A 72,089-nucleotide genomic window follows, 5' to 3' on the forward strand; every position below is an offset into this window, starting at 1 on the left:
TGCGTTTATAATGAACGTGAGCACATGCATCGGACAGAGGTCCGGCGAAAAAATAGACAGCAAACAAAGGATATCCGTTTTCATCACACCCAGTATCTATGTGTCTATTATTGCCTATCCGAAATTGCTGGTTACAAACGAGTCACTGACAAAGAGATGGCGGAGTTCATGTTAAATTCATGAAATTTGCCGTCTGCAGGAGGTGAGTGCACCTCCATTGTTTTTTACAACGTTGTCTTATATTGTCTACCTTTTAGGGTCCTGTGTGAAATAAGATAAAACCCACAAGTCTGCTAAAGAAAACCAAATGTGATAGTAATTTATAAGAACATAATACTTAAATATTAATGATCGTAGGTCACACAGGATGCCCACTGCTGAACATGGCATCGAAATATAGCATAGGTAATTAGGTATAACAAGCATCTAACCTACATACCTACCTACAGAAAGGAAACCTAAGTACTAAAGCAGGCTATGTATTCCTTGGTGAATGCTCACCAGCTACCAAGTATTTCAAGTTAGTAAGGGTATTAGCACTAAAACCTCCCCTTTTTATATCAAACAATTTCTACTTTATTCTATTCCCTCGAGTGAATGGCACTAGTTCTTTCAACTTTTTGTATGGCACGTTGTTGTACACTGCTATTTGACTATGGTGTCTCCTTTGTACACCATTACTAAGAAATATTCTTATTCTAAGAGAAATCGTCATATTTCAAAGTTTTCAGATCAGAGCCATAGTCAGAGTCAATTAATTAATTGACCAAAATTTAATCCTGTCATTACTTATACTGCTACTTACTTATTTGACTTTCAGGTCGTTTTTGTACACCATTACTGAGAAATCTTCCTATTCTAAGAAGAATCGTCATATTTCAAAGATTTCAGATGAGAGCCAATGAATTAATTAACCAAAATTGAAACCTGTGATTATACATCGGTGGCGTAAACGAGCTAACGAGCCTTTAAACTTTAATATTAGAGTTCCGACTAAAAGTACTTTGAACAGGAAGGACTTGGTTTAGGCCTGTTACACACTTGCGACTTTCAAACTGATAGAGGGTAAATACTTACTACCAATCGAAATTGTTCTGAACAAATGAGCTTATCTACAACATTCATTTGTTTCTTCTACAAGACTATGAAATTTTTTGGGCTTACACTGTATAGGTTTGTTGCACGAGTCGGATAAACAGAATAATATACCTAGGTACATACTTACCTACGTGAAATATGAAATACGGCCGCTATGTTCTGCACCCCCTTTGTTACTCTTACCACTTCTTACACCTTATATACCCCTAACCACTTCTTACAAAGACAATAACGGATTTGTATTGTAAATATAGATACACTTACTTATACAGGGTGGAAACGATAAGTGATCTCACTCGATTATTTCTAAACTATATAAGATATGGCTAAAACTTGTGGATCAACTATGGTACTAAATGTATGCAAGCTGGAAACCTTTTTTATAGATCCAGTTTATTCTGTAAACCTAATTGATACTGTTTGATAGAGCTCGTGAAGCACTTTCATGATCAGTAAGTAAGTTTTTTGATATCTTGTATAGTTGAGAAATAATCGACTGAGATCACTTATCTTTTCCACGCAGTATTATAGCACCTACTTTTTGTCGAAAATTCTACCAGTTGCAAATAAGGTTTCACCCTTTGGCGAAATGTCAGAATTAATCTGAGTAAGGCGAGCCTGTGTGGGTGACATAATTAGTGCACCTGAAAATAATAATTATTTGCTCTTGCTTGATGAGATTTTTAGAAGAGTGGGAAGACATTTATTCAGTCAAATTAAAGAGCAGGAGACGGTTAATTATAGTACAATTTGGTCGTTTAACTTTTTCACTCTCATAAAAAGTAATTATTGAAAAAAACCTTTTATCTATTCTTATCACAGTGTAATAGAAACTCCAAAAACAAAAAAAGAATGCTGAACGAAATTAAAAAATTTGTAGACAGATCATCATCATCATTACCGCCACAAGACGCCACCGCTAAACATAGGCTTTCTTCAGTGACTTTCAGATTGGCTGATTGGAAACGGATTTCAATCAGCAGCCTTCCTGCAACTTCCTATGATAATACATGTTAGGGTCCTAACGAATATTAGTAAAAATGAAAATAGTGGACTGTATAAAATAGGTGCTGTAATTCTCGCCAGCCTAATTACAAGAAATTAATTATGAGAGTACGCGGTATTCGTGCGTCGACGGTGGTGTCCAAAGGCGAGTGTGTGACCCGAGCGCAGCCGATGATGACGCTGTCGGCCCGAGGTGACGTACTAGTCATTGTACGCCGCCCGCACGTCTCCTCCCGCGCGTTGTTGGGTTCCCAACTATACATGAATAAATAACATTATGTAGGTACTCACCAATCACCAACCTGTTTGACAGCTTCAAATTCTTTTGAACCATGTAAGGTAGTTACTACCAGGTAAAGGATGTAGCATACTTATCAACCCGGAAAGGGATCGTAGCCGTATCAACTCAAGGCGGTCAGTATTCTTTGTATGAAACTCTATACTGCAATGCAAAGCACACTTATCCACACCGTAATATAAACGTCTCGTCTCGCGATTGAAATCACGCGAAAGGCGATGACAGCTCGCAAAAGGCGATACGGTTTTGATCCCTTTCCGAGTTGATAAGTGTGCTATGACCTTAATACCCAACAAATTGTTTGCAATTTGATACAGCATGCTGCCTTTGATCCGCTTCGGCTTATAAACATCGGACCTCATTAAATATCGGCCATGCTCCTATATTTTGCAACATTCTCATTCAAACCACAATCGTTGTTTCACAGCATCCATTGATTGATGCACACAAAGCGGCGTGTGGACTTGCAGCTGTAAACCAGCAATGAACACTGAAAATTCTTTGATATCGTGCATCAAATATTCTAATCTAGGCAGGTAGTGGTGGTAATAAACGGTGGTTTTATGGGCTTATTGTAGGAACTTGGCCAAGTTAAACTAGATCTCAGAAATAGGGATAAATTGTTTTGCAAACTATCGTGTTTATGAGGAGATAATTTGTACGGGAATTCGTGGTAAATAGAAATTATTCTTGGACTGCAATTCCTTCGATCACCTTCATTAGTGACTCGTGTTGAAATTACAAAATTTCAATACCCATACTTGATCGGGGCGGCATTTCTTGTAAGCAAAGCAGTAATTATTACATATTTTTCTTTTCTGTTCCCCTAGGCACTGCCTGAATAGAAAAGAAAAATATGAATGTAATCAGAATGAAAATGTTGAGTAAAGTGAAATCTTGTTATTAGCAGTTCAAAGCTATGTAGTTTCTTGATTTAGATCTTAGTTGATAAAAATGAAGACCTTATTGTTTTGGCTGAAATCTCTATCTAGGACGATAAATGAAAATGAAAAAGTGCATCTTTTTATGCGTTTAATTGTTCACTTATACTTTTAAATTAAATTAACACGGATACAATAAAACAACAGCTCATTGACTAGAATAACAATTCGTATTTATCTGCTTAAACATTTATCATTCATTAACGACATTAAATATTTCATAAAACAAGTTTACTCTATTAACTGCTACTTTATATTTATTTCACTATCTTTATAACGATGCAAAATAATTTTAAATGTCACCATCCAATTTAAAATACACCATTTTATAAATAGCTACGAGTACAGTTTTATACAGACAAGAAATAATCAGAAAAATATCATATCGTTTGTGTATTTTGAACTAGGAAGCCATCTTGAAATCTAGCATTTGAAGAGATCCTTTTGTTTTTTTTACAAGCCCATTCATCCTTATTTTCGAATGGTATCCAAATAGCACCGCAATAGCTATTTACACAGAAGGATTTGTCACACTGAATGCGGTCTGCGGTCAGGTCAAATGAATGCAGCCCGCACCTGTCAGTTGTTCTTTGATCGTGCCCGCACTGTGAGATCACATCAACAAAATCTATGACAAAGTTGTTTAAACATGATCTGCGTTCTCTTTGACCTGACCGCAGACCGCAGAACGCATACAGTGTGGCAAATCCTAGTGTTGTTTTCTTCAAACTCTAAAGACTTCCGAAAGTTGGACGGCGGCGATGTCTAAAAGCGTTGCAATAAGTTATATTACTTTCCTAAAGTTTTGTATACAGGGCGTTGCAAATTGTGTGAGCATAAACATTTGTTTTGACGCCCTGTATTCTATTCTGTACAAAGAATATCCTGCAGACTAATGTGCAAATCCTGCGTTGAACACCTATTAGACTGACTTATTTATATTGCACATAATTTAAATAAACTATAATATGCTAAAACTTTCTTTGATTTTGTGACTATTGTTTAAGTAAAATAAATAAAGGTCAATAATCTCAACATACCTAAATACCTATGGAATATTTCAGAAGTTATCTTTACAGAAATACACTAACTAAAGTAATACTTCTTCAGTAGGTAAAGCTAACGATATGGAGGAACCCTGTAGGAGAAATTATTACGACTAAGAGGTACAGTAGTAAATAGAGTAGGAAACATTTTATATTTGGTCACGGCTTGGTCAGGAAGTTCGAGTAGACGGGTTGGTACAAAGCGACAAAAAATAATATTCTCTTAACACCGAGGCTGACTCGACTTCGAACCGCACACACACTTATTGTCTTTATGCACATCTATCAGCGAACTACACTAAAGATACCCGTTTTATAAAACTTCACTCTTGATCTGATGCTGCGGCCACGAGAGGAGGAGCGGTTCGTCGGGGTGGTCGAGGTGGACGTTCTCTGATAAAGCGGGGGAATACGTCAGCCCTCCGAGGAGAGCGCCACTGGAGCGCGAGTGCTGACGGCAGAGCGGCCGCCGAGTCGGTGACTCGCTTTCATCAGACATGGCCCTAGTGACCGTAATCCTAGGTGACTGTCGTCTTCGTCCCCTGACACCAGTTTCCTCAAGCCCCAGAGCCCTACCTAATACCACATGTGGTGGAGCGCGAATCAACGGTATAGCTGACGTCCGAGGCCTATGAGGTTCTTCTTCGTGGGAATCTTGCAGCATATTACACGACGCGGCTCTTTGCGCTGGCCGTTCTGATCCACGGGAGCCCATGGCTGCTGCGTCTGATAGTCTTCTTGTCGTTGGTGGACGAATGCAACCAGAGCCTGCCGATAGCGACGGCCGCCGAGAACCGCAAGCGCTCGGAGTTCGCGCCTGAATCTCCTGGGTGACCTCACTCTTAGTCATGCGTTTCCTCCGGTAGTTGCGAAGCGAATCTTTCAACGCACGACTTCGGATTCCATACAAAATACCGTTTACTGGCGGAGCAGCTGCTAGCAACGCCGCTGAGATGGCAGCTATTGGTTGCGGTGGGACGGCGATTGCGGGCCATATTAATACGCAGTAGTAAGGAAAGTACAGTATTGCCAGAGAGCCGAGGGGTTGGAGTACAGCGGACAGAGCGCGCCGTCTCGGTGGTGGGGGCGGAGAGAATGGGTTACGCTGATGTGTTACAGTCACTTGAGCTGATAGGGTAACCTCGTATATGGCAGCTGCGATCCGGTGTCGGTGGTATCGAGCGATGCGGAGGATTTTGAGGCTGCAGAGGAGAACGAGGGTGACGGGGAGGAGTAGAGTGAGTACTGCGTAGAGAAGACAGAACCCGAGGGCGGCCGGGCCGGCGCCGCAGTCTGGGGCGCAACTGCCGATGCCTACGCTGTAGGCCAGAGGTGGCTGTGCAGCGGCCAGGGGCGCGAGCAGCGCTGCTGTCGCCACCCAACCGCTCACCACACAGATCATCACCTATGGAGAAAGGCACAAAATATTAAAATATGATTTAGCTAGTACAATGCAGCCATTCAAGGAACTTCTTTGTTAGGCTTGGGCTGTATAAATTTTCTTCACAAAGTCCTAGAATTAGAGATGTAGTTTGGCACCGTTTTCATTATTTCGCTATGTTAATCAACAAGATCCTTTGTAGCTCACGACGCTATGTTTTCATTTGGAGCGTAAGTAAACACAAAGGCTAAATGCACTTCAAAAGCTCATCGCTTTCTTTTATTCGTTCCTCGCGAGATATTTGTTGTCGAACTTTTTAGAATCAAACTTCTTTCTAAGCAACAAAATTTGCCTTTAGTTCAGCATATACATGCATATTTCAAAAGTACTTAGGTGCTTTCTCGCACAATTGCTAAATTTTTAACATACCTATTTACTGTCATTTAAAATTGCTGGGCTCTGAACATAGTACCTACATAGTCGATAGCATGGTTCTTGGCTGCGTGGCAGTGGCGCAGCTGCAGTTGAGAGTAGATAAGTGAAGCGCGCCTTATACGCACAATAATCTTTCCAAGTACCGATGGCACTTGTAAAATAACGCTTCTTATAGACCCCACCTTCTTGGCTGAGACAATAGTAGCAAAATGAAGCGGTGATGCGATGGTAGCAGCCCGGTCGGCGTGCAGCCCACACCCAGTCCACTACAGCAGCGGGTGTAGCGCGTGCAATAGCGCGCCGCACGCGCACCCCTTCCAGGTGAACCAAAACAACTGATAGTACTAGTAGTGTTACTTTAAGAAACAATTTATCGACCCACCTTCTTGGCAGAGACAATAGCAGCATAATGCAGCGGCGCAGCGATGGCAGCGGCACGGTCAGCATGCAACCCGCATACGGTCCACAGCTGCAGCGGGTGTAGCGCGTGCAGTAGCGCGCCGCACGCGCACGCGCCGCTGCCGCCGCCGCAGAGGGCAGCACCGCTCGCGAGCGCGCCGACTGCGCCCAGGTGGACCAGGAGAACTGATGATGCTGACGCTGGCTGCAAGGAGAAGGAACATTTTGTTAATCATTGTTATCTTTTCAGGGGTTATCCCGTCTAATTTTGTAGGTTAGTTCAATGTAATTTCAATTTAAATGTTCTATTCAGGGACCAACATTAATAAAAAGAGTTTGGAGTTTGAAGAACTACTACGACTGTAGGAACTAGTACGATTGTAGGTACCTACTGCAGGGAATTAGAATGAAAAAACATTTGTGGATAGAGATTTATCTGGAGTAGGACTGCTGTCCAGAAATACCTACTGCATGAGTGCATTTTAGTTTGATTGTGCTTGTGTTGTGGAAACTAAGTTTTTATCTAATGCAAGGCAATCATGTCTTCAAATGAAGCTGTTCTGTTCTAAATCCCAAATTGAAAATATAACGGAGTTTAATCCAAACTACACGTTCCCGAAATTAAACGCTGGCAGTCTAATCATCAATCAATATCTAATTTCCCGACTAATGATAATCTATTGATGTCTGTGCAGATTACTGCAACTGACATCAATGCTGCATCCATCATCGTGAGTCATTGTATGGCGAGCCGCATACTGACGTGCGGACGTTTGGCTAACAAGCTGCTGCTCGGTAATGTATGGGCAGGCATTGAAGATGTTGATTATAATTATTCATTATCTAGGTATACAATCCCAGAAAGACAGCATATTTTACTAGTATACCATGTTAATGTAGCACAGATTCATGAGAAAGTAAACAATTTTCACGTGATAAGTTAAAACGTCGCTCATTGGTATTTAACTTAACTGAACGGGTTAACAGGAAAAAATATTAATAATTTTTGGTAGTTAGGTGCAACACTACATGTTTCACTACCTACAATAATCAATTCTGTTTGCGTTTGAAAATACTGCCGTAATGATTTTTTGTTGCCGATTTTCTTTTCAAGATAATTAGCCTTTTGATTCATTTCTGCTCACTATTTAATTACACTAATAGATAGAGTAGACTGACAGTAGATAAATAATTCATATCTTCAACAGACAAATTGGCATATTTTAACTAAGTTAAATTCCCGTCTTTGTGTTGTCGTGTAGTCATTTCATTAACTTCCGAAATTATGCAAAGAACGCGCCCTCGACGAACATTTTGAAGTGGAAATTCTGCGTCTGAAAATTAGAAATATTTTTAGCTTGGGCACCTCCTGCTCTGTGGACTCGCCGCAAATGTAAAGTGCATGCTTATTTTATTGTTTAAGTGTATAATCCGACAGTTTGCTCACTTTGAATAACTGAAAATACCTACTACTATTTACTAACATTGGGTGGGTTTTATTCGCTTGAACTTAATATCGACGATTTAAATACTCAAAGAAAGTTTAAGTACGTTTGTCTTTCTTTAAAAGTTTTTTCCTGAAACAAAAAAAATCGTACCTAAAGAACTCTAGGCGCCACTTAAATTATTGTAACGCCTTTGTAGCTCAGTAACACTCTCTGAATTAAAGTTTCAGTGCGACATGCGTGGTGTAAGATCATTACAAATACAGTTTGGCTTAAAAGCCTTGTTTTTCTTTTCCCTTTCTAACAAACCGACACCTTTAACACATTCAGCTGAACCATTTCATTAGCGAGCTAAGGTTACGCAAACAGAAATAGAAACCTTTGACTGCTGGTAAGGCCGGCGTATGAAATATGCAACGCTCTTGTACATTACTCAAATAGCCTAATGCCACGCCAGCCTATGTCGGGGTTAGAAAAGGCGTATGTATATTTAAGTAGGCTTAGTTAGGTGTACCTAAGAAGGCGCATTTGAAAAAAGACTCGTTCGTTTCAGCTAAATGACGTCCACGGCTGGACAAAGGCCTCCCCTGAGGATTTCCATAGCGATCGATCCTGCTCCGCCCGCAGTAAGGTGATTTCCGCGACCTACACCATATTATAGTCATAGATACCAGGCACTCACCAGAAAATAAAAACATAATAAGCGTTCTTAAAACATACAGGCTGTATTTGCGAAACCCACAGCGAAATCTCACTGAAAACTTTATTCAATCATAAGCATAATTTCACGTCTGGCAAGTTAGATTTACACCTGGCAAATTAATTGTACCGCATACGGTAAGTTCTTTGAAAAAATTGCGATAATAGACGTAAAATATGGCACGGTATTACCGTGGCTAAGGCATGACATGGCCTACTTAAGTACGAGAAACTACCTATCTTTGAAAACGGCACGAGGTATCGACAGCCTGTCAATTTGTATGGAAACGTATCGCCATGCATATGTCATCATATCAGGGAAAATCAAAAAAGCTTTTTCCTTCTTGCTTTTTGGATTACAAAATGTGTAATGTTTATCTAAAAATAATTTGAAAACATAAAAATGTCTTCGTGTCTGTGGTTTAAGATCTTTATTATTAATCTCACAAAAATAACATTCATTCACAAACTTGGTATTAATTAATATTTTAATTCACAAGAAAGCCACAAGAAGATGTTGTTTAATTACAAAACAACCGTGAGTAAAAATAAAACGGGTTTTATGAGCAAATGCGGTTTCGCTGCCAAAATTTTTTTTTTTTTTATTTATGAATTTTTATGACTGGACCGTTTTTAAAAATTCTTTCACCATTTGAAAGCTACATTATCCACGAGTAACATAGGCTAAATTTTATTTTGGAAAAAAATAGGGTTCCGTAAAATAGTCCACGCGCGCGAAGCCGCGGGCGGAAAGCTAGTTACCTATATACTGCAGAATAAATTCTCAAATCTTCTAAACTAGAAGTGAGTGATAAAACCAACCTGAATGAGTGTCAGCAGTTTGTATTCCTTATCACAGGCTACTACATTACTACTACATTCAAACCCATTATAATTCAATTAGACGTTAATAATTGTGCATACACGCAGGTATTCCGTTACAAAACACACAACCGCGGCCATTATGCAAATCGTGCCAAAAAAAAGTGTTACGAGCACTTTCCCGCTGAAGTATAAAATTGCGATAAAAGTTTATTTCAGCGTTGTAATGAAAAGCACACACGGAGGAAGTGACGTCGTGTTGTTTCCGCGATGGCGCGCCAGCGCCCTCTCACTTCCGGCTGCTATGTTGCAACAAGTGGAGATGGGGGATTTCCGGTAATAGGGTTGACAGACTCACATTTATAATGAATTTAATTTTATACGGAGACACGGTGTGGAATAATACGTTGTATGCGTGTTACGAGACTCAATTTTTTGTCTGAAAATGGCTTAGAATAAAACTGAAAGACCTTTGTTATCACTTTTACAAGATCTTAATAGTCTTATACAATTTTAATAAATATTATTTATACATCTAAAAGACTACTTGTGATTTGGATTTGCGATCGCTTCGGTTAGTCCCATGATTTACGTATAATTAAGTAAGGTGTACATTTACATAGTCTAGATATGTATTTGTTTTTTAGGGTTTAGTCGAACACTTTTTTCTTCTAATCAAGATTCATCTCCTCACAGCCCTGGATAGGTCCACGCGATTAACGTTACAGCGTGGTTTTCGATATGAACGAACACGAGTGTGGACTCAGCTTTACGGCAGGACTGCTGTAGCACGTGGTCAAACAGCCCTAATTATAGCTTTTTTTAAGCAAGATCTCACTTTGCGATAGTAGTTATTAAAGTTACTAGTTTATTGCAAGAAAACTAACTATGTATACTCGTAAGTACCTACTGTAACAAAACATGTAAAGGTCGCCTTACTAAAGATAGTGAAGTGTGCTTAGAGCAAAACTGTAGCATATACTGTAGGTAAGATCTCTCAAATAAATATTGGATCTATTTATCATCCCTCATTAGTTTATAGCTTCCGACTTACAAGTAGTTTCAGGCGTCCAGAACCTCCTGGCTTGGCGAAACTATTCCAATATTGTGATTATACGCATCATTGGGTATTTACCTTAACCACAGTGAAAGAGAACAGTAGTCTGGTCTGGGCGCCCGCAGTGAGTGTGCGAGCGCGACAGCAACATAATTACGCGCGAGCGATAAGGATGGGTAGCTTGGGGTTATTGGACAAAATTCTACGTGCTCGCAGACCGGGCTTAGTACTGGAGACTCAGTAGACGTATGTTACTTTATCCGTCTCGCTTACATAGTCCTGCTAGATTAGTTATGTAACAAGGTGAACCGTTTTACATAATCACTCCACAAAGTGCAGATGTATTACTTATTGTTCTGTTTACTATGTAGAACCTAAGTTATCTAAGTTGTCGAGTCTAGTTATTGATGTTATGTTTCACACTTAAGCTCAATATAACAGGAAATGAATGGTTCCGTATAAACCTTAGTATCTACCCATGTTCACACCCCAGTAAATGCTTCTTATTAAAGACGTTGTGCTCCTGTAGTGGAGACTATTGCCCGTTTTCACCATCAATACCAAATTTTTAAGTGCCCCTATGGTAACACATAACAATATTTTTGTGTTTTATAGGGGTCACTTAAATTAGGGATTGATGGTGAAAACGGGCATAAGTGCCTTATTACAAAAAAAATAAAAATAAACGTGCGATGAGCGCTGACCAGAACTAGTGATCAACGCGATTTTAACTTTTCGTAATAAGAAGGTAAATGACCTATGATGATGACGAAGATTTTTCCATATCTCTGTTCAGTACTAACTTCGATTTCCCAAAAAATCGTAAAATCTATAGTTAAGTTTTTCTATGACAGACTAAATTCCACGCGGGAGAAGCCGCGGGCGGAAAGCTAGTATGCAATATTTTACAACTGCACGATAAAGAGACTAACGAATAAAATGCATACTATCTCAGTCCAACTGGGACTCTCAAATTTTTGCTTTGTTCGCTATCGCTATAGTTTTATGTTCACATTCTGTTACAGCTTCAAACATGTTTTCAGAATAGCATTATTGAATGTTGGACAACATGGAATCTCCATTTAGGTGAAAATTTTGAGTAGGGTCTCGCTCGCTGAATGCTTATTCAATGATTTAACGGCCATTCTCAGATTAGCTAGTTTTTACGTGTCCGGGCTGTTAAATCCTGAAAAATGACAAATTAGAGACATGCAAGTATTTTTATATGTTACTTAACAACCTTATCCAGTTGTGCATAAAATCATAGGCCTCTATTTTAAGTATAACTGGCTAAATTAATTTCATGAACCTTTGTTCTATAATTACCGTGACGCGTCCGCACACCGACTTAATGATAAAAGTTGGCTGTAATTTTTATGTCGTATAGATTTGATTTACTCCATTCAACATTTTAAAGAGTTTATAAGATTGTCTTATGCTTGGCAAAATATCTATTCAATAGAACCATTCTGTAAATAATTATAATTAAAAAACCGCTTGTCCGAGCTAAAGTCCTAATTACCGTTACGTTTTCTGTTCGTGGTCATACTAGCCTAAGTAATAGTATTTGACACATCATTACCGCGCGCGGCGCTAGCCCTTAGTTAGTGCCTTGACCTGTTAGCATGTGGATGTCTATTGCGTTGGCGTAACCGTCGATGAATTGCGTTAGAGTATAATTACCATATCTTTGGTTTTCAATTTTTCTAATTACCATGTCCTTATTTTTAAACTAGATCTATAAAGGTAGATCCACGTTGTTAGTTTAAATAGAAACATTACTTTGGCCTCCGTACATTGTAGTAAAACAGTATTTGCATACCCTGCAGATTTTGGAAATTTTGAAGAAAATCTATCGTTTTATAATTTCCATGTACTAATTACCATGTATTTATAATCACCGTTGTATGAAATTATTACCTACAAATTGCACTCACGATTGAATAAGTATGATAATAAAATATGAAAAAATACCTAGACTTTCGCATGACATGTTTACGGACTTTTCTTCCAATCTGACATCAAAATTTTTAGTTACCTCGAAATAGATTCGATTTCATGACGAATGTTCAGCTTCAGTTGCTGCATGGTTGTTGGATTATAGAGTATATTTTAACTCTTAAGGTAACCCCACAAAAAGAAGTTAGCTGGAGTGAAATCGGGGCTTCCTGATGGCCAGGAGATGTCATCCCTGTGTGAAACATGTCTTGTACCAGATATTTATTTTTCTATCCATATTACCTTCGCCCTAAGAAAAAGAGATTGTCCAACAGTAACACTTACCTGGCGTGAACACATTAAAAACAAAAGGGAACAAATGAACAGACAATGGGCCTTTTCAAGGCGAGAGTGTATAGGCACTTTGTACCATCCTAGACTGCATCCTACCTGCCTTGTTATGCATGGAAAAAACTTCGTGATATGCAATGAATACTGGGCAGAAGAAGCTTGGAGAACAAACTATTTACAAATTCATCCTAAGAGCCATGTAAACATATGGCATCGACCCAGCCTCTCAAATGTAGAAATACTTTAACGTTTTCAAATTAAAGTATTAAAAATCTTGAGCTGTGCACCTTGGTTTACAAAGTCCACTGACGTGATACCAAACTTCAAAGAGGAAATCTATTTGCTGCATCCCTTCTAAATTCTGAGAACTCTACATTCAGGCTCAGGAGAAAGCGAATAGCATCAATCTGAAAACGTATTGTAAAAGAATCGAGGTAACAAATCATGGGATGTTCAGAGCTGGAACTGTCATTATTACAAATTCAATCCAATCTGATAAGGCTGATGGCTGATCGCAGATAGATTAAAAAAGGGAAAAAAACACTAATATCATTAATTAATTTTTCGATATATGCATATTAGGTTATCCGAAAAGACAAATTTGTGAGACTTGATCCATTATCTGTATCCATCGTTTGTACCACATTTAAAGCAAATAAAATAATGATGATTCAGATTCTGATTCAGCTAAATGCTCTCATTTGAAATGTGACACGTAGCCCCTTCTTGCTGAAACTAAGTGTTCCTGTTATAGCCTCTATTCTTGCAGTATACTGAAAATATCTTAATTCAATGAATAATAGAAATTAGTGTTTTTCTTTTAAAAAAAGGGTTTTAAGAGTACCTACAGCGTTTTTTATGACGCTATATATTTGTGTACAAATTTATCAATGCAAGATGTTGTTTTGTTTGTTATTTTACATATCTTTTCTAATTACCGTTAGATTAAGTATTAGCCTTATCTAATTACCGTGACCATAAAATTTTTGGACCTCATTTGCGCGAAAACCGCTTTGAATAATTTGACGCCTTTATGATTATTCAATTCGTACTTTTCAGGTGTTTTATATTTAAATGCGTTTAAGTCAATTATGCCAAATTTCAAAAATGATATGGTAATTAGGCTGAGAACGCCTAATCGTGAGAATGACCGTTAAGTAGGCATATTATTACGAGTAAGTTGGAGATTTCGTTTTATTTCTCGGAAATTTCATAGCTCCCTGAGGCCAGTTTCATGTACTTAAGTTAACGTCTGTCCTTATCGCTCTGGCCATCATGTTGCTGAGCGAGGGGGATGAATAAATCGGAGAATATGGAAACGCTTGCTGTAGCCCCGCTGAAATTGCGAAATGAATTATCTAGTGAACGATGGAAGGACCGTAGATTTAGCGCGAAAGATTCGCAATAGATGAAAACTTAACCACATTGGCATCTTGATGTGAATGAACACGTCGAGACTTCCTACGACCATGGACCTATAAAAAAAGGCGGACGGAACTCGCGCTACAACAAAACTGTGACGCAAAATTTTGACGTCTGTCTATTGTGTGAGTGAATTTAGGGATGCCATGTTAGCCAAAACATTTTACCCATTTATTTTAAGAAAAACATAGATCGGCAGATGTTACTTGGAAATGTAGACAGAATTTGAAAAGGATGAAAGGTGAATGCGTTGAGGCAGGCGCGAAATTTTCAATGTTCAAATTTTCTTACATTGTTTGCAAATCAGTGTCAGGGTATGAATGTTGATCAAAAATGATTCACGCAGTTACAAATTATTACGAATCTTGTGTACATTGTAATCATAATCTTATACATCATCAACATAATTATTATTATCTCTGATAGATTTTAACATACAACCTGACACTGACTTGCAATCAATGTAAGAAAATTTGAATTTCGCAGTTCCACATTTTTGGGAAGGATCAAATCTGCCTATATCCCATTAAAACACAATTATTATGATAAATTATTTTATTTCTATAGTATGCGTAATAAATAACTAAAAAGTCCTAAAATTATTATTAATTTCCCATATTTCGGGTAATTTTCCCACGTAAATAACTGAGAACACTGGTCTTTGACGTATTATTTTTTCGAGTGAATGACGTTTGATTTCAATTAATTTCAATATTTAAATGTCGGGAAATAAGTGATTGGATTATTATTTTACCTGTGAAATGTGATTCCTTAATTTTTGTTTGTTCGAACAGAACGGTTTTTACACAATTTCATCACACAAGACATGTCGTACTCGTGTTGTTTTTTCGCCGTCTAAATGTGTCAACTGTGTGAAGTTTGCACTCGAAGTGGTGTATCAGGGTGTGAATGTGTGCGTGCCGGCCTGTACGTACAGGCAAGCTGGTGTATCCTAATGTCACAGTATTTTGTTGATGAGAATCCGTCCGACTTTTTTTATAGGTCCATGCCTACGACCTAAATCCCGGACCGGGTGCTTACCGGTTTCCAAAATGTCATAAAACATTTCTCTATGCTCAATATCAAAGATAATAAAATATACCAGAAAGTTAAGGTCAATAGAAATTGTATCATCTACGATTTTCTCTTTGACGGCAGACGATGGTCACAGTGACAGAATGAAATTTGACGTTACATTGAAAACAATACTAAAATCGTCTAGCATGTGAATATTAACAGGAAACATAAAATCCCGGCAAAGAAAGGATAAAAATTTGCCGTAATGCATCTTAGGAGTATGATATCCACACCCAGGAAAGAATCGACATAATAACTCTGTCGATTCTTCATGAAACAAGGAAACTGTAAGTCCCAACTTTCTGTTGTAGTAAATGAACTTTTCGATTCCTTACTGTGCTAGAAACACATAATTTTATTGTTTTTATGGCGTCATCTTAAGATACGGATTCCTACTCACACGTGCGTGCAATCGTTTTGTTCTATAGTTAAGCTTATGTTTCAGTATAAATTCTTCGTTTTAATGGGATTCAATTAAATCCTTCAAAATGTGTTGCATCTTCACCTGTTGTGGTTGGATGATCGATCTTATCCAAAGGTAAGAAATCAAACTAAGTTATCTAGCACACTTATCAACCTGGAAAGGAACAACACCGTATCGCCTTCCGCCGCGAGGTGAGGCGTTTACGTTAAAGAGCGGATAAGTACGTGCCTTGGATTACGAAGCTTCATACAAAGAATATTAACCGCCTCGAGTTGATACGAGACTCCCGAGTTGATACGAGACTCCGGGTTGATATGTGTGCTTCGGACTTTAGTTTTTTTTTGTTTTTCATTGAAATAAATGGCAATTTTCGTTCAGATTATGGACCTTCACAATGTCGTGCTGTATAAGCTCGGCTGTGTGCTGCGCGCTGGTCACGGCTTCTATGTCCGGTATAGCCTTAGGCTACAACTACTCATTGGCTGAATACATCGACTTGAAAGGTACGTCTAGAATACAATGGCAGTAATAATATTTGGTTAAATGGGTAGATTTAGGGTAAGGTACGCTATTAAGGCAGGCCTTGGAAAATTACTAAGTAGATAATATAATAAAATTGTTTGCTGTAATTTGGTTACGAACATTTGTATAACGTGAATGATGCCTAAAAGACAATAAAATTACTTATTAAGTTTAATATAAATCAATATCGCGCTATATTTTTCTTAGAAATAAATAATACTATATTTTGCAGTATTTTCTGGAGAAACGAACGTTTAGACAAAATTGTCTAATAACGTGGATAATGTTCCCATTCCGCTAGTCACATTCATTTAGGTTCTTATCTTCAAAGGGCCACCCACACCCAACATTCTTAAACACCTATAAAATGTATGGATATTGATTTGTCGCGGCACACACAGCAACCGAAGGTGCGACTCTAAGCTATAGAGTTAAAAATAGTCCCTGAAGATTACGTCAATCCGTGATTACCTTCATAAGGCTTCATAACACGTTACTGTCTAGCTTAAATTATGTGGAAATCTTCGTAAGTGCAAAGGGACATTGGGGATAAGCAAAGGCACATTGGGGATAATATTCTCGATTCAGAGGACCTAGCTCAATACTTCTTTGGGATACAGAAATTAAAAATTATTTAAGTGTATTTGAGCCCAATTTGGTTAGGTTACATTGAAATTTTAGTAAATAAATAAAATAATATGAGTTCTTATTTTGGAGTGTGTGAGGCCGTAGCGTAGGTCCGTATAAGGCTATGACTACACGACAAAAGTGTTCGACTAATAAAAAATTTAATGCCTCCCTTTAATATTGATGTAATTTTCCAGAGACAAACGTGTCCGTGTACCTGAAGCGTGGTGTGTTCGACGACGAGATCGCCGACGACATGGACTGGCGACGCAGCGGGCAGCACATGCCTGTGCAAGGACATCTGAAGGAGAGCAATCGTATGTCTTCTGTCTTATAAACACAACAACATTTACACGTTTATACCTCTTTCCAAAAGCAAGAAAAGTAGAGCAACGGATTGGTACAATTTAATCATTGGAAGGCAAGCTATGCTCGTATACCTGACTGTCATTAAAATTGCATTTTAATAGGTACCTAATGCCTATTTCTTGTAAGAATAATGTAAAGTGAAAATAGCCAATTTGTTATGCTTTCATACTTTTTGTGACTCATCTTGTTCTTGTATTTGTATTTTGATGAATTTTGCTATTAGGTATCTGCTTCCTTTGAAGGAATTCATCTTTTCTTTCGAAAAAATTGCTTAGATTAATTATCTCTGAACAACATCATTATTCTCACTGTCAAGAATATTTTTTTCAGAATAGTTTACATGTTTCCAGTCTCTATAAACACCAAATAAGATATCGCTTGTAGTAATAGTAGCAGATCCCTACTTCAAATAAGGCCATACATTAATTTTTATTTCACTCGACCTCTACGTCAAAGTAGATTAAAAGATCATCCATCTTGGTTTAGTCGCGACCGGGGGGCCTGAGGGCCCCGAAGAAATGCCGCTACGTTCCGGTCGAAGACTGGACGATTCTCTCCTGATTTCTGATGACCAGCACAAGTTCGAAGGGTCCCTGATGAGGCTGACGGCCAAGCCTCCAGCTGCGAAGTACCCAATATCCAGTGCTTCCCCTGAACCGGTTACTTCTGATGCGCAGATGGCTGAGGTATTTTCATTTGAAGTCTAAAGTCGAGCTTTACACCTTTTGTTTTGTCACAGCTTAACCTTTTAGAGATTATATTTTATCACAGAGATTTAAATATCACTCTAGTGCAGAGAAATAAGACTCACCTGATTTTTTTTAACGAAGACTTACTTGAAGAACCTTTCATCTACTCGTAATAGATTATCTTGAGCTCAACGTGGTCTTTACGGGAAATTCAGTACCTAATTAAACTTGAGACCTTTTTTTCAGATATTGAGCAAATACCCCATGGGCTCACTCGAACAAATGAAAGCTTTACAAGCCCTTTTCAACATGAGGAGATCAGGATCAGGCATCCAGAGACATACTGTTTTGGTAATTCATAAATGTTTTCGTTACTATAAAAAAAATCAGGAATATTTTATAGGCTATCCAATTTAATCGGCAAACGCACACTCAATATCCAAACCATGTGTGTTTTTATTTATTACAGCCACCTACGCTGGCCAGTGAAGGTTACGAATTGGATGGCAGACGTGCAATGCCAGTCGTGCCTCAAAGTTCAATGCTTCCTATAGACAGATACCCTATTATCAACGAAGCGTACAAACATTTCAACCCCGCCCGATTCGCCGTGCCAGATGAGACGATACGGAATCCTTCCAACTGGTTTCTACCCAAAAATGAGATTCCTGATACATACAGAAGAACTATGGATCTATTAGACTACGAGTTAATGCCATCCTCCAAGATCACGAGGCCACAACCTTTTAGGATGTCCACAGAGATACAAAGGCCCACTAAACCAAAACCACCGGCACCCACTCGCACTCCTGTAAAACCACAGGATATTTTGGGTAATCAAGACATCGTTGTCCAAGAGTCTGCTCTTGACCAACTTAAAAATAAACTTCTGAGGGAGAGGATAGATGTACCTAGGTGAGTTTTAACTACTTTTAGGGCTGACTTTTCAATCGTCAGTCATCTTTTAACTAAAGAATAATCTTGTCATTTTGACATATTTCCCATACTAAAACTGGCAACATACATACAACGGTAACGGGTAACATGGAAAGCGTTGGGGGAGGCCTATGTTCAGCAGTGGACGTCCTATGGCTGAGATGATGATGATGAAAACTGTCAATGTGCCAAACTTATTCTTCAGTTAAAAGTTATCCGATGATTGAAAAATCAACCCGTAACAATCGTGGACAAAAATAAATTGAGGTATCTGTTTGATTTCTTGAAAAATAAGACCTTTGGGCAGGCCTCCCACTAGGTGGACCGACGATCTGGTGAAGGTCGCGGGAGGTGCCTGGATGCGAGCGGCGCAGGATCGGTCTTCGTGGAAATCCTTGGAGGAGGCCTTTGTCCAGCAGTGGACGTCTTTCGGCTGAAACGAATGAACGAACGAAGACCATTATTACAGCTACCTACATAAAACGTGTCAATTTTTAGCTTGATATAGTACTGTCGTCCGTACTTACTTATACATTGGTAGTTTAAAATTAAATTATTGTTTGTAGACTCAACCCAAACCAGCTTAAAGCGCCATCAAGTGACAGAGAACTAAAATCGGAGGATGATTACGAAGATGAAGCCAATAAAGGTCTACCAATACGAAAGAAAAGAAATAAAAGGAATATAAAAGAACATCACAAATTCCACATATCCAAAAGTAGCAAGAATTTAAGTGAAAATGAAGTAAACAGAACAACTGGAAGTATTCTTATTGCGAAACTTTTGCCAGATAACAGAAACTCTCTTGTAAAATCAACAATTGGTACCTAAATTTAATATTAAAAGTATTTTTCTGTATCAGCTTCAGCTTCTTTGAGAATGGTTTCAAGTATTGTATCCTTTCAATCAATGAAATTTTTCTTTGTGCTATTGTGTAAGTCCAATTTTGTTTGTCTAGTGTAAATATTGTTTTGTCATGACTGTGTTATTAAAAGGTTTCACACTCGTAAAGATTTTTATTTACCTATGTATAAATAGGTTTCAGCCAACGTTCATTTATTAGGTATTGATAAAAACTTCCAAACATACATGGACTTCCTCGACTCGGAGGCTCACATCCCAGGGGGCAACGTAATAATAAATCACATTGTGTTGTTTCAACTTACTTATACAATAGAACTAATGAAGTTACAATAAACTGTATCATCTAATTTATAGACTATTTTCTGATTATTTTCCAGTTCGCTACAAAATGGAAGCTGTGGGCATTGTCAGCTCAGCGCGATTGCTGTTTATTGCAAACAAAATAGATCAGCAACATCAATAGGCAATCAATAGTCACTCAATCCGAAGGTTCTGGGTTCAGTTTACAGAAAACATGTTTATTAAAATGCGGAAAGCGCGTGTAATGTAACAGATTCGAGCATTACACCAGTGAGGGAGGAAAACCGAATAGAATGTGGTGTAATGTAATGCTCAAGTCGAATCTATACATTACACGTGAATGCTTCCGGTGAGGGAGCACCTTTATTTGTTACACCGTCTACAAAATCTCAATTGTAGTCTGTTTTTAGTCTTTACATAGGTAAATAATAATTGTTATTTTTCACCAATACAATACATACAATATTTACAGTAATTACAGAATAAATGAGGTTGTTCAACAAAAAGATCTAATGAGCTTTTTGTATAGTTTACCATTAGGTAGAATAGTTATTTCTTGGAAGCGTCTACACTGTTTAGCAATATCATTTTAAGTCTGAAATGTTTAGACTCATCGTAGTCCTGATTAGCTTAGGCCCGATTTTAATTTGTATGAAAAATCGTCCGATACCAAATCGGTGTACCTAATGTGCGCACTTTCATTCATCTCCGTACTGATTAACAGCCCGATCCAACTATCGGCCAATAAAAGTCGGTGGTCTGTGCCTAGGCTTAATCGCCATCAGATTAAATGTGGGCAAGCTTTTATTATTGTGCTGGCTGTTCCGCCCAGGCCATGGCTTCGTCAGCTCAGCACGATTACCCGCGCTCGGATGACGTCGGCATTATGCATGTTGAGCGATGTTGGCACAGCCCGTGTTTGGATACTTGTTTGCAAATAAACAAGAGACTTCCCTACTCCTTGCATCTCACTATCATTGAGGGTCGATATTGCCTTGTCAATTAACATTCCTTTAGTGATTTTCACCATTTTTTCTTTCCGTTAAGCACATCTTAGGTTAGTGTCCAACAAGTGAACTTGATTTGAGTATCTGATTCGTCCTTTAAGATGTTTGCCCTCGATTTTCCCAGTAATTATGACTATACAATTTGAGCACAGTAAAGAAACCTTTCCAACTAGTTTTTTCAATACCTAATCAATTCACACAGTCCCTTAAATTCGGTATCAACAAAATTATTAGCCATTCCAATATTTAACATTAAAAACCTTAAATAACAGACATACAAATGATATTTTTATTGTATTGTACCTATCAAAGGTATAATAATTTCCAAGACCCCATTCCAGGATCCATTCCCCCTGTCCTCCTGAAGTCTGGGCATAGATCTCCGAGACAAATGTACGAACAAACTTCCCTCGAAGTCAGTACGCCGAGACATCAAACTTGGCCTCTAGATTAAACCAACTCATTGATGTTACTCGAATTTCCTAAGTTAGGTAGGTAGTTAACAGAACGGCAAATTGATGTTTAATTACTTTTAACAAGTTGGTGGCTTTTTTCATTCAGAAAGAAAGAACTGTTTTCGAAAAAAGCCTTTTAGCTGTATCGTCCTAATTATAATATTTGATTTCTGCCTAGAAATTGACAGCACTTCTTGTGTCAACTAGATTTTCGTGAAACGTTGTTGAGTACGCTCTCGACGCTTTCGTTTAATCTATACTAATCTATACTTCTATACTAATATTATAAATGAGAAAGTAACTCTGTCTGTCTGTCTCGCTTTCACGCTTAAACCACTGAACTGAACCGATTTTGATGAAATTTGGTATAGAGATAGTTTTGAGTCCAGAGAAAGGACATAGGATAGTTTTTATGCCGGTTTTTGAAACAGGGACACGCGCGATAAAGTTTTTCTGTGTCAGACAAAATTCCACGCGGGCGAAGCCGCGGGCGGAAAGCTAGTTACGAATAAATAAGATCAAAATAAGTTCATCCGTTTGCAAGCTACTCGTACGATGCTACCTACACAGGCAAACAAATAAACACTTCAAACTTTTAATATTCCACTCTGAGGGAAAACGGGGAAAAAACGATTCTTTATACTGTTTACCTACTCTTAATACCTCATAAACTCCGAACTCAATGTAATAAAATGTTTAAATGTTTCTCCGGAACATGTAAATACGATGTATTCCGATATTCCCACCTCTCGTATAACCAGGATTTATAGCCTGACCTCCAATAAAATTTAATCAGGGAAGAGGTACCTTGAAACTACTTTCACTAGGGACTTGCTAATTAAATTTATTAGTAGTAATTTCTTAAGATACTACAACGTTATTCAGAAACTGACTGGAAAAAAAGACTCGAATGCAGTCAAAAACATATAGCCTAGCCTAGGTAGCTTTTACTTAGGTACTTTTAAGTCGTAATCGTTTCGTTAGGCAAGTTTTTAGAGGAACAAACTCAATGTTCATCTAGAACTAGCTCAAATGACAAAATCTTGGAGAGATAACTACGTGAAGTTTCTTTCTAATACACAGTATGACACAGTTGGTTATTCGACTAATTTCAGGGTAGGCACCCCAAGCTAATTTACTCTTACTTTCTCACTAAATATGAAACCAAAACATCTATAGGTATTTCAGTGATTCTACGTGCACTGCAGCACTCTATATTTGAACTACTTGAACTCTACGAACTTAAAACAAAGTTGTAGCGCTATAATAATTCTCTTGAAGCGCAAATCCTGTGCTTAGATCAAACTCAACATATTAAGTGCAAGTATTACAGCTTAGCAAACGATTTTCTCACTTATCTCAGGAGCTCAGACACGAATTTCAAGTGAAGAGAGAATGTCAGCGTCAGCAGCAAGAAACAGCGATATCTTACAAGCGCTTAAAGTGTTTACCTTTAACGCTGTCTGTGCTTCATAATTTATTATTTTGAAAAAAAAAATGCTATAATAATAATTCATTATGCCCTTTGATAGTAGATATTAGAGGTCTTACACTTAATTCAGTCAGTGGCTAAATATGGGAGCGGCACGGGATGACGGGAGGGGTGATTTTGATATAAATGACGTGACAGAGCATACAAATCTTAAGTCTCGCTGACATTTGACGTAACAAAAGACACCCCCCCTCCCCACGTGCCGCTTCCATGCCTCAGGCACTGATTGAGTTATGTGCTAGACCTTATAATTAATGTCTCTATCATTCGATTTCGATTCGATCCTCAACATAGACTTAAGTACCTACCGCACCGAAATCTAAATACATTGTCTAGAGGCACTGGAATTTACATTACGTAAACCGTACTTAAATATATTTCAGAGACACAGAAAATATCTCAAAGAAATCAAAATCGGTACGCAACAACTGAGATGGGGCGCTATTAATAAATCCGCGTTTCAAGTTCCAAACGCGGGTATTATTCGAATAATTCATTTTGAACTCACATACCTACGGCTCTCTTTACGTAATAATTTTAAAGCGGGTGGAAATCTGTTGAACACCGACGCAATTTGCTTGTGATCTCTGGAATTAGGATGCGGGTACACCATAAATCGTGTTTTGTTTTTTGCTGACGTGGTTTTGATATATTTCTTTATACACGTCATAGGACAAAATGTGCGAGTAGAGTTACTCTAATATATTTTTTTGAAACTTCTCAGAATTTTAAGTATGTTGTGGTCCTAAACTAAATTATGCAAGGCTTAAGATAAAAAAAGATAAGATAAAAAGATCATTTATTCACCGATAATGTATTTAGATTTACATGCATGATCAATACTTATATAGATTTTGTTCGTTTTGTTTGGTCTAATGATGATAGAACTGAATTCTCTACGATATATTTTAGCTACCATACTTACTATTGACATTAGTGCTTAGGAGGTCACTTTACGACGGCCCAATTCAGCTAAGTGAGACACCTAAACGAGGCTCATAGTACTAGGATTTTCGACCTCTTTCTTTACCTGTACCTCTTTCAACCTACACTTTTGTTTCAGTACCTACATAACTGTCTATCATAATAGTAGGTACGAGTACACCTATTCTTTGATCGTGAGTTCATTCACTTTACATAAACATACAAGTAACCTTTAAACATTAATCTAACTTGAACATACTTTAGATTAGACGTCACAGAAATGCATTTTGAAATACAGTTACGAGCAAAAGTTTAGTGCAGCTGCGAGCATGCGATATCTCGAGCATCAAACCACCTCGAGCAATCTCGCCTCTTCAAACACCAACCCACTCTAAGTACGTTGTGCAAGACTGTACACAACACTATTCCACACCAATATAAACGGGCATCTTGCGAACAAATAAAGATGACATATTAAAACAGAACTGTCTCTCTTTGTGTAATTTAAACAAACACATCTGTGGTTGCTCCTCTATTTGCCTGTGGTACTTTAGATAGAGGGTCGAAAGGCCTGACGATGTTGATTATGATGATCTGTGTTTGCAAATTAAGTAAATAGTATTTTAACTGGGACTGTTCAATCTCTGTTAAAGTCACTTGATTTACAAAATTACCGGTTTATAATGATGCGATGCAGCACACGCAAATAAACTTAAACTTTGTAGTTTGTAACTACACCGACTAAGATTTATTCTTAGAACTGTAATAGAATAGGTAAGTTGTTCTATAACTATGCTACAGGCGCCCACGCTACTTACTGCCAACGAATTGCTACCACTCCAGAGAGCATAGTAGATACCCTTACTGATGCTGAAGGTTAAGTCAGTTACTTAAATATTCAACAAAATTGGTTGCTCTTGCGACCGATTTTGGCTACCTACATTCTCTGAGCCGGGAGTTAGTAGGTAGGCAATAAGTTCCTTAAAAATTCAAACCACTATCTTTTACATCACTATTATCTACTTTCAATTACACCTACCTATATCTACCTAGTATAAATTTATTCCACATTGCGAACTTTTTTTAACTATAAAATCTATTTTTACCGTTTTGACCCGGAATCAAAGGTGAACTTTAGCTGACCTTTCAGCAAAAAGTTTTCCAAAATATACTTCAACCTAATCAACTTTACTAAAAGAAGACGTACGAAATGCCGCATAATTCATGCCTGACCACGCGGCAAGGACCGACAAAGTATTTTGTCAACTTTAATTAGTTCTTGAGACTCGTCTTTTAATTAAGCAACTTGCAACGAAGCCAATTTTTCATTTTGCCAGCATTATCATAACGACTGCGCGAAAATACTTGGAAAAGTATTTGAGAACTGACACGTACGTTCTTGATCTGTTGTGTAATGAAATAAAAAGACGTGAAGGGTGAATACGAATCACATGAAGGGTTCCGTACAATAAGATCATTGTAAATTCTAATTTCTACCTATTCTCCGGTTCATGACATACAGCTCGTTGATAAACATGCAGATAGCAGGAGTGAGAATATTTAAAGGGTCTCCTTAGCTCGGTTTGGGTACGGAACCCTAAATATCTTTTACCAAAGGTACAAAAGTAACAACACTGATAACTTTTTGATCTGCCTTATGCGCCAAACATGACTTGGTCTGATCCGAAAGGATCATCTTTGACTTACGAATATAGTAGATCCTTTCTTATCGATTGACATTCGAGCTCTCATTGCGCTACAAAAATATTCGCTGTGAACATAAATCAATAAAAAAAAATGGTACATTTTGTCCCCGTGCGGATCAAACCCCCGACTACAATTAGCATTATAGTCCACTTCGCGAACCGCAAGCCAGGCGGAGTCAATCATCAAATTAATAATTTAATTTTTACTTTATTTTAAACCGGTATTTTTACGCAATGTCCAGTAACTGCAATTAAGTTACCTTTTTCCGGATAGGTACATTTCTTTTTGACCAGATTTTAAGAGCTTATTTCGGACTTCATCCGGATTTTATTCAAAATCAGATTTGTCGTAACGTTTCGATTTTGGGCCAATCCGCTTACCAACTCCACATGTTTTTCACGGAAAATAAGGAAAAAAAGGTTTTTTTTGACAATGTTATTTAATTTTAGAAGATCTTTTTTATCAAAGACCAAAGATTTTTTGAAATCTGCTACCGCGTGGTCGGTTTGAGGAAAACTCTAACTAATAAGGGTTCGATTCCCAAGAGGGTTACATAATTTTTCTCCAGTTTGGTTAGGTCGTTTGTGGACTTGACTATCCGAAAAAGCAATATGAATCCATCCTCCGGAGTACATGATAAGGCCTAATATCAGTTTAAATTTAATTAACACTAGAAGTGCCGAAGATTACGACCCCCCTAAAAGCGCCGCTGGGTCAATTTTGTCCCAGCATATATTTTGTAACATTTTTTAGTTTCAAGCATGAATATTATGGTTAAAACTATTTGTAGTATCCTAAAAAAAGGTTTATCTATGTAGTTAAATCAATATGTACTTATTTCTTTAAAAATGTAAATGTATTCAATTTTAATTTTAAATTATTAAAAGTCAGATATTTTTGGTTTCATTTAAAAATAGTCACATATATTATGTGGTGTTAAACTGTATTAAAATAATGAAATTACTAATTAAATTAGTCATTATTATTTTTAAAGGAAAAATAAATATCTTACAAATAATAGTGCACATTTTGCACAAAGTTTTTTTGTATGGTTTTTTGTCTCTCTGGTGTACTATGTGCTTAGGAATTTTTATAGGTATGGTTATTTTTCTGTTATCTGTACACAAACAGTGCAGTTTTTTTACCAATTACAATGAAAAGTATGTACGTTTAATTTTCAAAATTTGATAAGTCACACATTTTAAAAATGTACCAAATCATACAATGTATGAACTGGCTTATGTCTAGAAGCCACCTTCCTACTAATATTATAAATGTAAAAGTTAATAAATATTGATGAATTGAAGGATGGATGGACTGATGAATGGATAAGAAGGATGAATGGGTGGATATATGCCTGGAACTTGAACTAAGTGAGTATGGATTCATGGTTAGATCGATGGATGATTTTTCACTCTTTTACGCAAAAAAATACTAAGCCGATCTTAATAAAACTTTGCAGTTTTATTGTTAATACTTCAGAATAACATAATATAGGCTATAATTTACAATAATATTCAGTTATTTGGTCAAATAGCAACGATAAATGTCAAGAAATTAGGTCTTTCTATGATAAAATTAATTTCTCACGGTTGAAGTCACAGGCAAAAACTAGTACAATATATTTACATTTCTGCATTGTCACGAGTCACCTAAACTCTCCTCGACTCTCCACTTTCGTATCTCCTCGAAACAAAGACTCTTCATCGAATTATTGTGGCAAATACCAGGGTGGGACAAAAATGACCCAGTGGCGCTTCTAGGTAAAACCGATTTTTAATTTTTTTCTATTAATGTTATATTATCAAAAACATTAAAAAATGATAAAATTCAATAAATCAGTAAAAGTCAAAAAGTTTCATGGACTTTCGTAGAAAAATAAAAAAGTTAGAGACGTTCAAACTCGCGAGTGGGACAAAAATGGGACGGCGGCCTTTCTAGTGTTAAAACTAAAGTATTTATCGAAATAATTTACTCAACTAACGCTCGACGCGTTAATTGTTCATGTTCTACAGAAAGAACAAGTTTATCATCAGCGTCAAAGAACAGTCGAATCGAAATGAAAACTACACAAAGTAAATTGAACAAAGCATTGTCTTCGAAGATTAAATAAATAACGAATTACCTCCGCCAATCGCCATGGCAAAGCTACGCGATGTATTGGTCCCTGGAGATTAAAACTGCTAGTTTCCGGGAACTGAGAAAACAAAATTGCAGTTTCTGTTTGCTATTTTACCTTGTATTTTACACGTCGAAGTTGATATTGGCAAAAATAAATAAAGGAATTCAGCTGCGAATAAAACTATTTTTGTTTTAATTTACTACTAATTGAATCATTTAAGAATGCAGGCTGAATTTATATGTATAAGGATGAAATAAATATAAATGTGTCGCAGAACCGATGGAAAGGTTCTCGAACGAAGGCCTCTTGGAAAACTTCCTCTTTAGAAGAGAACTTCCTACTATACTAATGTACCTAAGAAAAGTAAACACGATGCTAAGTTTTTAGACTTAAGGATCACATTTTCATAAAAATGCATCATTTGAATTCAGTGATTGTATTTAACTTCACAATCCTTAAAACACAAGATGCTTTAACTCAATAGAATTATCGGAAAATGTGCTATAAAGGCAGTTCTTGCAGCTATTTGTCGCTATTTTCGAAGACAAACAACGGAGCGTGACATTTCCTCAGTGGAATAATATTATGGTGCTTATGGTTTTATACTATCCTTGCAGCCACCTGCGATTTCGTACGTGTGGACCCTGTTTTACCCCATTATGGGTGGAGTTCTGTAAAAACCGTTCTTAAGGCACCTACCTGCCAAATTTCAATCTTGTAGGTGTTACCTATACATAGTTTCTGAAATTTGGTGATTAATCAGTGAGGGTGGTATTTCGCTTTTGTAAAAACAGATACCTATTATTCACTTGTTGGTAGTAGGTATCTACTTGGTTCTATATATCCAAAGCCTATAAAGTGGGGACGTGCTCTAATAAATAATACCTAGGTCAGAAACAAAAACAAAAAATATTTTTGTTCATTTTTCTTCGTTTGTCGTCACGTAGCTACCCTCGTTACTTGCAGGTACAATACATAGGTCAGTGTTTGCCAAATATCAAGAACAGCTGTCAGGTTTTATTAGGTAAACCAAACAACCACTAAACTGTATTATTGTAGTGTTTTCTCACTTTTGTATTATGAAAGAATTAAAAAAGATAAACGTTAAATTTCTAAGCTACCTATCGTAATAATACGAAAAACATTTTCCTAGTAGTAAACCCATCTCAGTTATACTCGTTGAAGCGCTAAGAAATTCTCATTAATAATGTAGATTATTTTAATAATTACCTTTTAAGTGAAACTAGCTGAGCTCCTCTTACTTAAAATCTCTAGACTAGAAGTCTCTCGAAATCAATCGGCTCTTATTCGCGAGAATTGTTTAAGGCTCTATCTGCATTTTCTTATTAGTCTTCTTACGATCTCATCTGACGCTTAAAGAGGCAAAAATATGTTTGACCTAAAATGTTGAGCACCCCTGGCCTAGAATTTCCCGAGAGCTTCTCAACGCCGAACGGCGCTAATCCCCCAAAAGTGGGCATTTACGCGTTCTTACCGCGCTAATCTGCCGCTATTTGCAGAGTCCTCGATTGTCGAACCGGTGAAGGGGTGGAGACCATATTATTCGTCATTTTATTCAAGTAACGTCAGCCACGCGTGTTCGGAATCGCACGGTTCGAATAAATTCAGATGTTCTTTTCGAATTTCGACTGAAATGGAAAAGTATTTCGGGTTTTCAGTGTATTTAGGCAAGGCAGTTTGTAAATAAAATAAAGTTCTATCTTTTTCTAGGATATAAGTAGGATCTGCTTTCAGTGTTTCACAGTATCATAATTTCAGCGCAGCACAGATTTCAAATTATTAATGTTTAAGACAAAAAAGTTATACGCATAACATCTTAAAAACCTTTAAACACATTAAGTATTTTACGCTACGCACATTTTATTAAAATTTATAGGTAGGCAAGCGTTTAACCACAGAATAATAGTAGTAATAGTACTATCACTTGTAACATGGTAAAAAGGTTTCTATCCTCTGGATTCGCTTTGAGTATACAAACATTTTAGTCAAAAGAAATCCTAACAAGACACAAATGTCATCAAAGGCACCGCATGTACAAAGACGAAATCATGGCTTTTCCCTTATAACAATATAAGATAAAAGGCACACAGATAAAAAGCCACAAAAGCGTGGGTGCATTGTGGACACGGGATTGGGAAGCCTACTTGATTTCATGTTAATATTATAAATTAACTTCTGCCTGAAGCTTCGCCTACTTGGCATTAAAATCTTACTGGCGCATTATAATAAAAAAAAATACGTACTAGGTATTCCAATGTTACGAGAAATTACCGTTTTTCTAAATTGACAAATTGTTATGATTACAAAAAAGTTTAATACACAGTACACACTACTATTTTCTTCAGTTCAGTTCACTACTGGTAAGTTCGTGGGACATTTTTGTAAATTACTAATCGTTCTAGTTTAGTCTCGTAACTAAAAATTTTTTTCAGTGTTTGAAGTAAGTTTTCATGGTTAAGATATTAGTAATATAGCTACGAGTACTTTAAATAAATTAAGAATAACGAAATGTATAATAAACTTAATTTACCTAAAGTACGTCACGTAAAGTCAAGTAATTTTAACCTTTGACACCTACAAAAGGCATAATTTCATCCTGACATAATAAACATTCTAATTAACATCCTCTCTATTCTTGCATATTTTAACCTGTAAACATCAAAACCCTTTGTAAATTAAGAAGGGTGTCATTACTTACCCTTTACGGGATTTTGTTTCATTATCAAATATCTTGCCAATTTTTGACGGTCAAAATACCTGTCCTGTTTATCTATAAAGGATTTTCCTTATGAAGTTACTATTAAGAGTTAAGTTTTTCAAAGAATTGTTGTCCTTTGTTATCTGTATTTTTGGATAGCATTAAAATTTTGTAACTCTATTACTACATTTTTAATTTGTACCATACTTTTTCTTATTTTCTAGCTTCTTATTTTGTGTTTACGGTACTCTGTTGACCCCAACCAATCCACTGCGCCCTAATTGCAGTCCCCTCGCCAAAGCCAGGTTGATCCTTGTACAGGCGTTAAGGCCCGCCTTCCATCAATGCGGAGCTGTGTGGAGCGGAGAAGAAATGTGGGATAATAATCTGCTTGGTAATTTAAAACACATCCCTGCTCCGCCTTGGTGGAAACAGGGGCTAAGCACAACAAAGGACATCCCATAGATAAGGTCTGAAGCTCACGCTCGATTCTTTCTCTGTCTCTTCTCCAATGACGTCATATTATAGTCTGCAATGGCCAACCAGTAAGGCTGGGTTGCACCATCTTACTTTAACTATATCAAACGTCAAAAGTCTGTCAAACTCCATTAAAAACACCGGTTATGGTTAAAGTTACTGGTGGTACAACTCAGAAGGACATCCCATAGATAAACCATGGTTCGAACCTCACGCTCGATTCTTTCACCGTTTGTCCTACTCCAATGACGTCATAGTCTGCGATGGCCAACCACTAAGTATAGTTTGTGTCAGTTCAGAAACAAACTAAATACATTAACTAAGGCAGAACCACCACTTTCCTCATCTGAAAATAGCCGCAAATAAACTTGTGAATAATCAAGTAATTGGCAAGTTATGAAACAAGCTGTTTAACTATTTAAGTCCGCTTGTTTACAAGAGAATATTCTTGCCGTAGCCTTCGGTTATCTCAATTGAAGCGCCTTCGTTTGACCACGAATTATTATTACACGGCCATTTAAATTGCTAAGTGCAAGAATTGTAATAAGTACTCGTATATTTATTTAATTAATACAGTATATTATAGCAGAACAATAGGTATCCATAAGAACAAAGTTAAGGTTTACGGTAAAAGAAATTCATCAAATGCATGACACAATCTAGCTGAGCGGTCTTGTCACTAGGGAGCGGTCAATTCACATATTTTTAGTCAGTCAATTTCAGGGTAAAGATGAAACTTCACATGTGCAAAGCCAACGACAACAGCCATTCATGTAATACAATTGCAAAAATATTTTTCTGAAAACCGCATCAACATCAGTTCAGTCAAACGCAAGATACGAGTCAAACTGAAAACCTTATTTTTAAATAAACTTTTTAAGTCAGTTAAAAAGTATAAACACACATGTCACATCTAGTTTAAACTCTACATTAACGCTGCCCTGCAGGCTCTATGCCTATAACAAACAAAATACTAGTCCAGCCCTCAAAGGCAAGCAGCAAAAGCCCAAATGCCTCAAATATTTCGACGTCCGCCATCAAAACGTATAATTTAGCTTTGAAACCTTTCTCTCTTACCGCGAATTCGAATACAATTTCGTTAATGATGTTTCATAATTTGTTTTGTTTCGACGTTTATTAATGCTTAATTATTGGATTCCAATTTATCTGTGTTAACGGTTAATGATTTCAACAGAACGTAATAAATACTCTATGGTAACATTTTGACTTGTTAGGTAATATTATTATGCGGTATGCATGATTTAATTGGGTTATCTAATATTCGTGGATTTGAACAATAACAAATTAATGAGAGATTATGTTTGAGAGCAGCTTATAGGCAAAGCCTACCTGGTAAACCGTGCTTTATTGGTGGTTTTATACACTTATGTTTCACGTTAAATAAATTTTGAATATGAAATTTGAATTTTACTACAAAAAGTAATTCAGCCATTGTACAGTCTACAAAATGAACGATAGCCTTATGGATAAGCATTTTAAGCTAAACACTGTGGTTGTTATGACGTTGTAACAGATGCTATTAAAATTCTTGATTTCGTAGCAAAACCGTAGCACCGTAGCGAAGTATGCAAGTTCGTACTATGCAAGTACGTAGTATAAAAAGTACAAAATGATACTGATGGTACAAAAAGTACTTAGTTTCCCTATAATGGTATGCACATTTTTCGAGTGTTGGCAAATTATCTTTCGTGTCGTTTATTTAGTGTTGGCCATCTGTATGCCTAATCCTTACCACAAATTCAAAGCTGAAGGTCATTTCTTATAGAAAATTGAAATCAACTTAAACGTTACGGACTTACGAAGATTCAGGACAGTTTCCTATTTCCCCAGGGAACCGACGATTCAATTTCACAACCACTGTTCAGAGTGGAAAGCGAATCTTTAACAGGAAATGGAAGTCTGTGGAGATATTCGACACCGTATAAAATACAATTTAATCTCGTTCTATACATTATACGAATAGATGCCTACCCTTAATTTAATAGAAATTGTGATTATGTTCTGGTTGCAAAAACCGGCCATGTGCGATCGATCTCGCTTACGAAGGGTTCCGTATTATTCCTATATGTATGTATATTCCTAAGTCGTACCTAATCTCAATCCTACTTCCTACTAATATTATAAATGCAAAAGTTTGGATGTCTGGATGTCTGGATATCTGGATGTTTGTTACTCTTTCACGCAAAAATTTTACAGTATTATTGTTTAAAACCCATATTTCATATAGGCTATAATTTATGACGATAGGTATGTGACAATTTTCAATAAATAAATAAGACGTGTCTAAAAAGCGCCATCATTGGTTAAAATCTACAGCGCTGCACAAACTACTGTTTTTGACATGACTAAACAACTGATTTTACGAACTAAGGGGTAAAACGAGGTCCACGCGTACGAAGTCGCGAGCGGCCGCTAGATGATTATGATTTTTGTTAGGGGTAGACGTCGCCTTACAATAATGTCATCATATTTTTGCACTCGTGCAACTTGCGGACCGCCCATAGCAGACTTGATCTGTCTATCTTTTGTATTGGTCCTTGCACCACAGAGCGCACTATAGAGTCTCTGCTTCATATCGAGTCTTTTCCGGAGAATAACTCTCCTATTATCGTTACTAAAATCGACCAATCACCTACAAATAAACTGACTAAAAGCTAACCTTATATTGCACATAAAACTCAACAATTTAGAGAACTAAGCGAATTTTTTTTATATAAAAATTTAGGGGCAAAGAGAAGCAAACTGGCAACTCTAATTTTATCAGCCAGATCACGTATTCTAAACTTTTGTCATATTAATATCTAAATGAAAAGTTAGCTTCAGTATTGTCGCGCATGTTTGAGAATTTTAATAAACTCGACACTTTCTATATTATGGTAAAAGTATAACTAAATGCTCGTAAATATTAAACAAAATTGCTTCTGAGAATGCAAAAGTTTGGTCATTTGTTTCTATCGTGTGGGTTGTAAAATCGTAGGTTGTAACTTTATTATAAGGCACTTTATTAAGCTGTAGTGGTCGTATCAATAACTGAACATGTCAGTCGGATAACAACTTCAGCTTAGAGAAAGTACCTACCTACCTAACATTAGTTTTTGACGTAGGTAAGTAGGTAATTATATGGTCAATCTTCATTGATAAATTTGTATAACTATTCCTAATGATCGAGATGCCGTATAATACATTCTACACCAAGTGATTCAGGACTATTATCAGTGTTATTTACTAGAAAAGCTGTCTATTATTTATTTATAAAAAAAAATAATATTAATCCGTTCATAAAATCACTCATCCTAAAAATAAAGCTGCCTAATGAAGTCGTAATAACTCATATTCCTGCCCCCCACTGCACCTTAGAACAAAGACGATTATATCTGGCTCTGCCAAGCACCGCCGCAGACGCCACACCTGTTTAATTAAATTGGAATTAATTAAGAAAGCTTCATTAAAATGTTATCTACACCAACCTAAACCTAACCTTCTATGTATGAAATGTATGTACTTTAAAAAGCAATTGCATTAGTTCACGGTCAACTCTTATACCAATTGCAATTACCTAAACAGACCTATGTCGTGGTACCTATAAAACATCGTAAAAAATATTGTACCAATTTGATCGACCTACATAGGATATCACGTTTTATTACTTATCCCAAAATACTAAGAAATTGTATTACTTCATCCCTGGAAGGGTCTGTCGCATTTTAATCTTCTTCCAAGGCGCTGACTCAATCTAAATTCCCTAAATTCCGAAAATATTAAGACTCCGCGAAATACCGCTTCTGTTCTACCTTTAGTACAAAACAACATAGAATTTATATTGTTTGCTTTTCTCGGACTCGGTCCATTATATTGACCCTTTGCAGCCACAACTGCGGATAAAACACCCCCATTAAGGAGATAAATTCTCAACAACATGGGGGGTGTCTTATAACTAGTGTTAGTACCCACTTATGTTGAAAAGTTTCTAGAGAAGTCTCCGAAGGATATATCATACTATAATAGACTTTAGCACTCTTATTTAAAGGGCTATAGAGCCGTGAACCCTATCCGTGTCCCTTACTAAATTTAGACAACAAATGTAGAGTCTGCCGTAATTAGGGTTACCAGATGAAAAAATCAAAAGTCCGGAGAAAAGGCCTGATTTCCATGGAAAAGTCCTGAGATTTTCTACAGATGAGAATTTTCTCTCAAAAACGTATTATTATCGTTGTATACGCGTTTTACGCGACGCGTTGCAAGCTTGTATGTACATCGCACTCAAAACAGCGGGGTGGAGGGAGGAGGGGGGCGCCCGTCGCCCCGCAGCGCGGTTGCCGCTCGCTCGGTCGGTCACTCAGTCAGTTCGTCTTGCGCCATTGCGAAGGTTGGATTACGCTTCATTGAGTGTCACCACGGGACGGGCGAGCGAGCGAGAATCGGAGCTGTTGGATGGATTATCCATCCATCATGGATACGAGTTAAAATGTCTTCAAGTACCAAACGACCACGATACGTGTGTACATTCACAGATACTTTAAAACAAAGATTTCCGATTATGAAAGATGGAAGAGAACCTACCGAAGTGTTTTGTTCAATATGTAACAATCATTTTTCAATTAAGTTCAAGGGAGGTGCTGATATTGAAAAACATATCCTAACGGAAAAACATAAAAAAAATAGTCTGACTGTTTCAAGTAACACCAAAATCGACTCTTTATTTCAACCACAAAGTTCTGGACTGACAGACCAAATATCCGCCGCTGAAGCCACTTTAGCTTTCCACACAGTGAAACATCACCAGTCATTTAAATCTATGGATTGCACCAGCCAACTGGTTAAGGCTATATTTGCCGATTCCAACACTGCGAAGAGTATTTCTTGTGCACGAACGAAGACTGAGGCCATTGTAACGGGCGTGATATCTCCGTGGGTAATTGAACAGGTACAAGTCTCATTACAAAATGTCAACTTCTTGGGCGTTTCCACAGATGCAAGTAATCACGGTGCTGAAAAAATATTTCCTATTATGATACAATTCTTCGACTGGCAAGAAGGAATTAAAACCAAACTGCTGGATGTGCTGAGCACACCCAATGAAAATGCTAACACTATAACAGAGATAATTAAAACAAGCTTGCAAAAGTACGACTTGTTGATGAAATGTGTATCATTTACAGCAGACAACGCTAATGTTAATTTTGGCGGAGTAAATCGGCAACCGGGACAAAATGTTTGGACTAATTTAAAAAACTTTCTGGACAAAGATATCGTAGGAGTTGGGTGCCCAGCGCACATACTACACAATTGTATTCAACATGGCACTGATAATCTGCATATTGATATAGAATCTGTAGTAATGAAGCTGTTTAATTATTTTTCCGTATACACCGTACGCACGGAGGCGTTGAAGGATATCAGCGAATATATAGACGTCAATTATCAGAAACTATTGTTTCATAGCAAGACCCGATGGCTTAGTCTGTTTCCAGCGATCGAAAGAATATTGAAGATGTATGAACCGTTGAAGCAGTACTTTTTATCTACTCCTGGTGTACCAATTACTTTGAAGAACTTTTTTGAAAATGAACTCAGCGAAGTTTATTTATTTCTTGCTCACTCATTGATGTCAATATTTCAGACGAAAATTGAAGACATCGAAAAAGAAAACAATTCTGTTTTAGATATTAAAAGAATCCTCGAATCCACACATGAAATTTTAGTTGCACGAGCGAACGCAAACTTCATGCCACTTAAAGTGCGAGAGTTGCTGGCTAAGTGCACTGCGGAAAACCAAGAAGTTTTCAAGCATGACCTTAAAAATATGTATAAGACTTGCGTAGAATATCTGATCAAGTGGATGACGCCTTTAGATGATTTCAAAGTCTTTAATTGGTTGATGCTGAAAAAGGGCCAAATGATCGACTTTGATCAGATTGCTTTATCAATTCATTATCTAAATGGAAAAGGAATACACATAGATGATGTGAAGTTATTCGATGAAATTGCATCTCTGAATAGTTTTTTGACAAAACAGGAAGAAGCATTTTTTGACGTAATGCTTCATGCGTTGTGGGCAAACATTTTCAAGACAATAGGTATTTCACGATTGCCAGAGATACTGCGTATTTGTCAATATATATTTGCAATAACAGCTCAAAATGCAAACGTAGAAAGAGTTTTTTCTATCATGGGAGCTCAATGGTCGAAAGAAAGAAACCGACTAAACGTGTCTTCAATTCGAGCTCTACTTTTAGTTCAATATAACTTGAAGAGTTTAACTTGTGAGGCATTTTATAAATCAATAATCAAAGAAAAGAATTTACTTAAAAAAGTTTCTTCAAATATTAAATACGACAAAACTAATTAAGTACCTATTTGGATAAATAAGTATTGATTTTACCTGCAAATGTTAGTAACATTATTTTTAAGGATGATTATTGAAGATGATTATTTTTAGTTTGTTTTACTTTGATAAATAAGGATTGATTTTAACTGCAACTGCAATTGTTACCAAAAGAAGATTGTCTTTAGTTCGTTTTACTTCGATAAATAAGTATTGATTTAACTGCAATTGTTACCAAAAGAAGATTATTTTAAGTTTGTTTTAAATTAATACATAAGTATTGATTTTAACTGCAATTGTTACCAAAAGAAGATTATTTTAAGTTTGTTTTAAATTAATACATAAGTATTGATTTTAACTGCAATTGTTACCAAAAGAAGACTGTTTTTAGTTCGTTTTACTTCAATAAATAAGTATTGATTTTAACTGCAATTGTTACCAAAAGAAGATTATTTTAAGTTTGTTTTAAATTAATACATAAGTATTGATTTTAACTGCAATTGTTACCAAAAGAAGATTATTTTTAGTAGTTTAATAAGAGAGATCTTTAAAATGTAACCTGTATTTTATTAAAAATCCTGAGATATCACTAGATTTGCTAAATCCGGCCGGAATCCTGAGAAGAGTCGAAAAATCCTGAAATCTCAGGACAAATCCTGAGATATGGTAACCCTAGCCGTAATAAGTAAAATCGGTAAAATTACNGGCTGTAAATGAATTCATTGGCAACCTTGCAGGGGGTGGCTCAGACCATCATTATGAACAACTTTTTCTATGGGACCAATGCTAATATAAAAAATTCATACAAAAATTGATCACGAAAATAAAGTTTTTCATAATGATGGTCTGAGTAGGGTTGCCAGGCGTCCGTATCTCCCTCACATGTCAATCGTCACCGTCGCGTCGTTAGCGTGTACCTGGTTTTTATCTGATTTTGACAATGATTGTAACAATTTTAAAGGTGTATGTCATTCAATCGACATTTGAGATGAGAGATTGATGCGATACGACCCTAGTGTATTGATTGATTGTATAGTAACAAATAAATAATTATTGAGATATTGTAAATATATGGACTTTTTAATTATTTTTATTATTTGTGGTAGCATTCACTGCTTCTGCATTCATTATAATTGAGGAGTGTCTATTCAAAAGGGGATATTTACATTTTTATTATTTATTAAACTGAGTATGCAGTCTTGTTCTTAGTGCTGAATACTCACTTTCGTCACTTGAATCTTAATCAAAACGGGATATTCTCCCAAGTAAAGCAGCTTCAAATATGAGAACAGGATATTTACACTTACAAAATTAGCCGTAATAAGTAAAATCGGTAAAATTACTCGATAAGATTGCATCTTGGTGATATAATTATAAAATTTTCTCTAACAATATTCTTTCATAATGTAGTATAATTTATTTCATTTAAATAAATGATGCAAAGAAATAATAACCTTCTTTTGCGAATCTCGTTAAATACCTAGTTTATAGGAAAACATGAAATCATTGGTACAACTACCACGCAACTCGTTGTGATTCAGCAAACAAAATGTAATAGGCATGATTTTTATGTGGCTTAATATATTATTCCCCTCAGGAATACTGTTTTCCTCTTAAAATGGACGCACAGGGAAAAAAAAGTGTAAAGGTATTAAACTATCCCAATAAAGTACGAGTAAAAGATTGTTCTCACTTGACGTTTTGTGAGAGTTAATGTTACCTAAATGTTCACAAAAGTACAAGGATGAATCCGAACGCCGAACTTCATGAACTTCAAGTGAAGTTCATGAAGTTCGGCGAATAGAAAACGTGAAAAAAATACAAAAGCAGGTACTTCTACAAACATACTCGCTCGAACAAATATTTGCAACCTTATTGAGGCTATTTACATAACCTTTTTCAATTACAATGAATAAAATATAGCGGGCATTGGAAATCTTATCTCAAACAAAAGTTCACTGCAGAGTTTATAATAGCAACACTTGATTTAACTGAAACTGCTGAAACTCCAACGTCTTGCAAGGATATTCATAACTATACAAATGAAGTGTTCTCCAAATGTAACCTTAAGTCTTGGTAACAAGGCATAAGCGCAGGCGTAAGTGATTATACAGTTTACTTGTACTGCAAGAAGTAAGTAGTTCAACTGCGTACATAACTTATACATAAAGCTATTTGTGTAGAGTTTTGCTGAGGATACAATATTTTCACTAACTACTTACCTAGGTAAAATAAATAAATAACATGACCAAGAAAATCTTACCAAAGTTTCTATTTAGCTAGATTGTCATTGTTACATTTCAAAAGTTCACGCGCGTAATTTATAATGGTTTAAGTAATGAGATAATAAAATTTAGTAACCTAGTTCGTTTTTAAAAACGCAAACGTGTCGTGATCTTTATTGAATCAGAATATTTACTCTGAGATGCGACTCTTAACGCTAAAAATTAAATAACTATATTTACTTTATTTAGAAAAACTTTAACCGCATCCGCCCCCGCCCCCGCTTTTGCGTCCGCCCCTGCATTTAACCCGCTGTAAGCTGCTTGCTTATTGGAAGCACAAACTATATTAAACTCTCTCAGTGATACTGTTATCAATTATTTTGAACTTCACAGTTAGACAACCGAGAGTATTCACGTCTGGCTTGATACAAGAACAATGGGTAACATGACATGTTAACGTATCATTCGGAGTGTAAACCCTGAGGATTATCCTATTAATGCGATGTTTTGAAGCTTAACATACACACTCGTACAGAAGTGAATGACGTGACATTACAATAATATGCGCGTTCCAAGCGATTTCTACCTTCTACTAATATGGCCCTACTTTGTGTCTTAACGTACCTCCCTCATGATTTTTAAAATATTGTACTACAATTCTGGTAATAGCATTTCCGATTCTAGTCGAGGATGTAGCGTGGGCAGGCCTCCCACTAGGTGGACCGAAGATCTGGTGAAGTTCGCGGGAGATGCCTGGATGCGAGTGGCACAGGACCGGTCTTTGTGGAAATCCTTGGGGGTGGCCTTTGTCCAGCAGAGGACGTCTTTCGACTGAAACGAACGAACTTAGTAACTAAAGACAACAAACTCACTCATCCCGCAGATATCGTACAAGGCAGATAATGGACAAATGCGGACTCCATTTGCCCTTAACAATCTAAATGAAATGTGTGTAGTTCAATATTTAATGGTATGTAGAGCTTTTGGTAACCTTACCTGTTTAGTAATGACAATGACGAACAGTATATACGCGTTGAGCAGCAGTCCGATAGCGGAGATGACGGTGACGGCGACGCTCAGAACCAGCGTCACCGCTTCCTCGGCCCGTGTCTCCGTCCCGTTCATCTCCATACGAACTGGCTGGCTGTCTCGCTCGCTCCTCACGCTAGCCGGTGCATGGTCGGTGTCGGTGTGACGTCACCTCACCGCCGATGCCGCGCTCCATCGCATCTTTTGTCGGGATCTGAAAAGAAAAAGCAGGAAATATTATTTTACAGTCGATTAAAACTTCAGGTACTGTAAGTATAACTTGAGTCTATAACTATCCCCTTATCGCCTGCTTTACTATTGACCTACGGAAACATAGATAAAGAAAATAGCCCTACAGTATATTTTATTTAAGTTTTTTTGGTTTTTACAGAGTTAAGTTTGCGTTAGTTGTAAAAATATATGTTTATTGTAAATAAAGATTTTCCTACAGTGAATTATCGAATTGCCGATTGTTCGTCGATAGTTGGAATCCTAACACAAGCTAGTATATTTTAGCTTAGCTGGGGGAGTTAAAGGGACTATTTTCTTAACCTTTCAAAATTCCGAAAGTGCTAATTAATCTGATTTAAATAACGAATGGTAAGTAAATAATAGCACCAAATAAAGTATGCATATTTTAAAGTGTTTTGTTTTCCAAGGAGCACGAGTAACTACGACGTCAAGTAATGGAAGCAATAAACTTATTGAGTATTGAGTCATCCATGCCATGTGCTTTCACTTTATTGACCAAGTTTTCAAACATCGATCACATGTACCTAACCTAACAACCTAACCTTATCATAAGTCCAGCTCCTATTTCACGTGTGCCATGACCTTATCTCATCCCACCCTGATTAATCGGCAGCGCATTGAATAATTTATGTGGCCGGCAGCCAGGTGTGCTTTGTTGTTAAAGCTTATTAATGCCAGTCGGGGCAATCAACCGGCCAGTCTATTGTAACTGAGATCTCGATTGGACATAAAGATATTATTGTAAATTCTAACAGGTTTACGAGGAAGGACTTCATAGGGGTAATTAAAAAAAAAAGTAAAAAAAAAAATACTAGCAAAACAACATAAGATATATGCTACGAGTATTTTTCCGTAGAATTCAGAGCTTCGTAATTCGATGTTGATTTAATTAAGACACCCACTCCTTGATTTGTATATGTCACCGTAATATTGTAAATTCCGTCAGATTACAATATAACGTAGTTAAATTACAATCTAACCTAACGTAACCCACTGTTAGTTTACAATCTCACGCGTTATATTATAAATTGACGGAGTTCACAATTTCGCGTTGACATATATACTCATTGCAATATAAATGATTGACTGATAGCAATAGAGACAGAAAGCTCTCGAGTGCGACCACATACCCGAAGGACACGTTGTAGAATCCCTAGAGGAGACCATTGACCGATAACTATCGATATCGATAACTATAGCTGCATGCATTGTCTAGAGAGGTTACATATTAATTTTAATGGTACTTTACTCGTATTGCCGTCAATTGGAGTCATTTAGGTAGTCTCAGGTGTACCAGTGTTGCAGACTAATTCGCTTTATGCTAATGAACCACAAACAGCTTAATGCTGTTATAGCTGTGAGCCAACAATACTTTTAGATTTATAATTGTATTCAGATGTAAGTACACACAGCTTAGCAGACTAAAATTAAAATATTTTGTAACAAAATAGTAGCTAAGAGAACTTTTAGCTTTTCAGCAACAATAATACACTTCATTTTATTCGGTATTATTAAAGATGCAAATTCTGAAATTACTTGTGCATAGTAATAGCTACCCTCTAACGTTGGACTCACTACAGTCTAGCCAAGCAACTAGCTAATGAACCAGGGTTTATAAGGTCCCATTAAGGCCTTAATCCCAAACACTTTCAAACAGACAGTTGCTTCTGTAAAATTCATTCCATTGAGTGCTTCTACTAGCCAACAGTTATCCTGCATATTCCATTATAGGTAAGGCCTTGTCAGGGCGAATTCTACGCGCGTAGAATCATACGCGCGTTGGCGAGATACTAGTAGCCAATACATTGCGTCCACAAGACACGAGCAAGTTGAAAATTCGCGCGTAAATCATGTCATACATACGAGTAGGTACGCTCGTGTTCGCGCGAAGACATTTGCGGCGAATTTGCCCTCCTGGACAAGGTCTAAAGGTAGTGATGGTTAGAAATCTATAGTAACAGTACTATAATAGCAATAATGTAACTCTATCTGTAATATCCTGTAATGCATGTCCAAGCAGCCTCACCAATTTTAATAACTTTCGAATAAGTAGATTATTTTTTGGAAATGTTTCTAGTAAAATATTAAAGGTTTTCTTATCTTAAAAATATGAGATGAAACTTTTTACGAAGAACCATTTTCTAATGATACGAATAGCTCTATGAAAATTGATGTTTATGCTCTTGGTAATAAGTCAAAGGTTTTTACTTGATTTTGAAGCTAACTGTAATATTTTAGTACTATAATCTAAATTAAAAGGAGAAACTGACTGGACTTAGTGACATATCAACGCACAGCCTAAATGGCTAAAGGCACTTGAAATTTGGAAGGGACGTAGCTTAGGTACCGTAGAGGTGCACTAAGAAAGGAATTCCCGAAATTCACACGGAACGGGAATTAGCGGGAAAATCCTTTAGTATGAAAAATCTAAACCGCTTAAGTTAGACGCTTGAAATTTGCAGTTACCTTAGTAAACTTAAAGCTTAGTTACAACAGGATATTGCAAAATTCCCACGGAAACGAGAGTTAGCGGGAATAAACATTTGTATGAAAAAATCTAAACCGCGTAAGATAGATGAAGGGGTAACGGGATCCACGCGTACGAAGTCGCGGGCAGCCGCTAGTAGCAATATAAGATAGGTACCATGTTGTTTCATTTCATTGTAGTCTCTTTAACTACCTAATTACTAGTGAATTTCAGTACTTAAGAAGTAATGGTCTTAGTTTCTCTTTAGATCCAGTATTACATTGTGTATAATATGTTAAGTCATAGTAGGTAATACTATGTTGGTTTACCGCAACGAGGAACGAAAGAGGGAATTAATTGTTCTTGTTTGCTCTCGCAAAAGGTAGGGTTAAAAAGTCTTCCAAAAAATATTAGAATCTTTTGGGCAAAGTCCTTTGACTTTTTATAGGTAGGAGGTTTTATTCAGGGTGAATAACTTAATAAAGTTAGAAAAACCTACAGACACTTTTCATCATTTTATTAGGGAGATAGATTAAAGTTTGGAGAAGGGCCCTTAAATTAACACGGATGATGTTGTAAAATAGAAGTTATGGGGTTATGTGGATGTATCGTATTTAGAATTTTGAACCCAATGAGGGGTGTTAAAATGTTACATGTACACATAAGGTATTAAAAAAAAACCTTTCATTTCATAAGGCTTATAAAAAGCACTTTTACACCTCCCACTCGATGCACTCCTATCACAGCTTTGAGACAATATTCTGAGAAGAAGCAGTATAATCGTAGCTGCCTTCTAAAAGTAGCTATTTAAAAATAAATAGCGAAAACAAATGTCAAAGTGAGGTTACGATGAGCCAAAGTCATAGTTTATCCTGTAGTGATTACCTACAATTATTGTGATAAATAAACCAAACCATTCGATTAACCTTTAAAACTATTTCAATTTAAATGCCCTAAAATTTTAAATACCTACAGGGGTGATCATTATCTTCATTTGGAATCAGTGCCCGTAAAGTAATTGCGGTTTTATTACAAGATAGTTTCTTTTCGTAATTAAAATGTAACCGAGCAAAACCTTCGTTATTAATGATTTATGGTCGGCCCAGTGTTAATTACACAAGTTTGGGGTGTGGACTTCCCTTTGCCTTTTCGTCTTATTTACTTTTCATTCTCAGTTTACTTTTGGGTCCAGTTTTGTTTTAATTGGGACATCTTTCTTGCGATACTTTCACATTTACTATGTCATTTGTTTTTTCGGGTAACTACAATCAGTTTAACCTTTTATCGGTACTCTTGGCTATGCACTTGATCGTTTAGCATTCACCATCAAGTCCGCCAAGACTTCTAATGCAGTCCTACTCCGCGCAGAAAGTTACCTAAATCACCTGATCTACACTGACCCTGATGCATTTAATGCACAATCGGCCACCAAAATGTACACTTTTTCTTCTTTCTTAATCTTTTATGTGCTACTTTTATGTAACTAAGTACTTTCCTTTTTGACTTCGTGTGATCTTCATTGCAATAAATGTTTTAAAGAATCTTTTAAAAAAGTACGTAACGGGCGTCAAAGGTAAGGCCATACTGTGCCCGCATACTTGACGATAGCGTATAACGTTTGACTATGTCATTTCAAAGGGACTACGTGTATTGTGGTGTCAACAATTCTGGCAGTCAGTTGTATCCCACATGCATATGCCGCAGTGTGCTTTGAGTTGGCTGCCAAATTTGTCTTTGAGTAAGTACGAACAATAAAGATCATGACTGTGATATGCAATCTGCACATTAGACTAATGACCACCTAGATTTATGTTGCAAAATCACACCATAATCCGTGTGTTTTCAGACATGAAACAAAGTGATTGTTATAAAGTCTGCAGATTAGGGCTTGTTGTTATGACAGTAGAATTTGACATAGCCTTACTTTTAACTTGGAAAAATGAAAACAGTAGGAATGAGTTGAGCGCTGGTGGACGTCCAGATTGTTAGGGTAACGTTATTGCAGAGTCACCAGTTTTAACAGAACTTACTTAGATATAAAGTAACAACAAACATAAACCCAAGAATAGGAAACCGATATCGGAAAGATATCAGCGGGCCAATATACTTCCGGCGAACAATAAAACAACACTCGCACATCGATATTAACCACCAAATTGATTCGATAAAAGTCACCCTTATTGTTATTCTATATCGCCCTGTTGCTTTGTATGGCGCGAGTCACAAAAGAACGACCAAATAATAAGAGAGAAGTAGATAAATTATCTTAACGAAATTATGAAACCATACAAATGGCAATTGATTGTCGTTTTTTCCTTTACAAGATGGGAAGTTATAAAAATTTTTCTCCATCCATTAAGAGTGTTTACGTCTAGCGTGGCATGTCAAGTTTAGGTAATTTCGATGCTATTTTTATTCACACTAAAATAATTATGACTGTGTGCGTNTTTAAAAACAATAAACAAAACGCCAAACCCTTACAACATTTAATATCGAATTTAAACTTACTCGTAGGTACTCTTTGCGCTCCAACAACGAAATGCGTTTCTAGAGTCACCAAGGTTAAACAGACGCATATTTTTATGGATCTAGCCTCTTAAATTAACAAAAACAAATGTTCTGTTAAAACGTCACATGAAAATTACCTAATTTTCATGAGGCCACCTATTTGGCCTCATATCTGGTTATTTAGGCTTGGGCCAAATTCCGTGCCGCTCAGTATTCCTAGGTATTTATTTATGTACGTATTTATGGTGGTTTAGAATTAAATTTTCTAACTGTGATGAATAAAGTAATTTTGGTGGATGTTGCGTACTTTTTATTTCGGTTACAAAGACAGTTTCTTTAACCCAAAATCTATGCATAGAAAGTGGCAAATGAATACTGATACTAATAAAAGTACCTGTTTTAAAAAGCTCTATCACATCAATTTACATTAATTTTTACCTAGATTTCTCGCTAAATTAGATAACTAGATATCGCTACAGGAACGATAACTATACCTACAGATGTGAAGTGTTGCTGCAGTCTAATTTCTCCTATTTAAAGCCAAAGCCTCGAAGGCATGAGTGAATAAGCATCTCGCAGTCAAGCTCACTCCATCATAGATCACATCTCTACCGCTTGGGTGGGATTTTAATTAAGAGCTAGCTTTACAACTTCGAAAAGGAACTACCTAGTTATCATTTAGTAACTTTCACGGAGATTATCACTAAGCTGTAGGTATATATTTTCCATCGCCTGCCATGTGTCAAGGTTTCTTCAGTTTAGAACGGATTTATTATTATTGATAGGAATACTTTAGTAACTCTACAAATAATCTCTGAATTTGGGCTTCATCTTCGCAGATATGATGGTGTATCTCTTTGTCCTAGTGTAATGTTAATTAAATACGAGTATTCCTTATAAAATTCCATTCAATAGTACAAATACTTTCAGTTGCATCTACCTTCTTTGTACAATACAAGAAAGTAACTAGCAAAAAGATCACAAATTCGATTTAAAACACTTGAGTGTTACAGGTACTTTTTTATATCTCTTAACATGGCTAGATTCTTTAAAATCTTTGGGGATAATTGGACTCTCGGTCGTTTATCACAAAATAAACTACACCGAAGGAAAGATCTAAATTCTTGTCAATAAATAGAAACTATTTTTCTTTAACTCTACGATTACACTAAGAAACTATTAACCACAGACTTAATAGGCAAGTAAATATCAAGTATAGTCCGCTATATCAGAATATTGCACGAATTAAGGCGAATAACATTGTCAATTTCTGGCGCGATACATAGCTATAACTATATTTTGACTGCAATTTTTGGATTTCTGAGATAGTTCCGTCTCTACTATTTTCATGTTTCAAAAATCTAATTTTCTTTCCTTCAGGTAAAAACAGTGCAATATTTCAGTGAACTGGATAGCTAAATCACTGCCATTATCACATTATACATAGTTCCATACTAGTTAAAAGAACTAGTCCGCAACTAGTCTAGTTATCTGAAAATGTTAAGGGTTAGCAAAACCCCGCGGCCCCAGGGCACAGAACAACCGAACAACCGCGTCGGCTCCGATGACGTGTTATTGCCGTTATAAATTTTCTTTACGATCGATATTAGTCCGCAAACCCGTTCGTTTAGTCAGAGCACTTGTCGGTTGTCATTTTTAGATATAATCATGTGAAATTACATGCTTATTAAAGATTTTCACACGTAAAAAGTTCCTTTTGTGCGCCAATCGAAAAGCGTTATTAATACCTACACATTTGCTACCTCCCATCTTTGTGTACAGTCAACAGCTTATCTGACTTACGTTTTTGTACCAATTAATACTTAAGATGAGATGCCACAGTGTTAACCCTGATGTGCCATCGTGAAATCATTACTAGGTATACGAGTATAGAGCGTCAGCGTTCATATAGACTTTGATAAAAAGTGGCTTAGCTTATTGTGTGATTTTAATGTACCTAAGCTATAAAATTGTTTTGGCTAAAAATGTACCAAAGGCTGCAGCAAGTACTTCAATATCAAACCTCATATTCTTCTTCAATAAACTTTCAAGAACTGCCAATTGCCTATATGCACCGCACACCCCTGTGATCTATGTTAACAGTTAACAAGGATACAAAGATTTATCATCGGGACGTCAGAAATGCTATTGCGGTGCTGCCTGAGTCGCCTGTGTCTTCTATTCCTAGCCTTGATGAGTTTTACGATATAGTAAATANAGCTGAAAATCAGTGTGCCCTTTTGAGGGTAGTGTTTATTATACTGAGCTCTTTGCTTTTTGCATCGCTGCGGCACACATCAGTCTGACGCAGGGAACTATTTTAAACGCTAGTCATCTTTATCTTATGTTGTTTTGTCACTTTTGTTCGTTCGTTCGTTCGTTCGTTCGTTTCAGCCGAAAGACGTACACTTTTGTTATGTTGAAATTATTAATAACCTGTGTAACAAAATACCAGTGGTGTCACCTAGTGTGTTTCTTGACTAACTAACTTTATTTCGATATTGAATTGAATTTCGATAGCAACTATACCTACATAATCTGTGTGTTAAAAGCATTAAAAAAAGTGTGTTACAACAAATAAACAGTTTATCTATCTATCTCACGCCTCTTCCCGATTGGTAGGGAGAGGTCATTTCCAACCGCCGNGTACGAGTATGTAAATACCTACTAGATATTACGGTACTATACATATACATAGGTACTAGGTAGAGATATGAGCTACGAGTAACTAGTGCCACCAAATAGACTTTTTTTTGTTGTTTTCGTAACTAAGTCAATTTATAAAAAGAATCGGTGAAGTTTCTTACTTGCAGTTCTTCAGTCTTTACTTTAAAAACTTTATGATTTCTGATGTTCTTATGGAAAAAGTAGCTTTTTAAGTAGACTTTGATCAATGTCTGCTTTGCAACTAACAATAAGATTGTAAAAAAATAATAGAAGTTATTCGATAAGTATTCGGCATCCCTTACGCAAGTTTTACTGTTTTCTTTTTGGCCTTATTTAGAAGTTAATATAAACTTGCAATTGGTGATGCCTCTTAGTTTTTTATCTTGGCCACGAAACTAGAAAGAAATAAAGAAAGAAAAATTGTTTATCTGGTTTAAACATACGTATTTTACTTTGCCAAAGTTACTTAAGTAGAAACTTTAACACACTATAGTCTATCGCTCCGTGTCTGTAGCGGAGGTATTTTCTTTTCAAGATAGATGGTGACAGAATAGCTAAGAAATCCTTTATTTTATTTACTACTCTTCTTCCTCTTACTGTAACTGTCAATAAGTAGAAATACAATCTAACTAGGTACGAGCTAAATAAAGCTGAAGAGTTTGTTTGTTTTCTTGAACGCGTTAATCTCAGGAACTGTTAGTTCGATTTGAAAAATTATTTTTGTGTTGGATAGCCCATATATCGAGGAAGATTTTAGTCTATATAACACTACCTTACAGCCAATAGGGGCGGAGTAGTAAAGAAAAATGTTGCAAAAACAGGAAGTTGCGGGCACAGTTAGTATTCAATATAACTAAATAAATTAAACTTGCTCCGAAGATCCGTAGCAAAGGAACAGTTCTAACTGACGTAACTTTGGCTCGTAAAGTTGCTACGTTAAGTCGCATGTTTCTGGTCAAATCTTCAGCTGTAATTACTCTATTAGAGAACTCGGAACTGCAGAAGCCAAATTACTACGTTCGTTTGTTCATTTGCATGTTTAGTTAGATTTTGTTTACTTTATAGCTCAGAAAAGCCCCACTTTTTATCTGTTTAACTTGATTTTTCAGTTCCATTTAGAATAGAACGAAAAGTAACTTTTAGTATAAAAATAATATATTTTTGTCGCCACGAACAAGCAGTTACATGTGTTTCTAGTGTAGGCTACACTAGAAACATGCCTATAGTGTAGACATAAACTACGTACAAGACAAGTAGACTTGTAAACAGTAATTGAGGTAAATAAAAATAAAAGGTACCTAGTTTTTGTGTTAAAAGACCCCAGATTTATAAATTAGATTAGGATTCTGTTCGTTAAAAACTAACATTTAATAGGTAGGAGGGCTATAATATGAAGGTAGGTATAATTATGGAGAGTAAGATTTGGGCAGTTCTTTAATTTACACTCGTAGTATAACAAAGTTTGCAAAAATTATGTAAAAGAAAGTACCTATTGCTTACTACAGCGTCGAATTGAGAACCTCCTCCTTTTTTTGAAGTCGGTTGAAAAGGTATGATTGTTGGCTATCTCAACAGCTATCTCCAAACAAACAAAATAATATTCCCGGTACATTTTATTACTGGTATAGTAGAAAAATTGTGATAAAAATTACAAAACATTTTGAAACGTCTATAATTATATTTTATCACTTCTTGATACAGAAGTAGAGAAATGTTGATGAAATGAAAATTATTTTAATTAACCAATAATTTACTTTGTTGGTCGCAAATGTAGCCTAGTACTTTTATCAGTTTCTATTTCACCAAAAAAATAACTAGGTTTAGAAACATATTTTTTAAATGATGCAAGTAATTTAATTTTAAATTCCCTGATCCTAGTGATGCTGTTTTCACCACAATGCGTGTTTGAAAGTCCTTTGTTCTAGTCCTAAAAATAGTATTTATTCCTTGTTCATCCAATTTCACAACTGAAATATTATTTCGCATCACTTGTCCATTGTATTCGAGTCGCGGTAATACGGATTTTATAATTAAAAACGCCTGTTAAACCTCCCAAAAGAAGATTAACTATATCCAGCCTTGGAGTGAGACCCTGCGACTGTTCAATATTCATGTCGGGAAACGAGGTGGTCGTTAAGCACTACCAGTACCATATCACTGGTTCTCGAATTAACTACAAGGAGAACTCGATTTCGGGAAAATCATTATACTTTGCATAGTTAATTATTTTCCTGAAACATGTTTTTTTTTTGGTAATTAAATGCATTCATCAAATAGGTAGAGTCATTGATTACTTTCATGACCTTTGATCGAGATTATTTTTTTCTATTGATTCATTGCAGAGCAAATCAAATGAGTAGGTCATCTTCATAGAAACGCACCGAGCGCGGTTTGTATGTGAGCGAGCCAATATTACGTATGCGGCGCGCACGCACACACTGACAAAATTCGGCGCAACCACGACTGGCTCCCCGCTAATCCCCGCAAAATTTTGTCAGTGTGTGCGTGCGCGCCGCATACGTGTTGGCGCGCTAGTATACAAACCGCGCCCGTGCGTTTCTATGAAGATGACCTACCTACTACTTTGTATTTACTCTGTTTATTGTCTATGCACATTGCCAACTTAAACATGTTTGAAAATTTAATTTATAAGTGAACAATGAACTTATAAGGGAATGAATGAATTCTTATTTTCTCTGTTACAAATAAAATTAGTAAACAAAGTTAGAGATTTAAAAGAAAACCTTTTATAAGTGAACATAAGTATGTTTTACTCGTGATATCTCCTACTAATCTAGATTTTAGGGATTATAGCAGTAACGGCTCGAAGATACCACCTTAAAGCTAAAAACTACCCAGAGTCGTTAAAGGTGATTTCATTAAAGCTCTGTATGAGCTGAGAAAAGCGCTGACAAAACTATCTTGTATCCACCACAAGAATGTAGGACTTGAAATCCATGACAATGTGTTGTTACAAATCGTTACAGCAATAACAATGGGGATGTTGCCTGGGTCAAAAAGCAAGAGTTTTAATTAGTCCGTCAGTTAACTTATCAAAAAATACTCTACACGTATTTTTCACTTTTTCAAACTAATGAAAATTTAAAGAGATAAAGCGCCCCAAAGTTCATAAGAAGAGGCCCGTGACGTCAACGCTTGCTTAAAAATGCCGCACGTTGTGACGTCGTGCGCAACTTCAACGCACCATAACTATGTAATTATTTGTTAGATTGACAAATAAAAATATATGTGTCCAATATTTTTTGTTATTAAACATTACGGACTAAAAAAATTTTTTTAGGCAACTAGCCTATTACAATTCCAGCGGTAGTGGTCCCAGTGTGCAGCCACAATAACAGTTCTTACGTACTTAGTACCTCTCCGGCACTGCGATTGCCTGATAATAGCCGCGGACAGCCGTTACCACCGCCACAGGTGATTTAACTCCAGCTAATGTTGATTCAACTTGAAAATTAATTCTACTAGGTTACCATAATCCTTCCCGTTCAAACGCTCACGGCAAAGGAGTTTCCAGGAATACAGGGTGTAAAGGAACGGTTGACAATTATTTTAAAAGATACTCTATTGTTTAGAAAAATCAAATTGTTTACTACAATATTCATGAAAACTAAACATACAAAACTCGAGACGTTTTTAACTTTCTGTATGTCTCATTTTTAGTCAGAATATTTTGTTAACATTTTCCAAGAAACTGATATTCAGTAGATTATAATCCAGTATGACATGGTGAGTTTAAATTAATTAAAAAACCTTACTATCTTCAGGGAAAAAGACAAAATTAATTCGGGAGATGTGATCTGAATTTCATTGTATTTTTTCTTGTTCCATACACCCGGTATTGTCACAGTGATTTTAACGATATACCATTACGTCACGCGAAGTAGTGGTATTCACGTGCTAATGTCGCCTCTTTATGGCCTGCGTAACAAAGCTCTTTGCCTCACTCTGGCTTTAGATGTATAAAGTCAGGTAGGTATTCTCAGTTATCTCAAAAAGTGAAATATCACGGCAAAAATTTAATTTCACTCGAGAAAGATCAGGTAGATACTTTGTGTACAATATTACTCAACATTTTTAGTGCAGAGCAGCAGCAGCATGTTATTACTCAGAACCGTTCGAATTTAATTTTATGAAATGCAAACATATTTCGCATTTTCCGTTATGCCAGGAGATTAGGTGAAGTATAATTTAGTCGGCGGATAGCTTCGTGCGGTTCGCGGCGGCGTGCGAGCAGACCGCAGCCCGCGGCTCTTCACTTAATTAATGTTTGCTCCAATTATAATGGGACACATAAAAAGTTCCACATTTTTTTCTCAACTTCGCTCGTAAAGCAGGATGTAGGTACTTAATCATACCTGAAGATTTCTCAGGAGGCCACATCCCGCCACTCTTGTAACGCTAATGCTCGCGCCTTTTAGAAGTACCGCAAACAAAGACGCAGCGCTTGCAAAAACGACGTCTTCGGTTCGCCGATCGTTATTCTTAAAACTTTTTTGCTTTAGAACTTTAAAACAAATTGTCGAGCATCCAGGAGCGAGTTTGGCGCTAAAGCGATAGTTTCCCCAGAAGGAGCGCCTGGTGATCCACGCCTTAAGCACTTCTCGTGATTGCAACCAATAACGCTTGTTTCGACAACAATGAATTTTCAATCACTCAGCGCGAGCACTCGCCGCTTTATCAAAATATTGCTTAAACAGTTGGCTAACTTAAATTTGAGGGGCGCTTCCGTCTGTGAAATATTGTTTATTAATATTGAAGTTGGATGGATGCTTTGAAGATGACGAGTCTATGAATTGATTTGAGACTCGAGAAAATTTCATGTTTCGGAAGAGTTGAAGTTGTTTCCATAACAAAGCTTCAAATTAAGAGTGATGAAAATCAAATCACGGGCTCACGGCAGGTACCTACGTATTTGGTACAGTCAAGCAATAAATCCTGAAAGTTTCTGAGTAGGTAGTCTAAGCATTCGTCGTACAGTGAGATGTGTTTCGAGTAGGTGAGGGAGAAAAAGAAAAAGTGTTCGATTGGTAAGTTCAAAGCGAGGGTGTAAACGACCTCCATCGGTATTTTCGCTGGAGAGCAATTAGTGGTGTGGATATACATCGCTGAGGCAATTACACCGCTGGCTCGAGCCACCAGCCACGATTACCTGCCTCTTTGACACGGGAAAGAAATACCAACTGAATCAACCGTACTTTATTGTTGCCGTTAAAACGGTGATCGATTTTATCTTTGAATGTTGTAAAAAATTTAAGAAAATTTAGATAGTTTGACTAATAGACTACTCGACTGTGGTCAGCTCGACTTTCAGTTTTTCACTCGCCTTCGTGAGTAGCAAGAACTAAATACATATTATATGCGATCACCTCACACAATGACATAGATAGGTAAGTGGATAACGTCAGATTCTTATGTGATTTTACTAGTACAAGTAGTACGCCAATACATGTTCATTGTTCACAGATTAAATAGGAATCTATAAAAGGATCCAATTAAGAGCCAAAATGCAATCTTGAGCAATATGGCTTGTATTGAAACTTGCGTTTGACATAGACATGCTAGCAGACAAACGTCAAGACGCGAGTTGAGCGGCAGTCGATAACAGATTTGTATGGACGACAGCACATTAACCCTAAGCATAGTGCAGTCTTATCATATTGTATTACAGGCTATTTTGCAACTAAAATGAATAGTCTGAATCTGTGACGTTGACTGTACCTACTTGCATCTGTCATCGTAGATTTAGCTAATCCGAAATTCGGATAGATTCCGTTAAGATTCGATTGAAATAAAACTAGTCGTGTATTACCGGCAACTTCTCGTCAATCAGTAGATACAGAAGTTTTATATGCCAGTGGGCAAGCTCTATATACAAACAATTATTCTACATTTTAGTAAAATAACTTTCCTCAAAGCTAGAAATGAATCAAATTCGTACCATAACTTTCTCAAACGTAAATGTAAGTACTGAAATTGATACTCCAGCTGAACTATCGGTAAAGTTGGGTCTCAATATTAGCACAGGCCACTCTCCAAAACATTAATGAAATGGTATCGAACGTGTCGTGTGTTACGGCATTCTAATAACACAATCGTTTAAGAACTTTTGATCAAAGCCCTCCAAGCTTTGCGAAGTAACTTTGTTTTTGAAAAAGTTTATGTTGGCTTTTAAAGGATTTTAGGGTTGTATTTTAAGAAGCGGTATAAAGTAATAAAAATACAGAATTTGAAAATGTTATGTAATATTTAGCTAATACTTTAAAGGCTTATGATAATTTTCATCGATTACATTGGGTTCACATCAACATCGTCTCAATGTCAATCAACTGTTTTCACCGCTTCTAAAGTTCTAATCAATAATTCGTCCTAAATTGGACTAATTTAGTTCTTTCTTTTTTGTTTTTTTAATATTCATTTTGTATGGTGTGGAACAAACAGCTTCTTCACAGATTCTATCTTATTTCCAAGTGTAGGAGTGATTTTAACCTTTGATGCGTCGCAACTTTCCATTAAATAACATAAACAAACATCGTTATAATAGATCTTAAATCATTAATGATTGATGCGTCAATCCCACAGTTCATCTGACGAGATACGCATCAGCCGACAAAAATCGTCATCGTACCAGAGGGCTGAGTTCCTCCGAGCATGAGGAATGTGCCGCTCTGACAATGCAGCATTCTACGACTGCACTGCACTGTGCCGAGCGAGCCTCTGTAGCGGCGCAAACCGTTCAGACCGGCTCAATAAAATGGTATTGCCAGCTTCAATACTTCCGCACCTACGTAGGTATGTTTACATGCATTTTAAGCACGAATAAATAGAGTGCATTGCGACTATTGCGAATTCAGCGAGAACGCTCGACTACCTATCGAGTGCTATCTGACGTAATTTCGAATACTTTTACAGATTCAATCGAGCTGAAACGGCAAACACAACTATTGTAATATGCTTTACCTTTATTCCATCGCTTGGTGCTGAAATTCGCAGCTCAGTTTAGTTAGAACTAATGAACACAAATATTATGCATGCTGCATTGCATGCTTTATACCTTGCAGTGGGTATGGCATCGTATTCATCATTTACCCTGAAGCATAGGGAAATTACATTCAGGTGTGTTACGTTATCATTTTAGTACTGTCCTGTAACGTTACATTACAATTTAAATGGTTTAAAAAGAGGATTTCGATAAAATATGGGGCACCGCAACAATTAAAATTCAACTTCAAAAGACTTCGCTCATTATGCTTCATTACGCTTTGGGATATTTTGGGAGTTTATTTTAATTTTGAGCCGCATTTATCTCATTATTAATGTGAAAGATTGTCTACTTCGCCAACTTTTATTGCTATTACTGGTCGGGAAATGTCATTTAATTTTGCTTTCCGCGTTTGACAATCTTTTAAGAAAAATGTTAATAGACTAAAATTTTCACTGAACGCATTTCCTTGTAGGGACGAGTAGATATTGTTTTACAATATAAATAGTGCACCTTTTAGAAATAATAATTTGGCCAATAGGTTACTATTCTTTATATAGGTCTTTATATAGATTTGTTTAATGTTAACTAATTAACACATACAGACTAATAACATTGATATAATACACATAGAACTCTACTTACTGTTATGTACCATCTACGTCACCTATGTTTTACAAATAAATGATTTTAACATATTTTTTAAACATGATGATTCAGAGGACCTTTGTTACTGTAAGACCTACGCACTCACGCGTTACCTCCAATCTGTACAAAAACACATTTGATCATGTTACACAACATCCCATGGCTTTGTGAAACGAAAACCGTGTACTGCCTCCTTGGGGACGGCTCCTGCCGCCCTCTAGTAGACTGCGAACATGCACTGACACAAAGGGCTTGATGGCGAAGACACAGCAATTCACTTGCCATCTTGGGAATGACTAATTTTAATGGGGTGACGTGGTTCAGATTTGATCTGCATCTAATGATATGTAATATGATATTTTGTTTTAGTTGTACATTTTACATTTATTTAAATCAATAAATATTTCTGCTATAAATTGTTTACCAATGTATAAAAAAGGTGCGATCAAAAACGTCATCCGTCAGCCGTCCACGCAGCCGTAAAAAGTTTTACCGCGTTGCAAAATGGATGCAGCCGATTGCCGCGGCTATTCCTCATAACTTCCCCACTTAGGTATAATAAGCTTGACTTTTAAGCTAAAAAAAGTTTCTTCAAAAATGCGTATCTATAAAAGTCCGATAACGTATTCCATGTATAAAAAAGGTGCGATCAAAAACGTCATCCGCCGGTCAGCCGACTACGCAGCCGTAAAAAGTTTCACCGCGATGCAAAATGGATGCAGCCGATTGCCGCGGCTATTCCTCTTAACGTTTGAACTTCCCTAGTTACGAGTAGATTATGTTATGTATGACATTATATGCTAAAAACACCGTTTCTTCAAAAATGCGTACCTCTAAAAGTCCGATGACGTATTCCATGTATAAAAAAGGTGCGATCAAAAACGTCATCCGCCGGTCAGCCGTCCACGCAGCCGTAAAAAGTTTCACCGCGATGCAAAATGGATGCAGCCGATTGCCGCGGCTATTCCCGCACGCACGGCCCGCTGCCTCCTCGGCTATTTCCAAACGCTACGGGTTGATGCTGAAATATTTATCATCCGTGCGTCGGTACAAAGGCTTTGCGGCGCCATCAACTTTGTGTGGATATTTGACAAATAAATTTGGGGAATAATGAGGCTGGTATCAAATAATTAATAGCAAGCAGAAACAAAATAAAGTGTTAGGCTTAATTTTAGGAAAAAAACGTTACTAATTATATTCCTTATTTTTAGAACTCGGATTATATTACTCAGAGAGTCAGAGGCGAGAAAAAGGTTGTTGGCTTTCTATACAAATATTAACAAGATGAAAAGGTAAGGGAAACTATTACAAATATAGCACGATATTTATTTTCATTAACGTTTATTAACGTGTACAGTGTACAGTAAAAACCTCTTGCTATTATTATTTATGGGTGACTAAAATGTAAAATTATGTTTTTCATTTTTTTAGTCACCCATACTAAATATCTAAAATCTTCCACGTCGTAATTTTTTCCAATCATGATCCTGAAAGCGGTAAACAGTTTCAGCGCTGCAAAATTAATGCAGCCAAATGCTGCTGCTATTCTCTAACACTTTGTGACGTATCGACGGGGCTATTTTAAACAATGTTGGAACTAATTCAGGGATGACTAACTTTATTGAACACTGAGACTTTGACAGTCTGTCAGGAGCTCAGAAGCAGGGTAATAAAGGGACATGAAAAGAGTTACTGCTGTTCTGTATCAAGGTAGATATCAAGCCCTTCGAAGGATAAAATGGGTCGCAGGTATATGTAATGTATATCTACTTATAGGGGTGGGTCTTTAACGTACATTTATCTAGGTTGCTTTATAAGCTTAAGACATAAAATAATGATGATTTGAGTACTGTCAAATGAAAAGTAGGGGAGACCTAGGAGAGTTGTGACAGAGGTGAGTTGTGACAAGGACGATTTCTCCTTACTTAATATAGTTAGGAAGCTGGTAAAAACGCTTGTTTGTCGCTTTTAAGACGCTCTTCTTGACTAAGTACCTGCGGGCGGCGCAAGAGGTACGGTTACGTAAATATGACGTCTGTGTACAAAAAAATGCGAAAAGTAAGTTTTTCTTCAAAATTTTATTTCAATTTATATCATGTTTTAGTATAAGTGCACTGTTGTGTTATTTTTTCTCAAGTTGCATGGTTATTCAGGTCTCAAAATGTAGCACTGATCTTTTGTGTGCGCATCGTGTTTAGAAAATAAAAATTATTATTCGAACCAAGTCGTCATTTTAAACACCTAGGAGAGTTGTGACAGGCTGTCACAACTCTCCTAGGCTTACTTAATTTTTCTGATGGGCCATTTCCACGATGGTTTTAGATGTTTGTTTGTGTGTTAGTAGGTTCATAATTTGTATAATTATATGCTGCTACTTTTTTGATTCAGAATTTTTAATATACATAAAAGCCATATAAAGGAACTGCTTGCTAGAGTCGAAATCTAGGACCTGGCTTATGAAGTTATTAGGTTAAGAGGTAAAAGTTTAAGATAATGTTGCGAACACTTACACTCTAAACTTGTCAAGATATATTAAGAAGAAAGAGGCTTATCAAGTAAACCTAAAAGGCGAAGCTCCGTCTATGGATTATACCACCGCGACTATTTTATTTTTACAGAAGAGGAGGAAAATATATTAAATGACTATGACTATAAATTAGCTAAAAAATATAATAAAAAAAATTCAGTGTCGTGGGACACTGGATTTTCAACATCCTATGTCAACATCCTATAACTATTTGTTTTTGTTGTTTTAATTGGTACTAAAGGATGACTAAAGTACTTTTTTGCTAAAAAAATCAATATAAATGAAATACAATGCTGTCACAACTCACCTCGGTACCTGTCACAACTTACCTCGGTGCTAGGAGAGTTGTGACAGAGGGAGTGGTGTAAGATTTTGGTGATTTTTTTAGAAACCCTAATATTTTAGTTAATTTTGGTGATTGTTTTGAAAACAGAAGAAACGGCGCTACATTAATTTGTATGATTCATAGCTGTGGAATATTTTTTGAGCGAGATATGGCCCCTAAAGTAAAAATTGTCACAACTCTCCTAGGTCTCCCCTACTTAATGTATCAATGCTTTATTAAGTACTTACCTACTAGGTAAACATAGCAAAACATAACAAAGCAAATTAATTTGAAATTAAAGTACAAGATTTACATATGATAACACAGCTAGCTATTCCTACTTTTGAATATCCATTCGTACGTTTTTAAACGACTTTATAGCCATCGACTCTTCTCTGTCCTCTTTATTTCGCTGATCAATTTTCTCTCTCTTGAACTCAATTAATCAAAATGTCTCCTATAAAATGTAACGTTTTGACATTTCAATAATGATTTCATAATAAATTCGTCACATTTGATCAGGGCCACTTCAAACAGCAAATTCTCCAATCAAACAGGAAATTATAAAGTTGAAAATGAAAAAGACACGAGGCTTGTATGTCGCAACGGCATTGACATGTCCTTTGCTCTTTTCGATCTCACAACGACTCTATATGCCATCATATAACAAGATATCCGTTTGTTCCTCTTCCTTTAGATGTAGCCTTGCAACATGGAAAATTTCTTATTTAAACTAACATTCTACGAAGGAAACCTGATATTTTGCAAAAGTATCCGGTTTCATTAATCTAGTTTTATCTCCGTTTTGCCAATAGAATATTCGTTAATTTAGAAGATCCATATCAAATTCTTTTCTGGTTAACAAAAAGACTGACTTTACGAAAACAAAATTGAGGATCTTGTAGAACATTAAGTAAATCAATCTTCACCATCTTCTGTATCGTTACATGCCTTAAAAGTATTATAATTATGTACTTTATTTTCCTCAAGAAAATTATGAATAAAAAATAAACTTTATTTCGAGAAAAAAATGTTTGCCCATCTGCTTCGCTCCCTCCAATCCAAACTTATCTACATCACAATGTAAATTTTCCCCAATCCCAGTTGAGGGAAATAAATATTAATGAAAGTCGTAAGTATTTCAATTCAGAGTCTTACTGAGCATTCAAAACGTTCTTATAGTAATGGATTTATAAACCCCCCGCGCCTTTTTATCCGTATATAAATGTTATTTCCCATTCAATCACTTTATAAAGTAAAAGATTTGAAAACGATGGCAACAATCGTAATGAGACGGTGACAATTCGATTTCTATTCTAACAAACAAATTTATTTTTCAACAACAAGTTCTTACGAAAATAGATAATAAAGCTGAACGCTTGGGTAGGATCATTAAATCATTTCATTAGACATTTTGCGTTACCTTTTTTTTAAATAAATAAATAAATAAATAAACCTTTATTGTCACCATAACAAAAAAATACAGCTTAACAATTAAAAATAAGGTGACAAGGGCATCCGGCTCAGCGTTTTACCTTGTATACAGTAACAACTTCGAGTTATTCAATATTTAAGACAAGGCTATTGAATTTTTAAATCAATTGAAAAGGATTTTAGTCAAAAAGGACTTTTCACACTGCCGTCTGGCTGATTTTAATATAGCACCTAGTTCAGTCAAACTTTCAAAAATTCCAGAAAAATTGAAACTTACTGAAGTCTCGAGCTGGACTCGTACCTACATCCAAAACGGGAAAAATTGGAAGTTCAGAAATGAAAGTCTTATGAAGTTAATGGGAAAGTCAAAGTTTCAATACGTTTGTCTTTCTATTAAGTTGGATGTCTCTGTGTGTGTTCGAGTGGCAAACATTTGTTGAACGTGATCCAACTTAAAAGGATGGATTTATGTTACTCTAGTAAATTTGGGACCCGAGTGAACCGAGCCGATTTATGAGTATGTGTCTTTTAGGGCCGGCAAGATGGATGTTGGAACATCTCCATCTGTTAGTTCATAAAGTAATCAAAGCACTCCATTTAAACAATGGATATTTTCGCCACGTTAAAAAAAATATGAGAATTTCTACTACGAAAATATTTATGTAGGCTTTTGTATTATAAAATAACTAAAGTAAAATTATTATAATCCATATTTACAATGCCTTGTTTAACGTGAGTCCCAAAAATTACAAGACAATATCACTATTTACATTTCGGCCTCTAATTTACTTTGGCATTCAGAATAAACTTTGTGGTAATAATCTTTCTTAATGGTTGTTATTTTGTTTCACTGACAGTAACATCAAAACAAATTAACATTGAAAAAGCTAAAGCACTTAGAAATTGTAATTACTTGAACTTCAAGCAGAGATTTAATTTCAGATGTCTAAAGTCAGATTTGTTTTGTCCATAGTTTTTCTCAAAGCCTAAAAAATATTATTTTATATTGTAATCTCAAAGTTTATTCAGAATGTATTTTAATTTCGCCACAAAGGAGCGTCTGGAATGCCTTAAAATAGAAACAGAGTAAGTTTTAATCTAACTTAAGACCAGTGTTATTTCGAGCGTGCAGTAAGTACAGACAACGGTACATTTAACTCATCTGGCACTTTATTCAGTTGTATGAAGAGTGGTTTTGCAATGAAGTGATGTCTGATGTCAACTGTACTACAAGACTTCACACTAAGCTGCAGACTTAGATTAATTATAAAGCCTAGATGGAAAGTTTTCATACAAGCACTTCTCAATCATTTCATCCAACGTCACCTTACCTACATAAGTTTTCACCGGTACTTGACTTTGCCAAATGTCAGAATGTATGGGAAAAAGTGTCTCACTTTTCTTGCACTTTCTATCTTTCCTATTCTAGGCTTTATTCATCTGCAGGTTCAATATCGTACCTAACTGTCAACATAGTGCTATCAAACAGTCGTAATAACTCTTATGGCGGTGTCTCACTCACATCTACTCAATATTCAGGAAGGCTTTTGTTGTGTCGGCACTATTCAAGATTCAAGACAGTCGATCCTGTGACGTCACTGGGAATATTAACAAGGGCCGTGGGCCGGGTCCCAGGGTGGTCCTCACGTATATCGGCTGGACATGAAGATACGAGATTGTCGGAACTTCATACCTCCGTCGTTGTAGATGACAATAATGACAGTTACGAACGGGCTGAAACTTGTGTAAATTAAATCAGACTTTTATTGAAAACTGTTTTTTTACAAGGTATGAAGTACGATTTAGTTCTGTCTTCAAAATACTTGTAATATTGTCAAGACATCAACTTGTAATATACAAGTAGGTACCGACATGTAAATCTAAATAAAAAGCTGATAAACAACGTGGAGTACTTTGAAACTGAAGACAGTATTGTGTTTGTCTCAAACTTAACTATCCTAGATGAAGATTTTTTATGAAATATTAGAAAGTAGATTTTCCACTTAGCCTTAGTAAATCTGGTGCTCCTATTTTACATTTTATCTAGAAGGGGATTTGAAGAGTAGTAACTAGGTTAAAATAGCTCTTTACATACAATCAGTAGGTAGGTACGCCATTTCTTTTTAACATGTTCGAAATCAAATCTAGCTAAGCAGTGACTGTGGAATCAAGCATTTCCTCGTGTAAGCAGCTGATACATCTCTGTGTTTAGTTCTTAGTCTAGGTCTAGTCGAAAAAAATCCATCAAAGATTTTCGCAGCGCCAGATTTGATTCGTAGTAATTAGTCAGCGACCGCGCTATGTTCTCGTATCTATTTAGAACGGTTGAGCCACGCATTTGTAGCGCCCGCCGGCCATTAGTTTGGCTCTGCAACACCGCATTAATACACAGCATAGAAAAATCCTACTAATATAATAAATGAAAGTTTGTCTGGATGTTTGTTACTCTTTCACGCAAAAATCACTGAACGGATTTCGATGAAACTACAGTATTATTGTTTACTAGCGGCCGCCCGCGACTTCGTACGCGTGGATCCCGTTTTACCCCCTTCATCTATATTACGCGGTTTAGATTTTTTATACAAAAGGATTTTCCCGGAAATTCCTTGTTGTAACTAAGCTTTAAGTTTACTAAGGTACCTACCCTACATACCAAATGTCAAGCGTCTAACTTAAGCGGTTTAGATTTTTCATACAAAAGGATTTTCCCGCTAATTCCTGTTCCCGTGGGAATTTCGGGAATTCCTTGTTGTAACTAAGCTTTAAGTTTACTAGGGTACCTACATGCCAAATGTCAAGCGTCTAACTTAAGCGGTTTAGATTTTTCATATAAAAGGATTTTCCCGCTAATTCCTGTTCCCGTGGGAATTCCTAAGTATACTATAACCTGCCCAGGAGTATGAAGAATAATTGTACTAAATTTCGTTAAAATCTGTCGAGTAGTTTTTGTTTCTATAAGGAACATACAGACAGACAGACAGACAAAAATTTTACTGATTGCATTTTTGGCATCAGTATCGATCACTAATCGCCCCCTGATAGTTATTTTTAAAATTTATTTCATGTACAGAATTGATCTCTCTACAGATTTATTATAAGTATAGATAACCCAGAATAACATAGGCTATAATTTAAGACGATCTGTAACAAGCAAAATTTCACGCGGGTGAAGCCCCGAGCAAAAGCTAGTTTTACATAAAAACGAAAGGTCACTGACTGACTCACTCATCACGAAATCTCAGAAACTATAACACCTATAAACTTGAAATTAGGCAGGTAGGTTCCATAGAGTATAGATATCCGTTAAGAACGGATTTTACGAAACTCCACCCCTAAAGGGGTAAAACGGGGTCCACGCGTACGAAGTCGCGGGTGGCCGCTAGTACAAAATAAATACAAAATACACATACTAACTAGCACTTAGGGGTTCTCATCAACAAGCTATTGAATTAGCCGCAAATTATTTTTCCAGGAATAGAAAACATGAAGGTGGTATACGTAAAGGCTCGGTTACGGTGAAAACCCTAAGTTTAAAAGTGATTAGCTAAGAGAAGACTTTCTAGAATAAGTCAAAGACGAGTTTATTCTGTTTACCTCACACGTGTCGTGTTTTAGTAGGTACCTCAAACTTTACACTAGGTACCCCACCTAATTAGACCTGTCATTATCATTATTCGTTTCCTTTCTTATTTACCAGAGGAACATTAAAGATTTAGCTGACACCCACGTTGCCTAGACCGGTTTAGGTGGCTTGATGTTCGTATTTGTCTCTTATTTGTTTTTTATGACATCCACGAGAAGAGGGAGTGGTCATATTCTACTCTACTAACCACACGTTATTTTGAGTTGTGGATCCTTAAAAATGTTTTCTAGGATACAAGCACCTAAAGCACACCGAGCACTTATTAGACTGTCTGCAGAATTACCTAGCAGGACGGAATAAGTTTAAAATTTTTAAAACGTGACAGACAGTTTTTTTTTAATCACAAAACATAAACTGAGTTTACGCGTAGACTTCAACGAAGAGATAAAATTGTTAATTCGTTAGTTTTCTGGGAATAACTTTTCGTCGAAATAAAACTACACAACTAGAGCTTTTTATAATTATTTTTCTACCTAGATGTACCACGTTGACACTGTTGAACAACAATTCAATTTTGTGCTGTAAGCCTACTACTTAATAGATTTAAATAATTGCCAAGAATTACGGATTTCAACCAAGGTGGCTCTACATACCAGGCGAAGACTCTTCTCTTTTTGGTAGTCAGTTAAAATACAGCGTTATGCAACAAAAGAGATTAGAGAATCTCAATAAAATTGTAATCACCACCGAGCACCGAACTTTGAAAAGCGTGTGGTGGAATAATACCCACTCAACAAAAAAGAGATCGGCATAACAGAGTCCTTACAAAGGCCTTCGCAACATGATTGTAGTCGTTATCATAGAAATTAATGGTTGTTGCTTAGATTTTTTCGAGCGGTTTATTTATGAGCAAAGTTAACGCTGGTTCGGTTGTCTGACATAAATTAGGTGAAGCGACACCAACTAATTGCCGTCATTATGAACGGATGGCCACCGGCGAGGAAGCTTTAAAACGCTGCCTTGCTAGGTGACGTTTTATTTTGGTGCGCTTATGATAGAATTACAACGTCTAGGTTCGCCTTTAAAAATGCTGCACGCTTGTCAACTAATGAAGAAAATATGAGTACATTACAGCCAATCTGGGTAACTTTGGTATAACATATATTGTTATATTTATACGAGTAGATTAGGTATTTTTACTTGAAGAATACGGGGGACTATCCACAGTAGACATAAATATTTGAACTATAAATGAATAAATCTAAAAAGTTACAATATAATTTTGTATGTTAAAATGAGTTGGTTCCACCAACTCAAGCTTAAATAAATAAATAAACCTTTAACGTGCGCCTTTTCAGCATGGCTCAGTAATTTAACCTCTGTACATGTACCTATGCGTTGATCGATTGGTAGCAGCCTGCATCCAGCGCTTCCCTGCTACCTTTACGATGTCGTCAGTCCACCTTGTAGGTGGACGTCACACGCTACGTTTTCCAGTACGCGGCCTCCATTCCAGAACCTTGCTGCCCCATCGGCCGTCAGTTCTGCGTACTATATGCCCTGCCCATTGCCACTTCAGCTTGCTAATCCGTCGGGCTATGTCAGCAACTTTAGTTCGTTTACGGACATAAATGTTAATGCTGAATAAAGGTATTCTATTCTATTCTATTCTGTTCTGTTCTGTTCTGTTCTGTTCTGTTCTGTTCTGTTCTGTTCTGTTCTGTTCTGTTCTGTTCTGTTCTGTTCTGTTCTGTTCTTTCTATTCTATTCTATTCTATTCTATTCTATTCTATTCTATTCTATTCTATTCTATTCTATTCTTTTTATTGTCACCATAACAAAAAAAACACATTAACACAGCTTAACTATTAAAAATAAGGTGACAAGGGCATCCGGTAGGCAAGGGCTTAGACTTGTATCCTTATGTATCTTTAGAGATACATGCGTACGGAATAGGCTCGAAATTACGTGGTGGCGTATTGTCTGCGGAGCGGGATTACGGTGTGATTCCATCCATTCAAAATACATGCGTTAGCATGTGACCTATTTGTAGGTAAATTGCCGTGTATGGGAATTTGCGCTTGGGCCTTGTACTTACCTTTGTATCCCCAACGTTCCCAAAACTGAACATGGTGTTGGAATGTGTTACTACTGCTGAATGCTACTATATGGGTGAAAATTGTGTAGGGTGAGGTGGTGCAAGAGTGCGCAATACTTATATTTATTAAACGAGCTGAATAAAAAATATTTTTCGTCTGCGCGTGCTGGGTCACTATAGGTTCAAAATACCTACTGCTGTATTTAGCTATAAATGTCACATAGAACGCAAGAGAAATTCATTGCATACTCTTATCGCCCACGCACTCTTGTACCACCTTATCTTATATGGAATATCTACGAAGTAATTGCACTGGGTCTAGTCCCTACTCCATACATGCCCCATTTGGGACAGAATGAGTAAACTTATTTAAGTATTAATATGAGTCTTGCTTATATCAAATTGCCTAAATAATCCTGGGAAAATTTAATGTAACCAAAAACAGAATGATTTCCATACTCCTACGCAAAAAGTACGCTGCCTACACATAATATATTTTACACACAGAAAGCTTAAAGTTTCTAAGCTGTATTAGGTACTTGAGTAGGTACAAGGTTCGTAATCAAATGAAATATTTTTTGATTTTGTCAGAGCCAAATTTTATTAAACATATTTTATAATATACTTATTACTCGTATGTTCGCCGTTATTACAAAAAACAGCAACAACGATTGCGTTCGAATCAATTAGGTGATCCAAAAGCCTTAAGGCTCAGATAAAAGCCACGGTATTTTCCTTTATACCCGCGGTTAAAAGAATTCAATTACATAATGCTAAGAAGATTAAAAAGGCTAACACAACTCCTTTGAGATGAGGTAGCTATTTAATTATTGGAAACGTTCTTTCCATCGCAATGTTCCCGACTAATTCGAAGTTTGAAGTTTACTCGAATCGATAACGCAAAATTAATTTCCAGTTTAGAAAATCTTTGATCAGGAAATGATTGTTAAGTTGTTAATTTTGCTGTTTCCGACATCCTGAGCGTTTTAAATGTTATTTTGAGTGCCTAAAGATTAAACCAGAGCAAGTTGCGATGAAACAATTTAATATCAAAAGGTAGGCTAATCTTATCCGTGAGGAATTTTTCGTCTAAGTAAAGATTTTGACGTTAAAGCATATTTCCACTGACCATTTCGCAAAGATGTTTCGTAACTTGCGAAAGCTTTAATGAAATACCTGTCAACTTTATTTCGCAGAAATTTCTCACCCAGCCAGACAGATGATAGAATATCTAATTAATTTTTAAAGGGTCATGATGAATACATTAGGCGTCGGTGAGTATGAATTATGCAAGCTGCTTTTGACTTTGACCATAAATTATCATAGAAATTTCCTACAATCTATTTGTTTTTCAGCTTAGTTTATTAATACAGCGAGCTGAAGTGTCAGCGAGCCCTTGACTAAACCATATCTGTCGGAGAACCGGCGAGAAGTAGAGTTAAAGGGTGTTCACTACGGCATGACGCGCAAACGTAATGTAGAACGCACGCCCAACTGCTCGATGGATAGACGACCTCAAGAAGATGACAGCAGCTGGATAAATAAAGCGGAAGGTGGTGTTTTTTGGCATACTTCCAGGGGGGACTTATGTCCAGCAGTAGACTAGGCTGTTATTGGCTGATACGATGATGATATATAGTTTATTAACGTAACTGTAAGCTTCTACGAAAATTTCCAGTAAGTAATTCATTTTACAGTACTGGATCCAAAAACAACAAGCGATCAGGCTCTGATTCCAAAATTATGATAACTCAATTATTGTAATACGTTATATGGCCATATTGGTTTTGAGCAAAACTCATTAAACGAACTAATTAGCCTTGACGGAATTGATTGAACGCAAATATTGTGAAAGGGTTGTACAAATGGACGATATCGCGAATCCAGTAGCATCAGTATTTTATTCTCCAGTAATTTTCAATACTTCAGCACCAAGCTTTACCAAATATCTAATTGCATCACGTGTTCTCAGTCTTTTATTCTAAGTGGAAAAAATACAAATTCAAGAAAGGTAGTTGAAAATAAAACACAATAAGCGGTACAATAACTTTTATGTTGGCTGGCGCCCGACCAAGATGTAAATAAAGCTTTTTACACTTGCGTTATGAAGTCCCGGTTCTGGTAAATTATCTTCCACCCAATTCCATATTATGAAATGTACCTTTACCGTTCCATTTTATTCTCGTGCGGCGTTTTATAAGACACTTGTGAAACAGTACTTAATCCTCTACGCTGTGTGCGATTATGTATTCTATTTCTGAACCTGTAAGGTTCTTTTTCGGGAAGGGGAAGTGAGGATGTGGGTACCATTTCGCTGGAGTTCTTAGTCTATAATTACTATTGAAAGCTAACAGTACTGCGACCTCCTCCGGTGTGAGAGAGAAGTCGAAAATGTCGATGTTTTGCTTTATGCGCTCTTTGTTAGTTGATCTCGGTATGGCTACTATTTGCCGGTCCAGCTGTAACAAGATAAAATATATGAAGAGTAAGTAAAAATAAATAAAAGAAAAAGTATTTTGTTGTACTTATACAAAATTGGTTGTTTTCATTCACGTTTTAGCAAAGAAATCTACATCCAAAATTACTTTAAACTTTTTTTCCGTATACAAATTCTAAGTATTGTTTCCCAGAAAAGTTTCTAGTTTAAAGGTCGTGAATTTATAATGATCACAATACAAAGTACTTAATATCAACATTAATTTAAGTTAAATTAATGTTGATATTAAGTCCCCATAAGTCGCTAGACTACGTTGTTGTTAAGGGTCATAAAAATTACTATTAACTTCAACTAGACTACTATTAAATTCTTGATTTTCTCGTTTAAAAAGTCGTTAAGTAACAATAATTAGGTAGATGCTGACTCATTGAATTTTATAAGACCAAGTAGCAAGTAGTTGTGCATGATATTGTAATACGCAATGCAATCCAATCATCCCTTAATCCCACGCAAGCTTAGCCCCAGCACGATGTACTCGCAGTATGTAATATATCAGACTGAATTGTATAAACATCTTGGAATATGATGAAACATGACATATATAAGAGCTAAGGGGCAGAGCTAACCATAATTGATCCCAGCGATACCACTGGGATTGATTTTGGAGTGATAATAAAACTGTTGAAACCAATCATATCACAGATGGCTTAATTCAAAATGGTGTAATACAAATATCAGATAGTTAAGTAGTTTTTATCTGTAGCATTGGTATCATATTTAAAAGGTTGCATCGTTGTTCCTGTAAATATAGGCACAAAATGTTGTTGTGCCTATATTTACAGGAAATGCTTTTTACATTTCACAGTAAAAAGCTTTTAAGAAATAAATCTATGATTTGTAAAGTGCCTGGAAACCGATTGAACATAACATGTTTATGCTGCAATACGTTATCTTTGCATTCGAGTGGAATAGCAAGAAAAAGTTAAATATCGTAGTTCTGTTGTATAAATTATGCAATACAAAGCTTGCCTTGATGCTCATAATTTGAAATTATAAATTGTGTCGGTTATTTTTCCCTGTCATCTTTGCTTTTCTATAAGAATCAATGCTAGTAGTATTAAATTTTATTCTACTCACAATATTCACAAAAAATCCTTCTTTCAAGATTAACTTTTACAACATTTTTGTTAATTAACCATGCAAATATTGATAAAATGAGCATGTATTGTTTCGACTTGGTAAAGTAAATCTATAGCCGATATCGGTTACGTTGCCTTTCGTGGAATTCATTAAACATTTAGTCCTGACCATTAGTTGGGAATAATTTTCACTATCTAACCGGGTTCCGCAGACAAAGCACTCAGAGACGGATGATGAGGGTCCCGAATGGACGTGGGCCCTTATGATCAGAGGTCAAGTCCATTACTTTACTAAAATCTGATATAATTTATAGATAGCTCCATAAATACATCAAATACAGCCCTATAACAAACCTGTCAGACTGTGCTTATGCAATTCAATTAAAAAGTTAACGTAAAGCGCTTTTAAGAAGCCTACCTATTTGTAGAAAATAAATGATTTTAAGGCTGAGTTGCACCACTTAACTTTAACCGTAACTTTAACGATAACCGGTGTTTTTGTATGGAGTTTGACAGATTTTTGACGTTTGTTACAGTTAAAGTTTTCGGCACGCATGCGGATTGTCTGTATTTCATTATTTCTTAACATGTTTTTCCGTTCTGCGTGCGTGTAGCCCGCCGCACACGTGCCGAAATTCGCATCATAGAAAAAAGGCAGTAATCTGACTTATAATCTACAATTCATCAACTTCGGATGTAATAAACAATAATATTTACTTTCAGCATTGTTCTTGAAAACATCTAATTGAAAAGGCACATAATACTCATTTCGCGAATGCGAGATAATACAGATTTAATTAAATAGCAATTACTCGCTAAGATGATGTATTATGAAGCATTACTTTCTTTCCTACGCAATTTTGCACCAAGTCATGTTTCCTTTGTATGTATTTAGTGTTCTTTTTTGCTTCTGATATTTAATAACGTCCAATTACAGTCCCATAAGGTATCAATAAGGCACAATATTATAATAACATGGCAATGTTGTGTCGTGTCTTGAACCTTAATATAGCTATGAAGCCAAATAGGTATTACCAGCGTATTTTTTAGTATTAGTACTCTAGTTATAATTATTATGCCAAGATATTTCGGTTCGAAATATTTTATGGGTTTATTTTGATTAATTTATTCACGAGGACTAGGATATCATTTTGGAATAAAAGAAAAAAGAAAGCAGCCCAAACTAATAACAAAGCAATATGAACTAAAGATTTTTTATCAGTAATCAGTAACAATGTCACTACGTACTTATAACGTAATGGCATAAGCGACAGGACAAATATACCCAAAAATACAAAAAGGCGTTACGAATTAGCCCCGCAACTCACGCGATTTTGAAGTAAATCCTCAAATCATTCACACAATTCACATTACCTGCATGCAAGCGTTTCAAAATAGACAAAGTTTGTTCAGTAAATAAGCACATCACTGGTGAAACCAATTTAACTGTTTTGCCAAAAAGTCCTTTTTTTGCTGAACAAAACTCGTTCAAAATAATCGTTGTGCTTTACACGTTAAAGTAAATAATAGAAGCGCTTGGAATAAGCCCGTCTACTATGGTAGAGACACGGTTATTTGAAGAGCGATTGACTCGCGGAATTCCTAAAAAATATTTAGACTGGCGTTACAAAGCCAGCGAACACGTTTTATGTAGTTACGGCAGATGCACTGTTGTGATACAACATTTTCGTATTTATTTAAGTTTTTTAAAGGTGAACTAAGTATGATACGAACCCACTCGTATCATTGTTCTACTTTTTAATTGTTTAACATCACTTTTATAAAATGTTTATACAAAATTGTCTGTGTGTTTTTTATTTAGATAACACATTTAATTAAAATAAAGACTAGATTTTTAGAATGAACTCTAATGTCAAATTTTTCTCGGTTTTTCAGTCAGTTCCCTGAATGTCGTCGTAAACAACTGTCCCTATTATAAAATTCAAGTCTGTATTACCCGTCCTCTGGCTATGAATTGGGGATCTGTGTCACGGTCATCTCCTATTTAAAAGCAAGGGACGTCTGGTTTTACCCTTATATTGCCCCGAACGGACTTTGCCCCATTACGATAGCCCCGTGCGTGCAATACCAACCAACTGAAAAAGATGGGTAAAGGTAGATAAACACTAAACTTACAAGGTATCTAAGCAGTATTTGAGGTACAGTCTTCCCGTGTTGAGTGGCTATCCTTTGCAAAGCCGGGTCGTCTGCTTTAGGAGGCGGGGCATCTGGTTTTCGACCCAATATTGCCCCGAATGGACTGTACCCCATTACAATAACTCCGTGCGTGCGACACCAGCCCACTAACTCCTCTTGAGTTATAGATGGGTTCACCTGAGAATGAAAAAGAAACAGT

General features: G+C 36.4%; 3 protein-coding genes across 4 annotated transcripts in view; 1 reads left to right on the plus strand and 2 right to left on the minus strand.

Moving 5' to 3' along the window:
• Window positions 1-3,542: 3,542 nt before the first annotated feature.
• Window positions 3,543-40,868, minus strand: LOC114356905 (beta-3 adrenergic receptor). Its single transcript, XM_028310290.1, has 3 exons — window positions 40,616-40,868; window positions 6,587-6,808; window positions 3,543-5,793 (listed from the first exon to the last, which is right to left on the minus strand). Exons 1-3 carry the CDS (start codon window positions 40,748-40,750, stop codon window positions 4,702-4,704), a joined length of 1,449 nt encoding a protein of 482 aa, XP_028166091.1. The 5' UTR covers window positions 40,751-40,868; the 3' UTR covers window positions 3,543-4,701.
• LOC114356904 (uncharacterized) lies at window positions 35,174-38,070 on the plus strand. The gene has a single exon (XM_028310288.1). The coding sequence runs from the start codon at window positions 35,535-35,537 to the stop codon at window positions 37,416-37,418; it is 1,884 nt and encodes a 627-aa protein (XP_028166089.1). The 5' UTR covers window positions 35,174-35,534; the 3' UTR covers window positions 37,419-38,070.
• Window positions 40,869-68,191: 27,323 nt separating the features above from the next.
• Window positions 68,192-72,089, minus strand: part of LOC114356907 (aldo-keto reductase AKR2E4-like) — a 15,168-nt gene continuing 11,270 nt past the window's right edge. For both annotated transcript variants that reach the window (XM_028310293.1, XM_028310292.1), the window contains 2 exons: window positions 71,870-72,067; window positions 68,192-68,616 (listed from right to left, as the gene is read on the minus strand). In XM_028310293.1, coding sequence (XP_028166094.1) covers window positions 68,377-68,616; window positions 71,870-72,067 — 438 coding nt within the window. In that variant the 3' untranslated portion in view covers window positions 68,192-68,376. The remainder of the gene's footprint in view (window positions 68,617-71,869; window positions 72,068-72,089) is intronic.

Source organism: Ostrinia furnacalis, unplaced genomic scaffold, assembly GCF_004193835.3.
Source record: "Ostrinia furnacalis isolate ACB-3 unplaced genomic scaffold, ASM419383v2 OfSCF2997, whole genome shotgun sequence".
Classification (NCBI taxonomy): domain Eukaryota; kingdom Metazoa; phylum Arthropoda; class Insecta; order Lepidoptera; family Crambidae; genus Ostrinia; species Ostrinia furnacalis.

Excerpts from the sequence above, each read along its gene's own strand:
- LOC114356904 (XM_028310288.1), top strand. The coding sequence starts at position 35,535 with ATGTCTTCAAGTACCAAACGACCACGATACGTGTGTACATTCACAGAT.
- LOC114356905 (XM_028310290.1), bottom strand. The coding sequence starts at position 40,750 with ATGGAGATGAACGGGACGGAGACACGGGCCGAGGAAGCGGTGACGCTG. Across the intron at positions 6,809-40,615 it reads TCATTGTCATTACTAAACAG|CCAGCGTCAGCATCATCAGT; the intron begins GTAAGGTTACCA and ends TTCTCCTTGCAG. Across the intron at positions 5,794-6,586 it reads CTATTGTCTCTGCCAAGAAG|GTGATGATCTGTGTGGTGAG; the intron begins GTGGGTCGATAA and ends CTTTCTCCATAG.